General features: G+C 44.1%; 1 protein-coding gene across 5 annotated transcripts; it reads right to left on the bottom strand.

The window, feature by feature from the left end:
- Window positions 1-25551: 25551 nt before the first annotated feature.
- Window positions 25552-56740, bottom strand: LOC146638017 (uncharacterized). 5 transcript variants are annotated; one of them, XM_085359772.1, is made up of 8 exons: window positions 56493-56740; window positions 55830-56005; window positions 55385-55495; window positions 50344-50411; window positions 50080-50184; window positions 47402-47506; window positions 40359-40425; window positions 25552-26010 (listed from the first exon to the last, which is right to left on the bottom strand). In XM_085359772.1, exons 1-8 carry the CDS (start codon window positions 56610-56612, stop codon window positions 25917-25919), a joined length of 846 nt encoding a protein of 281 aa, XP_085215898.1. In that variant the 5' UTR covers window positions 56613-56740; the 3' UTR covers window positions 25552-25916. The 5 variants fall into 5 exon arrangements, with proteins under 5 accessions (XP_085215898.1, XP_085215889.1, XP_085215922.1 ...); XM_085359763.1 differs by lacking the exon at window positions 25552-26010 and adding an exon at window positions 36494-36751; XM_085359796.1 differs by lacking the exon at window positions 25552-26010 and adding an exon at window positions 36494-36751 and having other exon boundaries at window positions 56078-56560.
- Between the last annotated feature and the right edge of the window lie 15349 nt (window positions 56741-72089).

Here is a 72089-nt window from a genome sequence, read left to right as displayed (position 1 = left end):
GCTGCCGAGTCGGGGCGGTCTGCTTCTCTCCACCCCAGGAAAGAGGTAACACTGTCATGATCCCGGGTCCTTTTGACCCAGCGTTTTGTGTTTTCTATTATTGTGATTTTGGTTCTGTTCTTCCTTGGTTTAGTGTTTATTCGGATCTGCCCATTGATTCCTGTGTTAAGTCTGCGTTTCTTAGTCTGTGTCCTTGCATGTGTAAGTTCCTGTTTTATTGTGAAAGTCTATGTCTTATGTCAGTGTGTTCTGCTTTCGTTTCCCCTGCCTCGTCAACTGTGATGTCTTCCAGGTGTGTTCCCCTCCTGTTTCCCATCCCCTGATTCCTGCCGTGTGTATTTATAGTGTGTGTTACCTCGTCCTCGGTCTTCCTGCGTCTCTCCGTCCGTCTCTCTGTGTAGTTCGCCGTACCTCCCTGCTTCTTCGTTCAGGTTTGTTTTCTTAGCTCTGCCCAGTTTAGGTTTTCCAGTTTCATGTTCATCCACCATTGCTGTTTGTACCCACTCCTGTAAATAAATACTCACCTGCACCAGAGCTTCTGCCTTTTGGGTCCTTTCTACAAACTCCACATGTCTGCCACACTGGACGTGACAAACGCTACCTGGGTCTGGGTGCAGTTTCTCCCTCCAGGGGCAAAGGTACCTAGACCTGGGGTATAGAGTATGCTTGGGGAGTGTGGTTGTGTGTACAGTGTCTATTTATGTCTGTCTCCACATGTTGAGTATTTGCATATGAGAGCATGAGGTTGGGAATGGATGTTTCAAATCAAATCACTTTTATTGTCACATCACATGTGCAGGTACATTGGTACAGCACATGTGAGTGAAATTCTTGTGTGCGAGCTTCACAAGCAACAGAGTTGTGCAAAATACAATAATGTAAACAAGCAAATACAAGAATGGCTACATCTGAAACTAATAAATATATGTACAATATATAATAGTATATGCATTTCTGGATGTGTATACTAAATATTTTTCTACGTGTGTGTGTGTGTACACATATTTTACAAATTAAATAGAGTAAACAATAAATAAAATATATAAAATAAATATACAAAGTGAGACATGTGCAAAACAGTGGCATTACTGTACAGTATGGAGTGCATAATGTTGAAGTTCCAGTAGTGAAGCTGAGGTGTCTATGACGTGTTCAGCAGTCTGATGGCCTGGTGGAAGAAGCTGTCTCTCAGTCTGCTGGTACGGGACCGGATGCTGCAGAACCTCCTTCCTGATGGAAGCAGTCTGAACAGTTTATGGCTGGGGTGACTGGAGTCCTTGATGATCCTCCCCGCTTTCCTCAGGCAGCGCTTCCTGTAGATGTCTTGGAGGGAGGGAAGCTCACCTCCAATTATCCGTTCAGAGCACCGCACGACTCGCTGGAGAGCTTTGCAGTTGTAGGCGGTGCTGTTGCCATACCAGGTGGTGATGCATCCAGTGAGGATGCTCTCAATGGCACAGTGATAGAAGGTCCTGAGGAATCTTTTCAGTCTCCTGAGAAAGAAGAGGCGCTGCTGCACCTTCTTCACTGTTTTGTTTGTGTGTACTGACCACGTAAGATCTTCAGCCAGATGTACTCCAAGGAACCGGAAGCTGCTCACTCTCTCCACAGCAGCGCCGCTGATGGTGATGGGGGTGTGTACTTCTCTGCACCTCCGGAAGTCCACTATCAACTCCTTTGTCTTTGCGACGTTGAGGGTGAGATGGTTGTCTTGACACCAGTGGGTCAGGGCGCTGACCTCCTCCCTGTAAGCCGTCTCATCACCGTTGGTGATAAGACCCACCACTGTAGTGTCGTCCGCAAACTTCACAATGATGTTGGAGTTGTTAGTGGCTGTGCAGTCGTAGGTGTAGAGTGAGTACAGGAGAGGGCTCAGTACACACCCCTGTGGAGCACCAGTGTTCAGTGTGACGGGGGATGAGGTGATGCTGCCCAGTCTGACCACTTGGCGTCTGTCAGACAGGAAGCTAAGGATCCAGCTGCAGAGGGAGCTGCTCAGTCCTAGATCCTGCAGTTTCCTGTCCAGCTTCGAGGGAACGATGGTATTGAATGCTGAGCTGTAATCTACAAACAGCATTCTCACATACGTGTCTCTCTTCTCTGTTTGTGTCTGTGTGTGCCTGTTTGTCTATGTCAATATGTCAGGTTGGGTATCAGACGCCACCTCTCTGGGGACATCTCAGGCCCTCCAAGGTATGGAGGCCTATCTCCCCCCACCACTCCCCCTGCCAGTGGCAGACGCCCTCAGACATCGGTGCATTGGTGGTTCTTAGTGTCCGGGGATGGGCGTTCAGGTATGCACCGGCTCACTCCTGATGGCTGCTTGCCGGGGCGTGGAGCCTGGGGCCCCCTTTGGGGCTCGGTCCACTCTGGCACAGCTGGCTGTCACTGCAACTCCCTCTGGCTTCTGCTCCGCAGCTGCTGAGTGACCCCTCATCTGGGGCTCTCCTCAGCTCTTTCCGGGAGAGTGGCATGGTTGCCCCTCTGTTGGTCTTCCTTGGTCTCTTGTGCTCTGAGGGACTCTGGATGTCTGGAACCTGAAACTCCTCCATACCTGCTTCATGCCCAGGAGGACGGGGCTATGGCTCCCCACACCCTCTACCAGATCATCACAGGTGCTCACTGACACAAACTACACCTTTTTTGGCTGCTAACTCATAGCACACTGTGCACTGTCGATCTTACGTGCTGCACAATAATATTCAATATTTAGTATTTACTGTTATATTTACATAGATCATCGCAATGATGGGTTAAATCTACAGATGCAGATGTTGTTATAATTTCTGATACTTGGTTAACTAAATCTATTACTAATGAAGACATTAACATATATGGGTACAATGTACTGTATATCGCACTGATAGGCCAAAAAAAGGAGGTGGTGTAGCTATTTATGTCAAATCAAGATTTAATGCTTCGATTGTTCTGTCCCAATCGATATGCAAACAGAGTTTTTGGCCTTGAATGTAGATATTGCTAATACTCTTTCGATAACCATTGCTGGGTGTTACAGGCCCCCATCTGCTTCAAAAGAGGCATTATCTTCATTAAAGCACCTTTTGGCTAAATTAAATTGCACTGAACTACTAATGGCTGGAGATTTGAACTGGGATTGGTTAAATGCAACTTCTGGTGAATTTAAAGAATTTTGCGATTCAATTAATCTTACCCAGCTAGTCTATCTTCCTACCAGGCCAAATCTTAAATGCCCTGAAAAGTCCACATTAATTGATTTGGTTTTAACAAATGTACCTCATAAATTCTCTTCGCTTGGTGTCTTCTGTAATGACCTAAGTGATCACTGTGTTGTTGCTGTTTGCAGAAATGCTAAAATTCCAAAATGTAAGCCACGCATAGTGTGTAAAAGGAATCTTAAACAATTTAATGAGCAGGCTTTTCATCATGATTTGTCAGTAGTTAATTGGGAAAAAATCAGACTATTACCAGATGTAGAGCTAGCTTGGACATATTTTAAGGAAAGTTTTATGGAAATTGTTAATAAACATGCCACCTTACGGAAAGTTAGAATTAAAGGTCGAGAAAATCCCTGGTTTTCGCAGACACTCGCAGATAGCATATACAAGCGTAATAGAGCATGGGACGAGACAAACAGATACTTCCACTGATTGGTCTGTTTTCAAACAGCTTAGAAATAAATGCACTTCTCTTATTAAAAAGGCCAAATCTGAATACTTTTTGTCTGTCACCACTGAGAACCTCAACGATGCACAGAAATTTTGGAAAGTAATAAAGTCTTTTTCTGCCAATAAAATGACTCAAACCTTTCCTAAATTTGTTGTAAAAGATTCAGTCTCAATTAATGATAAAACTGAAATTTTGAATTGCTTTAATGAGTACTTTTTATCAGTGGGTTCCTTGTTTGATTCTGCAGAAATTTATTTATTTATTTTTAACAAATTCTTGCCCAGAATTCTGTTTTCTGGAGACCGTTTTAACTTTGTACCTTTTAGTGTTTATGAAGTGCATAAAGCTTTAAAGGCTTTGGATCACAGAAAACCTCCTGGTCCAGACTTGATGGAACCTTATTTTTTGAAGTTGGCAGCGGATTTTATTGCAGAACCACTCTCAATTCTATTTAATTTTTCAATTAAAACCAAAGAAATTCCATCGGTTTGGAAATCAGCTTTTGTTTTGCTTTTATTGAAAGGTGATCCATCAGTGTTGACTAATTATAGGCCAATATCAAATTTGTGTGTTTTATCTAAAATCCTGGAATCTCGAGTTTGTGACCAGCTGAAAGAGTTTTTGTACTCTAATGATATTGTCTCCAAATTTCAGTCAGGCTTCAGGAAAAAACACAGTACTAACACTGCCACTATGAAAGTGATAAATGATATTATAGTGGCACTTGATAAGAAATTGTACTGTGCGTCACTCTTTATTGACCTCTCAAAAGCTTTTGACACTGATCATGCTGTCCTAAAAACAGACTGCTCAGCCTTGGCTTGTCAGAACATGCAATAGCGTGGTTCTCAAATTATCTGAATAATAGAACCCAGTGCATTAAACTTGAAGGTCTTTGTTCTAAATTTGTTGCTGTCCACAAGGGGGTGGCACAGGGCTCAGTTTTGGGTCCCCTTCTGTTCCTTTTATATATCAATGACTTGGGTCAAAATGTCTCAGACACAAATTTGCATTTTTATGCTGACGACAGTTATTTACTGTTATGGATCATCTCTTGCTCAGGCCATTGAAACCCTACAGAAAGCCTTTGTTGCTTTCCAGCATTCACTTATTCAGCTAAAATTAGTTCTCAATGCTGACAAGACTAAGCTAATGTTGTTTTCTAAGTCAAAGAAGGTCCCGGAGCCTATTCCAGTGGTGTCCACCCTTGAAGGAAATGTCATAGAGAGTTCATGAATATAAATACCTTGGTGTCTGGATTGATGACTCCTTCACCTATAAACCACATATAGAGAGACTTGTAAAGAAACTGAGACTTAAACTTCGTTTTTTTCTTCCGTAATAAGCAGTGCTTTTCTTTTGCAGTAAAAAAACATCTTGTCACTGCCACCTTTATCTGTGTTAGATTATGGTGACATTCTGTATATGAACGCTTCTTCTTCATGTCTTCTAATGTTGGACACGATGTATCATGCTTCCTTGAGGTTTATTACCAACTGTAGATATCTGACCCATCACTGTGACTTTTACTTAAGAGTAAAATGGCCTTCTTTGGCCATTAGAAGACAGGGGCATATGTACACTTTTATTTACAAAGCTATGCTTGAATTGCTGCCTCCTTATATTTGTACTTTGCTCACAAGGACAAATAGTGGTTCTTACTCCTTGCGTTCAAATGATCAGCTGCTGTTGTCTGTTCCCCTTGTCCGCACAGAGCTGGGTAAGAAAGCCTTTGTCCACTCTGCGCCTTTTTCATGGAACCTGTTACAGAAAGACTGGAAACTGACTGAACTGTTGTCTTTAAATGTTTTTAAAACTAAACTCAAAGGCCTACAGACTGCCTCAATAATGTGTAATTGTTTTGTGTAATTTTAACTTTGTTTGTTCGTATGTATTTGTTTGGAAATGTGCTGCCTCTTGGCCAGGACTCCCTTGAAAAAGAGGTTTTTGATCTCAACGGGACATTCCTGGTTAAATAAAAGATAAAAAATGATGTTGTTTGTTATATTGCGCTTTTCTCTTTTTTTTTTCTTTCTCAACAGGTGATCCAGGTGATTGATATTTGTATTTTTGTCTGTTTTTTTGTTTTTTGCCTTTGTTCCTCTTCCCTGCTGTTTTTCTTTCCCTACCTCTCTTTCTTTCCCCCAGTCATGTTTGTCCCGTGTGTAGCAAGTGAAAATAAAATAAACAATAAAGACCAAGGTCAATCAAATGGACCAATACGGTAAGGCCGGGATGACCCATTTGGTAAAGTAAATCCGTTGGGCATCTTTGCCAGGTTGGGCACCTGCGCTCAGACGGTTCAGTGCAAAAAAAAATATATAATTTTTTACACTGGCTGAAAAGCTGCGATTTGATTGGCTGATTCTATGTTACACCTATATGCGAAGGACCCCGCGGGGACATGATAGATTACAGTCACTGAAGTAATTCAGTAGGAAAATGACAGACACACAGACTTACCACAGAGCTGATTGCATGATAATTTTATTGAAGGGGTTATATTGGTTGGGTCTGATTATTTGGGGGAGGGGGGGGGGGGGGGGGGGGGCTGTAAATTACAAGGAAGACCTCTTACACTTAAGTCAAAGTCAAAGTGCTGTTTTGAACAAAGGATTTGAGCTGCATAATAGCTAATAGAAAACATTTAACATGCCAACAGTTGAGCATACAGATGCAGCCCCAAAAGCTCCCAAACATTCCTACATGCTTTTTAGTTCTCAAGTAAGAAGCCAAACTTTTTATATTTGTTGTTATTGTTCTTAAGAAATAAAGTTGGAAGTAAAAAAAAGTTCCACCGTCTTTGTTTATGCTTTCCCGCCCTGGCTTCAAGACTTCCGATTGGCCAACATTTCTGCAAGGTTAGGATTATATCGCCACCTGTTGCTTTGGCGTGCTCATTACAGCGTTTGCCTTTGTTTTTGTTTTGTTGGAGGGGGGGTTACGCGTGGACTGAGATATTTTTCTCAAAACTTCACGTGTGGACGGGATTTTTTTTTTTAAAAAACGAATACGGAAAATCTCTGTTTTCAAAAATACCCGTGTACGTGTGGACGTAGCCTAAACAGTAGAGATGTTTGTAGCTTTACGTTAGCTGGACTGACCGGAAGCAGGGTCCATGCGTCACGACTAACCGGATAGAGTTTTGAATCGGTTTAGTCCTGCACGTGCTGGCAAAAGGGAAGGCAAGAGAAACGATCTCCTGGCCGCATAAGGAAATCTATTTAAATATCCGTGATATCCAGTCATCATGAACTCTGAGTACGAGGATAGCTCCGCGTTATCCCCCGTGGAATCTGGGGACGAGGAGGAAGAGGAGGAGGTATCGGAGGCAGAAACAGAGCAGCTGGGGTCCAGTTCCGACTCGGATGAAGATGAAAGCGAAGAGAAAATTGATGAAACAGCAGCGGCCGGAGATGAAAACGGAGAGAAAATTGATGAAGCAGCATGGACGTCAAAAAATGGAAAAATATCTTGGTCTCCCACAAACGCTGAGACGTTCCGCTACATCCCAGCAGCCACTGGTCTGACCCCGGGACCTACACGCTATGCCACTCTCCGAATCGTTGACCCCATATCCAGCTTCGCGCTGTTTCTAACGGATGAGATCGTGAAGCATATTGTGTCCATGACAAACCTGCATGGGAATCGCAAAATTCCCGGCTGGCGAGATATAGACGCAGAGGAGTTTCGGGCTTATGTGGGGCTGCTCGTTTTGTCCGGTGTTTACAGGTCAAAACACGAATCAACGAAGAGCCTCTGGAGTGAAAAATGGGGACGGAGCATTTTCCGGGCTACGATGTCCGAGAAGAGGTTTCAGAACATCAGCAGAGCACTGCGGTTCGATGATAAGCTATCCCGCCCCCAACGCCGTGTTGACAAGATGACTCCCTTCCGCAAAGTCTGGAATATGTGGACGCACCGCCTGGAGATGCTGTTCAGCCCAGACAGAGATCTCTGTGTGGATGAACAACTCGTCGCGTTCAAAGGCAGGTGTAGCTTCAGGCAGTACATGCCAAAGAAGCCGGCCAAATATGGTATCAAGATTTGGGCAGCCTGTGATGTCAAAACATCCTACGCATGGAGACTGCAGGTGTACACGGGCAAAGCAGCTCCAGATCGTGTTGAAGTCAACCAGGGGATGAGGGTGGTCCTGGACATGACAGAGGGGCTCCAGGGACACGTTGTCACCTGTGATAATTTTTTCACTTCCTGTGCACTGGCAGATGAGCTACTCAAGAGGAAAATGGCCCTGGTTGGCACAATTCGCCAAAACAAGCCTGAGCTTCCACCTCATTTGCTCCAGGCAAAAAAGAGAGAGATCTTCTCCTCCATCTTCGCTTTTACAAACACCCACACACTTGTGTCTTACATCCCCCGACGGGGCAAGAATGTGCTGCTACTAAGCACAAAACACCGCCGCCCAGACGTGAGCAAAGAAGGGAAGAGAAAGCCTGTAATAATCGAAGATTACAACAAATGCAAAGGAGGTGTCGACAACCTTGATAAGGTAGGTGTCATTACGAACCAGTTATGCATATATTTATTCATTCTTGCTCATATTCATGTCTAATATATATGTATGTTTTATGCTTCTTTTTTTGTTAGGTTGTTGGCACCTACTCCTGCAGGAGGAAAACAAATTATTGGCCAATGGCCCTCTTCCACAACGTCCTTGATGTTTCACTTTACAATGCCTACGTCCTGTGGACATTAATCGAGTCATCCTGGCAGAAGCAGAAAGGATACAGACGGAGGGTCTTCATTGAAGAAGTGGGAGAAATGCTGGTGAACCCACACATAGCAAAGAGAGGGCACCTTCCTCGCTCATCAGCCGCTGCAGCAGTAGTCACAAATCTGACTACTGCTGCAGCGGCTACAGGCCACTCTCCCATCATTAAATGTAAGAGCAGGGGGAAGTGCGAACTTTGCAAAGACAAAAGGAGAAGAGTTTTCAACACCTGCTGCAAATGTGAGAAGTATACATGCAAGGACCACAGTGTGACCATTTGTAACAACTGCCCCATCTGAGCAGTAGTGATGTGCGGATCGATCCTGAAATATCGATTCCTCCGATACCAATCGTTTATGTTCTAGAATCGATTCTCATATTAAAATATCAATATTTTAGTAATTTAGGGTAAAAATATTATCATTAACAGGAACACAGAGGAAAGAAACTATATCATTCGGATTGTCTACATTCCAAGGAACTACTTCCTCTTCCGCCTTTCATAGTCATGTGCGAAATGCGGCTGTATAAATGTCTTGGTGCCCCTTGGCGCGCGCACTCACAACACTGGCTGAGCGTAATTGGAATCATGTGCGGGCGTATTTTACATCAACAAACAGCCGAGGCGTGGTTTGCGATACATGTGTCAAAAAAGGGAGGTGTTGTGGTCATACTTGCCAACCTTGAGACCTCAGAATTAGGGAGACATTCAAAAAGGGGGGGGGGATAAATAAATTACAGTGTTTATTTATCGGATAAAATATGTTAAATATCACCATTCTAATGGGCCGGCCCAGAAACAGCAGGGGTCCAAATTCAGAGGCTGCTTCCACCTGAGGACCCGGCCTTCGCGGTCTAAAGAAAGCCAGGTAGTGCGTCACGAGCTCCCTCGGTGGAGTGAAACTCTGCCGTCTGCTCCTTGCTATCTAAAATATAACCGGGCGCTGGTGTAAACCCTCGACCGTCTCACACTTCTATTTAATCATTTCCTGTTTGACGTTTATTCAGCTGTGTGAAAACCCCGGAGGAACCCTCCCGAGGGATTAATAAAGTTAAATTTAATTTAATCTAATAACTTTAATCTCAGCCAACCCGATTTACTCCCGAACAAATAAAACACTGAAAAAGCCAAACAATAACATTTTTAATTATCAAAGTGACTTATACATCATGTTTAACCCGAGTAGCGAAAGACCGCGGGGGTTTGAAGACGATGTGTCGGCTCAGATATTTGAAGTTCACACAGCTACATTCTCACCTGAAAATATGTTAAAAGTTTTTTTGCGACCCAGAAAGAGAAATAAGAGTAATATTAAAACTAAGTATCTGGAAACTGGAATTGGCTGGGCCCTATGAATTCTGCGATATGGTTTTTCAATTTTGTTGTCCGGGTGTAAAATCGGGAGAAATTCGGGAGAATGGTGGCTCTGGGGCACTGAAATTCGGGATTCTCCTGGAAAAATCGGGAGGGTTGGCATGAATGGTTGTGGCAACATCACTAACCTTGTCAAACAGCTCAGAGTAAATCATATCACAGAATATGACGAGCATATGTTGAGGCGAACTGAAGAGGACAGGGACAGGTGCTCTCACTGAGTCCTTTAGTGCTACAGGCTGGCAAGGTGTTCAAATAGTTCAAATAACAACTTCAGATTTTTTATTTCTATATGATGAATTCTGCATTATTAAGTGATAAGAACAAGTATCTGATGTCCTGTAATCATTATGACGCTATAATTTGAGATACAATAAAAGATACAATAAATAAAATAAATTTTTGTACAAAGTATCGGTATCGGATCAGTATCGTTGATATTAGTTGGTATCAGATCGGAAAGGAAATCAGTGGTATCGCACATCACTACTGAGCAGGACTCTCACACCCAGACACATACTACCTCTCTCCCTGTCTGTTATCAGATTATTCTGTTATTATGTGTTACCTTATATATGTAATCAAAGTAGTTGAATTAGAATACTGCTGTAGATCATATTATACCCTTTAATATAGAGTGTGTGATCTGTATATAGTTTAGTTCTCATTATACTTTTGAGTTAAAAGAACATTCACTTATTAGTTTATTAGATAAATGTGCATCACTCTGTATCCTTGATCTGCTGTGAATGTATTACACTGTTTTCTTGACATGCTTAATTGTTGAATCATAAAAAGAAGGTTGTAAGCAGGAGACTCTGTGTCTAAGATAGGGGAGATAGACCACATTCCATACCCCCACCTTACAGAGAGCAGAGAAACAACTGCCGAGGTCATAACTTAGGCGCCGTAAGAGAGAAAGAATGTTAATGTTTGGGCTTGCATTTTGAGATTGCTGTGACCCTCTTCAGGCATGTCTCCCCATCATGATGGTTCTAAATGCTCTTTGTGTTGAATTGTATGGAAATAAATGATTGTTGATTGAGCATATATACACCGAGTATTGTCCTTCCTTCAGCCCAAAGATTCAAAGAATTGGGAGATTTCAACACTGTCTCTCTCCCCATCCCCAACAACATAAATGTTCATGTTTATCTTTCTAAAATAAATGTTTTTCTAGTTCAAACTGAGCTTGTATTTTTATTTACGTTAGCAAGGTAATAAACATTTAGTGTGGAAAAAGTGAAAAACATCATATACCATTATAGGTTATGATTATTACATTTACTGTGCCCCTGCAAAAAAACATAATGATGAATCAAAATCTACCTTGGTGCCAATCTAAAGGCCTAATTATAATAGCAATGAAATCTTTCTTGAAATGTATTTTATGGAAAAAATTTTAGTTTTTTGGGTGTTTTCCAGTTAAAAAACAGTGCAGCTATGTAAACATACTGGCCTTCAAAGGGTTAAACCCCCCAAAATATAATTATACTTGATACGAATATCTTAGGCAGAAGTAGTTTTAAAAGACTGACTCATTTAAAGTGCAAAACAATATTAATATATAACAGTATTACTGCATTTTTTGGGAAGCTGCCAGTTTTTGTCATTAGGAACAATTACTTTAGGATATTTAAGGATCTCCTTTGGGTTAAAGGGGACATGCAATGCTACACGTAACTGACATAGACGTAACACCGTGTGTGGAGCTGGATTTAAGAAATAAGTGCTTAAAGTTTTAAAAACATGTTTACTGCCATTTTCTGTCAGTGGCGACCGTATCGATAACGTATTGATCCAATATCAGCACTTCATGTTGCAGGATCAATTCCCATATGAAAATATCAATATCTAATTTGATTACATTTGTTTTTAATCATAAATACGACGTACAGACAAAATTAAACTCAGTAGTATGTTTTGTCTGTCCACATTCACTCCGACCCACATACTGAATACATAAAAGTTGTGAGCATACTGCATGCCTCGACTGTACATTTAGTTCAGTTAGCTGTAAGGCTCAGATGAGCACAGAGCTTTTAGATATAACATTCCTACTGCTTCAGTACTATATTCGGCCACAGCGTTCACCTGGGTAGCCTGCATGTCTGTTTTCTATAGTTCTATAATATGACAACCTGCCCAAGTATCTTTATCTCTAGTTTGCTGGCATATTTTTTTTATTCATTAAATCAGGAAAAAAAAGGTTTTCATTACATTACAACAGCATTCTCATCCTTCTGGCGGACAAGGCTAGGTGCACAGTTTTGCTAAACCAAAAAGACTATGATAAGAAAATTTTGTCACTGCTCAGTGACAAAATTATTTATGAGGCCCTGAAACAAGACCCAGGAAGTGGCTACAGGAAGAGGGTGATGTCTGAAGCAGTTATAACAGGACAATGCTATTAACCAGACCTCATACCACAGGATATTCTCATTACTCTGGACGTCCTAAGTTCACACGGGAGTCCAGGCTTCCCGAGAACGCAGCACGATCGTTCTACAATTGCAATGGCAGTGTACTTGATGACATCACAGCTCTATCCCCTCTTAATTTAACTGTGATTACTATTTGCAATGAAAATTACACATGACATAAAAAGTACACATGATGTAGTAGATTTATTTAAGAAAAAAGTAGTTGTAAAAAGCATGACAATATACAAGTAATCCAAAGTATTCAGAAAACGTTACTCTCATTGAGTAACTAACGGAATACGTTATAAAATATACTTTGGGCCATGTATTCTGTGATCTGTAGTGGAATACATTTTAAAAGTAACCTTCCCAACACTGTAGCGTTGTCCTGTTAAAAAAAATCCAGTCGTTACCACACAGATGAGGAGCCTCAGTCATAACAGATGCTCTCTGCAACATCTGGACACAGCCAGCAGCTGTTTGACGCCCCTGCAACTCCTTAAGCTCCATTGTTCCACTGAAGGAAAAAGCACCCCAGACCATTATGGCGCCCCCTCCACTGTGGAGCATAGAAAACATCTACTTGTCATGCCAGTAACGTTGGAAACCATCAGGACCATCAAGGTTACATTTTTTCTCATCAGAGAATAAAACTTTCTTTCTCTCTTGCAAAGTCCAAACGGTCAGTTCTGTGGAGTTCAAGGAGACGAGGCCTTTGAAGACGACAAGGCTTCAGTCGGCACCAGTAACGGCCTTAATTTGGGTGGAGGATCATCCAGTGTCTTGATAAACAGCCAACTGGATCCTCTGGCTCAGTGCTGGTGAAAATTTTTTTGGTCTTTCACTTGACTTGTTCCATAACCCCCAGGATCATTTAAGAAATGCCAAATGACTGTCTTACTGCGTCCCACCTCAGCAGTGATGGCGTGCTGCGAGACACCCCGCTTATGCATTTCAACAACCTGACCACAGTGTGACTACCTGACAGAAAATGACAGCGAATCCACACTTTTGCACAGATTTGGCCTTTTAAAGGCACGTGGTCCTAAACTTTTGCTCAGCTGTGAAACAGCCTGTCTCAGTTTAAGAGTTGTTCTCAATAAATGTTTTGTCTCACTCCCATTTCTTCTTGTTGCATGTTGTTAAGATCCATCCATGGAAAATGTGATTTTTCTTTTTGCCATTTTTCAAGTGATCTTAAACTTTTGATCGGGACTGTAGTCAGTTCTGTCTGCCTAAGTTTTTCTGTCAGTATTTCATCTCTGTCTTCATGTGTGTTGTGAGTCTTCTTATGGTCGTGTTTGATATGTTCCTGTAGGCTGTTCCTTCATCGTTCTTTATGTTTCAGTGTTAATGTTTGTATCAGTCCTAAGTTTTACTTTCCATCCTGATTTCCTGATTGCTCTCTGCTGTTTACTCATCTGATTTCTATTAGCTCTTGATATTTTTTAAAACGAAAGGTTAAAAAAATGCCACCAGAAGCTGTTTTTGATACGGGCGACACGGCCGTTGCCCGGGGCGGCATCGTGGTGAGGGGCGGCATCACGGGCACCGGCCAAAAAAAAAAAAAAGCTCGTTCTCATGCTGGCCAGCGCATAGCGGGGATGTCACAGGCACCGATCGGTTTTCTATCGCCCATTTGCTGGGAGTAAGGGCGCCCTCCGTTTGCGAGGTGCGCCTGCTGCTTGCGGCTCAGGGAGGAGAGGGCGGGGCGGCGGGGGATTCTCTGAGTGGCTGGGGCAGCGTCTAATAACCAACTCGCAAAATAAAAGAAAATAAAAACAAAACAACAAACACGAAAACACCAGACATCATGATACAGACTTATAATTTGCACCGATGTTTTTTTCGAAATTCTATACGCGAAAAGTGAGAAGCGAGCAACAGATGCAGGTAAGCAGATGTGTGATTGGATGATGGCAGGTCATCCTGAAACAATCAGAATCAGAATACTTTATTAATCCCTAAGGAAATAATGTGGGTTACAGTTGCTCCAAGAAGAAATGGTAAAAATAGCAACAGTAACAGACTAAACTCCAAACATTATGTTACAGATGTTAATATTAATTAGTCATTGTCAGTTGTTGATGTATCATGTTTGTCCCGTGTGTAGCAAGTGAAAATAAAATAAACAATAAAGACCAAGGTCAATCAAATGGACCAATACGGTAAGGCCGCGATGACCCATTTGGTAAAGTAAATCCGTTGGGCATCTTTGCCAGGTTGGGCACCTGTGCTCAGATGATTCAGTGCAAAAAATATATATAATTTTTTACACTGGCTGAAAAGCTGCGATTTGATTGGCTGATTCTATGTTACACCTATATGCGAAGGACCCCGCGGGGACATGATAGATTACAGTCACTGAAGTAATTCAGCAGGAAAAGGACAGACACACAGACTAGATTGCATGACATCACTGATATCCCTCTCAGGCTCAAATTAAACTTTTCGTTGGTAATGCACAACCAAGTCCAGCAGTGGTACTTCTGAGTAAAAAAAACTAATAAAATATGTATGTGGGGTAATCAGGGTGTTCGTTTTTTAACTGTTGCAAATCGGCAACGCCTGCCTGGAGAGGGATATAAACGGTTATATCTACAGAAATTGTAAGTCAGGATATGTGACACTTCACAATCTATGCACTGTGATCCTGAACATGCATCGGTGTAACTTTGTGCTGAACATTGGGGGGGGGGGGTTAAGATCTCTGTCTAAATAAATAAATCTGGGTAAATTCCCAGATGATTAAACATGCAACTATTTTGTTGGTAATAACTGAAATGAGTAAAGAAAATCAACAGCCTATTTATGTAAGATAAGATAATTTTATTGAAGAGGTTATATTGGTTGGGTCTGATTATTTGGAGGAAGACCTCTTACACTTAAGTCAAAGTCAAAGTGCTGTTTTGAACAAAGGATTTGAGCTGCATAATAGCTAATAGAAAACATTTAACATGCCAACAGTTGAGCATACAGATGCAGCCCCAAAAGTTCCCAACATAAGTTATTAATTTCCCAGCATAAGTTATTAATTTCCCAGCATAGGTAACGATGCAGATTATTTCAAATATCATCCTCCAAAAGTGCTTGTGTGAAGAAAAATTGCCCTGCTCCCTGCAAAGGTAGGGGTGGGTAGGGTGTGCTGCTTGGCAGCTCAGTTATGGTACTGTTGGGTGGAAATGAGCCAGGTACAGCGTGTGGTGGTGGTGCACATGCATAGATGTGCCCACCATGGTGTGGTGGCAGGTTGAAAGGTTGTGGTGGTGGATGCATGACTTGTCTTAGCAGTAAAAATCCATCTGCAACTGAACTTGTCTCTCAAGAGTGACTTATAATTTACTGTGATGTTCAGAAGCTCGCCTCTCAGATGTCTCCATCATATCCAGAATTCTTTTCTTCATCTGTATGTCCACCTCTGCAACATTACGCAAATGTGTTTCAGTTGAAAGTCTTCTTTCAAGTCTGTCCTGTCTGTGGCCCTTGAGTTTTGCCTTGACAAAAGGTAGAATAAAACAATGAAAAACTAATTAACCACAATAAATGTTAAAAATAAATCAGTGGTGGAATACCAAGATTAATATTTACTTAAGTGCTACACTTAAATATTTTAGGTTAAGTGTTCTCTTTTCCTATACTTGTAAATTACAAGGAAGACCTCTTACACTTAAGTCAAAGTGCTGTTTTGAACAAAGGATTTGAGCTGCATAATAGCTAATAGAAAACATTTAACATGCCAACAGTTGAGCATACAGATGCAGCCCCAAAAGCTCCCAACATTCCTACATGCTTTTTAGTTCTCAAGTAAGAAGCCAAACTTTTTATATTTGTTGTTATTGTTCTTAAGAAATAAAGTTGGAAGTAAAAAAAAGTTCCACCGTCTTTGTTGATGCTTTCCCGCCCTGGCTTCAAGACTTCCGATTGGCCAACATTTCTGCAAGGTTAGGATTATATCGCCACCTGTTGCTTTGGCGTGCTCATTACAGCGTTTGCCTTTGTTTTTGTTTTGTTGGAGGGGGGGTTACGCGTGGACTGAGATATTTTTCTCAAAACTTCACGTGTGGACGGGATTTTTTAAAACGGAAACGGAAAATCTCTGTTTTCAAAAATACCCGTGTACGTGTGGACGTAGCCTAAACAGTAGAGATGTTTGTAGCTTTACGTTAGCTGGACTGACCGGAAGCAGGGTCCATGCGTCACGACTAACCGGATAGAGTTTTGAATCGGTTTAGTCCTGCACGTGCTGGCAAAAGGGAAGGCAAGAGAAACGATCTCCTGGCCGCATAAGGAAATCTATTTAAATATCCGTGATATCCAGTCATCATGAACTCTGAGTACGAGGATAGCTCCGCGTTATCCCCCGTGGAATCTGGGGACGAGGAGGAAGAGGAGGAGGTATCGGAGGCAGAAACAGAGCAGCTGGGGTCCAGTTCCGACTCGGATGAAGATGAAAGCGAAGAGAAAATTGATGAAGCAGCAGCGGCTGGAGATGAAAACGGAGAGAAAATTGATGAAGCAGCATGGACGTCAAAAAATGGAAAAATATCTTGGTCTCCCACAAACGCTGAGACGTTCCGCTACATCCCAGCAGCCACTGGTCTGACCCCGGGACCTACACGCTATGCCACTCTCCGAATCGTTGACCCCATATCCAGCTTCGCGCTGTTTCTAACGGATGAGATCGTGAAGCATATTGTGTCCATGACAAACCTGCATGGGAATCGCAAAATTCCCGGCTGGCGAGATATAGACGCAGAGGAGTTTCGGGCTTATGTGGGGCTGCTCGTTTTGTCCGGTGTTTACAGGTCAAAACACGAATCAACGAAGAACCTCTGGAGTGAAAAATGGGGACGGAGCATTTTCCGGGCTACGATGTCCGAGAAGAGGTTTCACCACATCAGCAGAGCACTGCGGTTCGATGATAAGCTATCCCGCCCCCAACGCCATGTTGACAAGATGGCTCCCTTCCGCAAAGTCTGGAATATGTGGACGCACCGCCTGGAGATGCTGTTCAGCCCAGACAGAGATCTCTGTGTGGATGAACAACTCGTCGCGTTCAAAGGCAGGTGTAGCTTCAGGCAGTACATGCCAAAGAAGCCGGCCAAATATGGTATCAAGATTTGGGCAGCCTGTGATGTCAAAACATCCTACGCATGGAGACTGCAGGTGTACACGGGCAAAGCAGCTCCAGATCGTGTTGAAGTCAACCAGGGGATGAGGGTGGTCCTGGACATGACAGAGGGGCTCCAGGGACACGTCGTCACCTGTGATAATTTTTTCACTTCCTGTGCACTGGCAGATGAGCTACTCAAGAGGAAAATGGCCCTGGTTGGCACAATTCGCCAAAACAAGCCTGAGCTTCCACCTCATTTGCTCCAGGCAAAAGAGAGAGAGATCTTCTCCTCCATCTTTGCTTTTACAAACACCCACACACTTGTGTCTTACATCCCCCGACGGGGCAAGAATGTGCTGCTACTAAGCACAAAACACCGCTGCCCAGACGTGAGCAAAGAAGGGAAGAGAAAGCCTGTAATAATCGAAGATTACAACAAATGCAAAGGAGGTGTCGACAACCTTGATATGGTAGGTGTCATTACGAACCAGTTATGCATATATTTATTCATTCTTGCTCATATTCATGTCTAATATATATGTATGTTTTATGCTTCTTTTTTTGTTAGGTTGTTGGCACCTACTCCTGCAGGAGGAGAACAAATTACTGGCCACTGGCCCTCTTCCACAACGTCCTTGATGTTTCACTTTACAATGCCTACGTCCTGTGGACATCAATCGAGTCATCCTGGCCGAAGCAGAAAGGACACAGACGGAGGCTCTTCATTGAAGAAGTGGGAGAAATGCTGGTGAACCCACACATAGCAAAGAGAGAGCGCCTTCCTCGCTCATCAGCCGCTGCAGCAGTAGTCACAAATCTGACTGCAGCGGCTTCATGGACCGCTCCCATCATTCAATTTAAGGGCAGGAGGCAGTGCGAATTTTGCAAAGACAAAAGAAGAGTTGTCAACACCTGCTGCAAATGTGAGAAGTATACATGCAAGGACCACAGTGTGTCCATTTGTAACAACTGTGCCGTCTGAGCAGGACTCTCACACCCAGACACATACTACCTCTCTCCCTGTCTGTCTCTCTCCCCATCCCCAACAACATAAATGTTCATGTTTATCTTTCTAAAATAAATGTTTTTCTAGTTCAAACTGAGCTTGTAATTTTATTTACGTTAGCAAGGTAATAAACATTTAGTGTGGAAAAAGTGAAAAACATCATATACCATTATAGGTTATGATTATTACATTTACTGTGCCCCTGCAAAAAAATAATGATGAATCAAAATCTACCTTGGTGCCAATCTAAAGGCCTAATTATAATAGCAATGAAATCTTTCTCGAAATGTATTTTATGGAAAAAATTTTATTTTTTAAAAATAAAGGTTAAAAAATGCCAAACACGCTACGGAGAAGCAAGACAGTCATAAGAGTTAGTTGTCAATACCGGCCACCAGAAGCTGTTTTTGATACGGGCAGTTGCCCGGGGCGGCATCGTGGTGAGGGGCGGCATCACCGGCACCGGCAAAAAAAAATGCTCGCACTCATGCTGCCCCGACGTCATGCCAGCGCATAGCGGGGATGTCACAGGCACCGATCGGTTTTCTATCGCCCATTTGCTGGGAGTAAGGGCGCCCTCCGTTTGCGAGGTGCGCCTGCTGCTTGCGGCTCAGGGAGGAGAGGGCGGGGCGGCGGGGGATTCTCTGAGTGGCTGGGGCAGCGTCTAATAACCAACTCGCAAAATAAAAGAAAATAAAAACAAAACAACAAACACGAAAACACCAGACATCATGATACAGACTTATAATTTGCACCGATGTTTTTTTCGAAATTCTATACGCGAAAAGTGAGAAGCGAGCAACAGATGCAGGTAAGCAGATGTGTGATTGGATGATGGCAGGTCATCCTGAAACAATCAGAATCAGAATACTTTATTAATCCCTAAGGAAATAATGTGGGTTACAGTTGCTCCAAGAAGAAATGGTAAAAATAGCAACAGTAACAGACTAAACTCCAAACATTATGTTACAGATGTTAATATTAATTAGTCATTGTCAGTTGTTGATTTATCATGTTTGTCCCGTGTGTAGCAAGTGAAAATAAAATAAACAATAAAGACCAAGGTCAATCAAATGGACCAATACGGTAAGGCCGCGATGACCCATTTGGTAAAGTAAATCCGTTGGGCATCTTTGCCAGGTTGGGCACCTGTGCTCAGATGACTCAGTGCAAAAAATATATATAATTTTTTACACTGGCTGAAAAGCTGCGATTTGATTGGCTGATTCTATGTTACACCTATATGCGAAGGACCCCGCGGGGACATGATAGATTACAGTCACTGAAGTAATTCAGCAGGAAAAGGACAGACACACAGACTAGATTGCATGACATCACTGATATCCCTCTCAGGCTCAAATTAAACTTTTCGTTGGTAATGCACAACCAAGTCCAGCAGTGGTACTTCTGAGTAAAAAAAACTAATAAAATATGTATGTGGGGTAATCAGGGTGTTCGTTTTTTAACTGTTGCAAATCGGCAACGCCTGCCTGGAGAGGGATATAAACGGTTATATCTACAGAAATTGTAAGTCAGGATATGTGACACTTCACAATCTATGCACTGTGATCCTGAACATGCATCGGTGTAACTTTGTGCTGAACATTGGGGGGGGGGGGGTTAAGATCTCTGTCTAAATAAATAAATCTGGGTAAATTCCCAGATGATTAAACATGCAACTATTTTGTTGGTAATAACTGAAATGAGTAAAGAAAATCAACAGCCTATTTATGTAAGATAAGATAATTTTATTGAAGAGGTTATATTGGTTGGGTCTGATTATTTGGAGGAAGACCTCTTACACTTAAGTCAAAGTCAAAGTGCTGTTTTGAACAAAGGATTTGAGCTGCATAATAGCTAATAGAAAACATTTAACATGCCAACAGTTGAGCATACAGATGCAGCCCCAAAAGTTCCCAACATAAGTTATTAATTTCCCAGCATAGGTAACGATGCAGATTATTTCAAATATCATCCTCCAAAAGTGCTTGTGTGAAGAAAAATTGCCCTGCTCCCTGCAAAGGTAGGGGTGGGTAGGGTGTGCTGCTTGGCAGCTCAGTTATGGTACTGTTGGGTGGAAATGAGCCAGGTACAGCGTGTGGTGGTGGTGCACATGCATAGATGTGCCCACCATGGTGTGGTGGCAGGTTGAAAGGTTGTGGTGGTGGATGCATGACTTGTCTTAGCAGTAAAAATCCATCTGCAACTGAACTTGTCTCTCAAGAGTGACTTATAATTTACTGTGATGTTCAGAAGCTCGCCTCTCAGATGTCTCCATCATATCCAGAATTCTTTTCTTCATCTGTATGTCCACCTCTGCAACATTACGCAAATGTGTTTCAGTTGAAAGTCTTCTTTCAAGTCTGTCCTGTCTGTGGCCCTTGAGTTTTGCCTTGACAAAAGGTAGAATAAAACAATGAAAAACTAATTAACCACAATAAATGTTAAAAATAAATCAGTGGTGGAATACCAAGATTAATATTTACTTAAGTGCTACACTTAAATATTTTAGGTTAAGTGTTCTCTTTTCCTATACTTTTAACTCTACAACATTCTTGAGGTAGGGATTCAACACCAACACAGTTACACTGCAGATTCAGATGAATATAAATCTGTCATTATGATGACTTCGTGTAGGTTAAGCTACACAGTAGTTAAAGAAATGAAGCCGAGCTGTATCATTACTAGGTCAAACCTAAAGGTGCTAAAGGCATCTATAATTGGGCTACTGAAATACAGTAGGGCATTCGTTTATACATGTATGGTAGGCTAACCTTATTTCCCCTGACAAGTCTCCCAGTCCACGTTTTCTTGTTTTGTTTTTTTTGCTGTTTCATATTCCAGTGTGATATTGAGGAATAATTCCACCTCACTGTCTGTCACATGTACGACTCAGTTCTGCTTCTATGCGATGTCTTATCGGATTTTGTGCTTTTTTACCTAAATGTGCTATTTGGCTATACTGACTCTAGTAGGAAAGACTCGAATGCTTTTAAGTTCTCAAGTAAGAAGCCAAACTTTTTATATTTGTTGTTATTGTTCTTAAGAAATAAAGTTGGAAGTAAAAAAAAGTTCCACCGTCTTTGTTTATGCTTTCCCGCCCTGGCTTCAAGACTTCCGATTGGCCAACATTTCTGCAAGGTTAGGATTATATCGCCACCTGTTGCTTTGGCGTGCTCATTACAGCGTTTGCCTTTGTCTTTGTTTTGTTGGAGGGGGGTTACGCGTGGACTGAGATATTTTTCTCAAAACTTCACGTGTGGACGGGATTTTTTTTTTTAAAAAACGAATACGGAAAATCTCTGTTTTCAAAAATACCCGTGTACGTGTGGACGTAGCCTAAACAGTAGAGATGTTTGTAGCTTTACGTTAGCTGGACTGACCGGAAGCAGGGTCCATGCGTCACGACTAACCGGATAGAGTTTTGAATCGGTTTAGTCCTGCACGTGCTGGCAAAAGGGAAGGCAAGAGAAACGATCTCCTGGCCGCATAAGGAAATCTATTTAAATATCCGTGATATCCAGTCATCATGAACTCTGAGTACGAGGATAGCTCCGCGTTATCCCCCGTGGAATCTGGGGACGAGGAGGAAGAGGTATCGGAGGCAGAAACAGAGCAGCTGGGGTCCAGTTCCGACTCGGATGAAGATGAAAGCGAAGAGAAAATTGATGAAGCAGCAGCGGCCGGAGATGAAAACGGAGAGAAAATTGATGAAGCAGCATGGACGTCAAAAAATGGAAAAATATCTTGGTCTCCCACAAACGCTGAGACGTTCCGCTACATCCCAGCAGCCACTGGTCTGACCCCGGGACCTACACGCTATGCCACTCTCCGAATCGTTGACCCCATATCCAGCTTCGCGCTGTTTCTAACGGATGAGATCGTGAAGCATATTGTGTCCATGACAAACCTGCATGGGAATCGCAAAATTCCCGGCTGGCGAGATATAGACGCAGAGGAGTTTCGGGCTTATGTGGGGCTGCTCGTTTTGTCCGGTGTTTACAGGTCAAAACACGAATCAACGAAGAGCCTCTGGAGTGAAAAATGGGGACGGAGCATTTTCCGGGCTACGATGTCCGAGAACAGGTTTCACCACATCAGCAGAGCACTGCGGTTCGATGATAAGCTATCCCGCCCCCAACGCCATGTTGACAAGATGGCTCCCTTCCGCAAAGTCTGGAATATGTGGACGCACCGCCTGGAGATGCTGTTCAGCCCAGACAGAGATCTCTGTGTGGATGAACAACTCGTCGCGTTCAAAGGCAGGTGTAGCTTCAGGCAGTACATGCCAAAGAAGCCGGCCAAATATGGTATCAAGATTTGGGCAGCCTGTGATGTCAAAACATCCTACGCATGGAGACTGCAGGTGTACACGGGCAAAGCAGCTCCAGATCGTGTTGAAGTCAACCAGGGGATGAGGGTGGTCCTGGACATGACAGAGGGGCTCCAGGGACACGTCGTCACCTGTGATAATTTTTTCACTTCCTGTGCACTGGCAGATGAGCTACTCAAGAGGAAAATGGCCCTGGTTGGCACAATTCGCCAAAACAAGCCTGAGCTTCCACCTCATTTGCTCCAGGCAAAAAAGAGAGAGATCTTCTCCTCCATCTTCGCTTTTACAAACACCCACACACTTGTGTCTTACATCCCCCGACGGGGCAAGAATGTGCTGCTACTAAGCACAAAACACCGCCGCCCAGACGTGAGCAAAGAAGGGAAGAGAAAGCCTGTAATAATCGAAGATTACAACAAATGCAAAGGAGGTGTCGACAACCTTGATATGGTAGGTGTCATTACGAACCAGTTATGCATATATTTATTCATTCTTGCTCATATTCATGTCTAATATATATGTATGTTTTATGCTTCTTTTTTTGTTAGGTTGTTGGCACCTACTCCTGCAGGAGGAGAACAAATTACTGGCCACTGGCCCTCTTCCACAACGTCCTTGATGTTTCACTTTACAATGCCTACGTCCTGTGGACATCAATCGAGTCATCCTGGCCGAAGCAGAAAGGACACAGACGGAGGCTCTTCATTGAAGAAGTGGGAGAAATGCTGGTGAACCCACACATAGCAAAGAGAGGGCACCTTCCTCGCTCATCAGCCGCTGCAGCAGTAGTCACAAATCTGACTACTGCTGCAGCGGCTTCATGGACCGCTCCCATCATTAAATGTAAGAGCAGGAGGCAGTGCGAACTTTGCAAAGACAAAAGAAGAGTTTTCAACACCTGCTGCAAATGTGAGAAGCATACATGCAAGGACCACAGTGTGTCCATTTGTAACGACTGTGCCGTCTGAGCAGGACTCTCACACCCAGACACATACTACCTCTCTCCCTGTCTGTCTCTCTCCCCATCCCCAACAACATAAATGTTCATGTTTATCTTTCTAAAATAAATGTTTTTCTAGTTCAAACTGAGCTTGTAATTTTATTTACGTTAGCAAGGTAATAAACATTTAGTGTGGAAAAAGTGAAAAACATCATATACCATTATAGGTTATGATTATTACATTTACTGTGCCCCTGCAAAAAAATAATGATGAATCAAAATCTACCTTGGTGCCAATCTAAAGGCCTAATTATAATAGCAATGAAATCTTTCTCGAAATGTATTTTATGGAAAAAATTTTATTTTTTAAAAATAAAGGTTAAAAAATGCCAAACACGCTACGGAGAAGCAAGACAGTCATAAGAGTTAGTTGTCAATACCGGCCACCAGAAGCTGTTTTTGATACGGGCAGTTGCCCGGGGCGGCATCGTGGTGAGGGGCGGCATCACCGGCACCGGCAAAAAAAAATGCTCGCACTCATGCTGCCCCGACGTCATGCCAGCGCATAGCGGGGATGTCACAGGCACCGATCGGTTTTCTATCGCCCATTTGCTGGGAGTAAGGGCGCCCTCCGTTTGCGAGGTGCGCCTGCTGCTTGCGGCTCAGGGAGGAGAGGGCGGGGCGGCGGGGGATTCTCTGAGTGGCTGGGGCAGCGTCTAATAACCAACTCGCAAAATAAAAGAAAATAAAAACAAAACAACAAACACGAAAACACCAGACATCATGATACAGACTTATAATTTGCACCGATGTTTTTTTCGAAATTCTATACGCGAAAAGTGAGAAGCGAGCAACAGATGCAGGTAAGCAGATGTGTGATTGGATGATGGCAGGTCATCCTGAAACAATCAGAATCAGAATACTTTATTAATCCCTAAGGAAATAATGTGGGTTACAGTTGCTCCAAGAAGAAATGGTAAAAATAGCAACAGTAACAGACTAAACTCCAAACATTATGTTACAGATTTTAATATTAATTAGTCATTGTCAGTTGTTGATTTATCATGTTTGTCCCGTGTGTAGCAAGTGAAAATAAAATAAACAATAAAGACCAAGGTCAATCAAATGGACCAATACGGTAAGGCCGCGATGACCCATTTGGTAAAGTAAATCCGTTGGGCATCTTTGCCAGGTTGGGCACCTGTGCTCAGATGATTCAGTGCAAAAAATATATATAATTTTTTACACTGGCTGAAAAGCTGCGATTTGATTGGCTGATTCTATGTTACACCTATATGCGAAGGACCCCGCGGGGACATGATAGATTACAGTCACTGAAGTAATTCAGCAGGAAAAGGACAGACACACAGACTAGATTGCATGACATCACTGATATCCCTCTCAGGCTCAAATTAAACTTTTCGTTGGTAATGCACAACCAAGTCCAGCAGTGGTACTTCTGAGTAAAAAAAACTAATAAAATATGTATGTGGGGTAATCAGGGTGTTCGTTTTTTAACTGTTGCAAATCGGCAACGCCTGCCTGGAGAGGGATATAAACGGTTATATCTACAGAAATTGTAAGTCAGGATATGTGACACTTCACAATCTATGCACTGTGATCCTGAACATGCATCGGTGTAACTTTGTGCTGAACATTGGGGGGGGGTTAAGATCTCTGTCTAAATAAATAAATCTGGGTAAATTCCCAGATGATTAAACATGCAACTATTTTGTTGGTAATAACTGAAATGAGTAAAGAAAATCAACAGCCTATTTATGTAAGATAAGATAATTTTATTGAAGAGGTTATATTGGTTGGGTCTGATTATTTGGAGGAAGACCTCTTACACTTAAGTCAAAGTCAAAGTGCTGTTTTGAACAAAGGATTTGAGCTGCATAATAGCTAATAGAAAACATTTAACATGCCAACAGTTGAGCATACAGATGCAGCCCCAAAAGTTCCCAACATAAGTTATTAATTTCCCAGCATAGGTAACGATGCAGATTATTTCAAATATCATCCTCCAAAAGTGCTTGTGTGAAGAAAAATTGCCCTGCTCCCTGCAAAGGTAGGGGTGGGTAGGGTGTGCTGCTTGGCAGCTCAGTTATGGTACTGTTGGGTGGAAATGAGCCAGGTACAGCGTGTGGTGGTGGTGCACATGCATAGATGTGCCCACCATGGTGTGGTGGCAGGTTGAAAGGTTGTGGTGGTGGATGCATGACTTGTCTTAGCAGTAAAAATCCATCTGCAACTGAACTTGTCTCTCAAGAGTGACTTATAATTTACTGTGATGTTCAGAAGCTCGCCTCTCAGATGTCTCCATCATATCCAGAATTCTTTTCTTCATCTGTATGTCCACCTCTGCAACATTACGCAAATGTGTTTCAGTTGAAAGTCTTCTTTCAAGTCTGTCCTGTCTGTGGCCCTTGAGTTTTGCCTTGACAAAAGGTAGAATAAAACAATGAAAAACTAATTAACCACAATAAATGTTAAAAATAAATCAGTGGTGGAATACCAAGATTAATATTTACTTAAGTGCTACACTTAAATATTTTAGGTTAAGTGTTCTCTTTTCCTATACTTTTAACTCTACAACATTCTTGAGGTAGGGATTCAACACCAACACAGTTACACTGCAGATTCAGATGAATATAAATCTGTCATTATGATGACTTCGTGTAGGTTAAGCTACACAGTAGTTAAAGAAATGAAGCCGAGCTGTATCATTACTAGGTCAAACCTAAAGGTGCTAAAGGCATCTATAATTGGGCTACTGAAATACAGTAGGGCATTCGTTTATACATGTATGGTAGGCTAACCTTATTTCCCCTGACAAGTCTCCCAGTCCACGTTTTCTTGTTTTGTTTTTTTTGCTGTTTCATATTCCAGTGTGATATTGAGGAATAATTCCACCTCACTGTCTGTCACATGTACGACTCAGTTCTGCTTCTATGTGATGTCTTATCGGATTTTGTGCTTTTTTACCTAAATGTGCTATTTGGCTATACTGACTCTAGTAGGAAAGACTCGAATGCTTTTAAGTTCTCAAGTAAGAAGCCAAACTTTTTCACCTTCAGGAAAGAAGTTGAACTCTATGTGAATACAATCCTTTCTTCTCACACCAAAAAACCTTTAAAAACCATCTATTTGTAATATGTTTAATGTCTTTGTTTGATTATTCAATGTCTCGCACCCCTCTCTTTTCTTTGCAGTACCGCTGCACATTCTCTGTTTGATGTTTTATATTTGTTATTATTGTTCTGACTCACTACTAATTTTTATAAATTCTTCTGGAAGGACCTAAGAACTTTATTGTTTGATGCATTAAAGGAATGGATAGAGAAAAAAGATCTGATGCCAAGCATGAAACAAGGGTTGATAACCCTGATCCCTAAATCGGGTAAGGATAAAAGAATTTTAGACAATTTAAGACCCATCACCTTACTAAACACTGACTATAAGATCCTGTCTGGAGCTGTAGCTGAGAGGCTAAAGAAAGGCATCTCAAACATTATCAGTGAAACACAATCAGGTTTTTTGAAAGGAAGACTAATGCATAACAATATTAGGCTGGTTTTGGACCTCCTTGAGTACAGTGAAATAATCCAAGAGAGAGGATACATCTTGTTCTTGGATTTTTACAAAGCATTTGACTCAGTTGAACATACGTTCATATTTAAAACTCTGCAGTCTTTTGGTTTTGGAGAGGAATTTATCAATGTTATAGAGATGCTATATAATGACATTAACAGCTCTGTTTTGCTATAACATGGTACATGTTCAAGGTTTGAGGTTAATAGAGGGATAAGGCAGGGATGTAGCAGCTCACCACTTCTGTTCCTCATGGTTGCTGAGCTGTTGTCTATTTTGATTAAAAACAGTCACATTGACGGGTTAACTGTGATGGGTGAACAGATAATAATCAGTCAGCTGGCAGATGATACCACCCTGTTTTTAAAAAATGAGGACCAGATTCCTTTAGCCTTAGAGGTGATCAACCACTTCTCCAAAGCTTCTGGCCTACAGCTGAATATTAATAAATGCGAAATTCTAGCTCTGCACGAGTGTCCCCTGCAAGCAATAAATAATATACAGATCAAAAAAGAGGTGAAGTATCTGGGCATTGTAATTTGCAAGGATAAGACATCAACAGAAAATAAGAATATCTGTGCCAATATAGAAAAGTGTAAGTCTATTTTAAACAGGTGGCTGCAAATGGACATAACTCTGTTTGGGAGAATCTTGCTAACCAAAATGGACAGTCTGTCCAGACTAATCTATCCAGCCTTTTCTCTGCCCATATCTCCAAAACTAATTAAATCTATATATAATCTTGGGTGGAATAGACTTTTTGTTACGTTGTGACTTTGCAGTTCGTTACATGTTAAACTCTCAGGTTTCCATCAGCAGGTCCTTCTCTACTGGAAATTAATCTATAAACATAACTTTATTCCTCACAATACCCCTATATGGAACAACAGGTATATCCGTTTGTGTAGGAAATCTGTGTACATGGATGAATGGAGATCTAAAGGGATTTGGGCTGTAGCTCATTTTATGGATGATAATGGGGTCTTATTAATACATGAGACGTTTTGTGAGAAATTTGATGTAAGATGTACTGCTAAGAGATATAAATCCCTAGTGAAAGCCATCCCAGTCCCTTTGAGATCAATGATAAAAGAAGATATTGTGCACTCTAAAATTTCTCCTGGACTGAGGCAGCTCTGCATAGCTGGAGTTGAATTTGGTGACAGCAGGTTTACAAACAAAGTGATCAGGAATATTTTGATAAATGAAATTTGCCCAAATCCGGTTAAAAGAAATTATATCCTTAAAGAATTTGAGACCATGGAGGTTAAGGCGATAAGAAAAAAGTATATTTCACTTCCTCTTTCTCCTAAAGTAAAAGAGGTTCACTTTAAAATCATAAATGAGATTTATCCAACCAATGAATTCTTAAGACGGAAATTTAACGTAGATGTGAACGCATGCATATTTTGTGAAAATGATATTGAAAGTCTGGATCACTTGTTTTTCTACTGTGAATCAGTGCACTCCTTCTGGACTGACATGTGGAGCTGGCTACAGTCCAGGAGAATTCAGTTACCGCATTTGACGGTGACAGTAATAAAATTTGGAATATTTGCTGAGAATGCAGATTTTGACCTGTTGATTAGGACGTTTTTGTTAATGGGAAAATTTTTTATTCACAAATGCAGATACTTAAAAGCTAAACCATGTATAAACAGATGGCTGAATGACTTTAAACTCTGGGCTAAATTGCTGAAACTTGTGAATAACATGAAAGCCCATAAACTTGTTGTCAAAAGAGCTTGCAAAGAAAAGCGTCTGGACTTCTTTAAGTTACTTGAAGACGTTTCAGCTCTCATCCGAGAAGCTTCTTCAGTTCTAAGGTCAAATGGTGGAGAGTCCCAGATTGACCTTAGAACTGAAGAAGCTTCTCGGATGAGAGGTGAAACGTCTTCAAGTAACTTAAAGAAGTCCAGACGCTTTTCTTTGCAAGCTCCTTTGACTACGATGACCTGGATGACTGAGAACCTTCACAGACATAAACTTGTTGTTTTATTTAACGAGTTTAATCTATGTTAAAAAAAAAAGAAACCTCCCTATTTTGTAATCATGACTGCCCTTTTTTGCTCATGTTATTGTAACGTTCGCAAGAACCAGATGGTTGGATCTCAGTTTGTCCGTTTATTCGGTAACACAGGCCGTTAACTCTGGGGAGAGTGCCCTCGTACAACCCCTCACTTCAGCCCCGCACAGTCACACAACAACAAGGACCCCCTCCCCTTCCTGCACACATTAACTCCCTTTTTCCTGCAGCACAACCAAACATGTATCTTAAAGAAATAACAACAGTGTGCAGAGATAACCAACATGTCACTGTAAAATAACATTTAACCATCGTTACACTGCCCCCCCAGCAATAAGTTCCTCGTCCCCGAGGGAACAACACAGTCTCTGAGGCGGGGTAGTTGCCTACGTTCCCTCCTTGACCTCCTGAGCCCCTGGGGTGTACACGGAGCTTCGGGGCTTTGAGGTGAAGAGTCCGAGGGAGGGGAACGCAGCTCTGGCCGGGGGCCCCTCTGAGCAGGGTCATGGGAGCTCTGTACACGTCCCTCAGGGAAGGAGGGGAGGGACTGCCCTCTGTAGGGGGCCATCCGGTCTCTGTGCAGCGCCACTTTCCTCCCTCTAGGAGGCAACTGCACCCTGTAAACAACTTCCCCCACTCGCTCCAGGACGCTGCAGGGCCCCACCCAGCTGCTATCCAGTTTAGGACACCGTCCTTTCTTCTTTTTGCTGTAGACCCACACCAGCTCCCTAGCACGGAAGTGCCTCCCCTTAGTGGTGATGTCATAATTCCTCTTTTGGCGCAGGCCTGCCTTCGCCAGCTGCTCCCGGGCGTAGGAATGTGCAGAATCCAGCCGGTCCTGCAGATTCCTTGCGTAGTCCCGGCCTGGTGGTGCCTCTGGCGCATCCGGGGGCTTCCCAAAAGCCAACTCTGCAGGAGTTCTCAGCTCTCTCCCTAACATGAGCAGGGCAGGCGTACATTGGGTGGAGTCTTGCACTGCCGACCTGTAGGCCATGAGGATAAGGGGAAAATGGTAGTCCCAGTCCCGTTGGTGTTCTGAGGTAAGGATGGCTAGCTGCTGGGCCAGCGTCCTGTTAAACCTTTCCACCAGCCCATCGCTTTGGGGGTGAAGTGGGGTGGTGCGGGTTTTCTTAGTCCCAAGGCGTTCACACATGGCAGCAAATGCCTTGGACTCAAAGTTACGCCCCTGGTCACTGTGGAGGGTCTCTGCTGTTCCAAAGCGGCTGAACATCCCCTCCACTAATACATCAGCGACAGTCTCAGCCTCCTGATCTGGGATGGCATATGCTTCCGGCCACTTGGTAAAATAGTCCATGGCCACAAGGACATAGCGGTTTCCTCTGTCTGTGCGAGGAAATGGGCCCATGACGTCCACAGCTACTCGCTCCATTGGGGCTCCTGCTGGTTGCTGCTGAAGCTGCGCCCGGGACTGGTCCTGTGGCCCTTTGTGCGAGGAACATGCATCACAGCTGCGGCAAAAGTCCTCCACATCCCTCCACTGCTGACCCCAGTAGTAGCCCTGGCGGAGGCGGCGGAGGGTCTTGGAGACCCCAAAGTGGCCGGAGCCAGCGCTCCCATGGCAGGCTTCCAGCACAGCTGACCTCAGCGACCTTGGCACCACAACCTGCCACCTCTCCTCCCCTGTGGCAGGATCCTTCCAAGCACGCTCCTACACCCCCTCCTTCAGCCTGAGAGCTGCAAACTTGGCCCACAGCCCCCTGGTACAGATGGAAAACCCAGTGACCACTCCCAAAGGGGTTGCTCCTCCCTCTCCAGCCACTGCAGGACTGGCAGCAGGTCAGTGTCTTGTTCGTGCCGTGCCCTCCACTCCACTGCATCCACCACCAGAAGAGCCCTGCAGGCGAGCTGTGTTGCTCCGTCTATTGTTGTAAGTTCCCGCTCTATCTCATCTCGCTTCTCACAGTAACGGCAGCCAGCTGCAGCACATGGGCGGCGAGAGAGGGCGTCTGCGTTAGAATGGTGCGTCCCTGCTCTGTGTTCCACAGTGAAATTGAAGGCTTGGAGCTCCTCCAGCCAGCGAGCCACCTGTCCCTCTGGCTCCCTGAAAGACATCAGCCACTGGAGGGCAGCATGATCAGTTCTGATAACAAATGATGTGCCACACAGGTAGTACTTAAAGTGTCTCACCCCTGCCACCACGGCCAGCAGCTCTCGTCGTGTGAGACAGTAGCGCCACTCACTCCTGTTCAGGACCCGGCTGAAGTACGCCACCACCTTCTCACCTTCCGGCCCAACCTGCGACAACACAGCTCCCAGCCCCACATTACTTGCGTCAGTGTCCAGGACAAAAGGCAGGGTGGGGTCAGGGGGGGCAAGGACTGGGGACTCTGTCAGCGATCTGCGGAGGGTGTTGAATGCCTGCTGACAGTCCAGATGAAGTTGTGGTCCTTCTGCAGCAGGCGGAAGAGGGGTGCAGCTATAGAGGAAAAGCCCTTCACAAACCTCCTGTAATAAGACGCCAGTCCTAGGAAGCTTTTGAGCTGTTTCTGGTCTGCTGGTGTGGGCCACTCAGTAATGGTGTGAATTTTTTCCTCCAAAGTGCTGATTGCCTCATGACCCAGCTTGTGGCCCAGAAACTCCACCTCCCTCCTCATGAAGTGGCACTTGTCGGGATGCAGCTTCAGGCCTGCAGCCGCTACCCTCCCCAACACTTGTCTCAGGGCATCCAGGGCAGCATCAAAGGAGCTCCCGTGTACTAGAAGATCATCCAGGTAAACCAGACACCGTTGCTGTGGGACGCCAGCCAGCACACTGTCCATAAGCCTCTCGAAGGTAGCAGGAGCGTTGCAAAGACCAAAGCTCAGGACTTTGAACTGCCATAGTCCCCTGTTAGTGCAGAAGGCTGTCTTCGGTCTGGATTCAGGGGCCAGTGGCATCTGCCAGTAGCCACTCCGCAGGTCCAGGGTGGAGAACCAGGAGGATCCAGCTACTAAATTGAGAGACTCATCAATCCTGGGAAGGGGGTAAGAGTCCTTTTTCGTCACTTTGTTGAGTGGTCTGTAGTCCACACAGAAACGCATCCTTGGGCTTTTTTTCTTAGGCACCATCACCACAGCGGAGGCCCACGGGCTATCAGATGGCTCTATGATGCCCGCCTTCATCATTTCACACAACTCTCTGTCAGCAGCCTCCTCATGAGCCAGGGGCAGGCGGCGGGGGCGCACTTTAATAGGCTGGGCATCCCCGGTCTCAATGACGTGCTCTACCAAGTGTGTCAAGCCAACATCACTTTCTTTCAGGGCAAAAATGTCACTAAACTCTCTTAGTACCTGCCATAGACTCTCTTGCTGCTGTGGAGTCAGCCCCTCACAGTTCTTTGACCAGATGCTCCTCACTGCTGAGAGCCTCTCCTCCTCCCCCGCTTGCTGTTCTGCTGGCGGGTCTGCGGGGGTCTCCGAGGTGGAGGTGGACGCCGCGGCAGATGCTGGGCAGACCGGGGGAGGAATAAGCTGCACCTTCTTCCCATCAGGGAGTATGAGGAAGCCTTTGCCTAAGTCCAGTACACCACCAATGGCTCGCAAAAAATCCAGCCCAATGGTAAATGGCCTGTATTTATATAGCGCTTTACTAGTCCCTAAGGACCCCAAAGCGCTTTACATATCCAGTCATCCACCCATTCACACACACATTCACACACTGGTGATGGCAAGCTACATTGTAGCCACAGCCACCCTGGGGCGCACTGACAGAGGCGAGGCTGCCGGACACTGGCGCCACCGGGCCCTCTGACCACCACCAGCCCAAGGATGCAGGCATCCTGCACGTCAGCCACCCAGGCAGCATAAGGCACACCGAAGTCCCCAACCTTAAACTGGAACACTCCCCTCCCTCTAATTGGGGCCAGATCACCGGTCACAGTCTTAAGTCGCACATTAGTTGGTTGCACAGCAGCTCTGGTTGGGACGACATCGGGTCGGACCAGCGTTGCATTGGACCCCGTGTCCAGAAGGGCCGTAGAGGACACCCCCGCAATCATCACTGGAACATGGCAAAAGTCGCCAACCTGGGTCCAGCCCACAGCGATGACCGCACCAGGTGGAAATGGCGGTGGTGTGGGGATGTCGATCTCCCTGGCCCGTGTACTCCCACCTACACGGGCCCTTGAGCGTTTCCCTGAACCGCTGCAAGCTTGGGGCACTGCCTGATGAGGTGTCCGACTTGTCCACATCCCCAGCAGCTCTGTGGTCGGCGGCGTGGTCCAGCCCGAGGGGAAGGCGAATGCCGAGAAGCCGTCTGAACCAAACTGCTCAGGCCCGCTGGCATCTCCATCTGCTCCACAGGTGCTGACATAGCCCTCACCACATGTGTCATCAGCGCCCCCAGAGGATCCTGCAAGCATCTCCCTCTCCAACGCTAGCTCCAGGGCTGCACTTAGTGTGGCCGGTCGAGCAAGCTGAGTTTGCATACGGAGCTCTTTAGGGCTCAGGGCCTGCAGGAACTGGTCCCGAGCTAACTCCGCCTGCACTGATGGTGGCATGCTGTCATACGCCCTCCGGCAAAGACACTCGACTTCATGGGCCAAAATGCGAAGGGGCTCTCCTGGCAATCTGCGTCTGTTGTGGAACTCTGACCTCAGCAGCACTGGTTGGTTATACTGCCCGAAACGTCTCTGAAGTGCCCCAACCAGAGCATCATAATCTCCCCTTTGTTCCTCGGTCAGCAGCAGCAGGCATGCAGCTGCATCCTCACACAGGCACAAAGCCAATTGGAAAGCTTTATGTTCCTCAGACAGTGCAATAAACACTTCCCATGGCGTCTTGCCGCTGAACTTAGGCGTTTTTATATTCGCCGCAGCTTGCTGGGCGCCGCCATGCTTGTTTACATCACGTGACGGTGCGCCAAGCGAGGTCGACTCCCTCCCACCGGAATCGCGGCGACTGTGCGAAAAGTTCCCGAAAAAATCCAGGCTCAGCAGACAGCCGCATCGCTGTTTCCCTCACTCTATGGGCAGGCGAGCGCGGGCGAACCTCCCTCTCCTCCGTCTCCTTCTTAATCTTGTCCGGCAACATCCTCGTGTCTCATGACGGTCAGCGTCGCCAGCAACAGGGTGTCGGGCGTTTTCTGCGTTTTTTTTTTTTTCTTCACTTCTGACACCAGTGTAACGTTCGCAAGAACCAGACGGTTGGATCTCATTTTGTCCGTTTATTCGGTAACACAGGCAAACGGGCCGTTAACTCCGGGAAGAGTGCCCTCGTACAACCCCTCACTTCAGCCCCGCACAGTCACACAACAACAAGGACCCCCCTCCCCTTCCTGCACACATTAACTCCCTTTTTCCTGCAGCACAACCAAACATGTATCTTAAAGAAATAACAACAGTGTGCAGAGATAACCAACATGTCACTGTAAAATAACATTTAACCATTGTTACACTATTTTTTGCCTTTGGTTCAAATCCTTCAATGACTGTTCTTTCTTTTTGTACTAACTCTTTCAGTTCCACCGTCTTTGTTTATGCTTTCCCGCCCTGGCTTCAAGACTTCGGATTGGCCAACATTTCTGCAAGGTTAGGATTATATCGCCACCTGTTGCTTTGGCATGCTCCTTACAGCATTTGCCTTTGTTTTTGTTTGTTTGGAGGGGGGGTTACACGTGGACTGAGATATTTTTCTCAAAACTGCACGTGTGGATGGGATTTTTTTAAAAAAAAAACGAAAACGGAAAATCTCTGTTTTCAAAAATACCAGTCTAAGGCTACGTCCACATGTACCCGGGTAATTTTTAAAACGCAGATTTTTCTATTTTCTTTACACCCTCGCCCACACGTAAATGCCGTTTTTGGTCACTGAAAACTGAGATTTTTAAAAACTCTGGCCAGGGTGGATATTTTTGAAAGGTGTGCGCCTTTTTTGACGTCACACAGTGTTATTGTTTCAGTGAAATGAATTTCGACAATACTGTTACTGTTACTTGTACTCTCTGCAGTGTTTATATGCTTACATATAACCAAAATCAAATCAAATCAAATCACTTTTATTGTCACATCACATGTGCAGGTACATTGGTACAGCATATATGAGTGAAATTCTTGTGTGCGAGCTTCACAAGCAACAGAGTTGTGCAAAATACAATAATGTAAACAAGCAAAATACAAGAATGGCTACATCTGAAACTAATAAATATATGTACAATATATAATAGTATATGCATTTCTGGATGTGTATACTAAATATTTTTCTGTGTGTGTGTGTGTGTACACATATTTTACAAATTAAATAGAGTAAACAATAAATAAAATATATAAAATATACAAAGTGAGACATGTGCAAAACAGTGGCATTACTGTACAGTATGGAGTGCATAATGTTGAAGTTCCAGTAGTGAAGCTGAGGTGTCTATGACGTGTTCAGCAGTCTGATGGCCTGATGGAAAAAGCTGTCTCTCAGTCTGCTGGTACGGGACCGGATGCTGCAGAACCTCCTTCCTGATGGAAGCAGTCTGAACAGTTTATGGCTGGGGTGACTGGAGTCCTTGATGATCCTCCCCGCTTTCCTCAGGCACCGCTTCCTGTAGATGTCTTGGAGGGAGGGAAGCTCACCTCCAATTATCCGTTCAGAGCACCGCACTACTCGCTGGAGAGCTTTGCAGTTGTAGGCGGTGCTGTTGCCATACCAGGTGGTGATGCATCCAGTGAGGATGCTCTCAATGGCACAGTGATAGAAGGTCCTGAGGAATCTTTTCAGTCTCCTGAGAAAGAAGAGGCGCTGCTGCACCTTCTTCACTGTTTTGTTTGTGTGTACTGACCACGTAAGATCCTCAGCCAGATGTACACCAAGGAACCGGAAGCTGCTCACTCTCTCCACAGCAGCGCCGTTGATGGTGATGGGGGTGTGTACTTCTCTGCACCTCCGGAAGTCCACTATCAACTCCTTTGTCTTTGCGACGTTGAGGGTGAGATGGTTGTCTTGACACCAGTGGGTCAGGGCGCTGACCTCCTCCCTGTAAGCTGTCTCATCACCGTTGGTGATAAGACCCACCACTGTAGTGTCGTCCGCAAACTTCACAATGATGTTGGAGCTGTTAGTGGCTGTGCAGTCGTAGGTGTAGAGTGAGTACAGGAGAGGGCTCAGTACACACCCCTGTGGAGCACCAGTGTTCAGTGTGATGGGGGATGAGGTGATGCTGCCCAGTCTGACCACTTGGCGTCTGTCAGACAGGAAGCTAAGGATCCAGCTGCAGAGGGAGCTGCTCAGTCCTAGATCCTGCAGTTTCCTGTCCAGCTTCGAGGGAACGATGGTATTGAATGCTGAGCTGTAATCTACAAACAGCATTCTCACATACGTGTCTCTCTTCTCCAGGTGTGACAGGGCAGTGTGTAGTGTCAGGGCTATGGCATCATCAGTGGTCCTGTTGTGGCGGTATGCAAACTGTAGAGGGTCCAGTCAGTCGGGTAGTGCAGAGCAGATGAAGTCCCTGACCAGCTTCTCGAAGCATTTGCTTACGATGGGGGTCAGGGCTACAGGTTGCCAGTCGTTCAATGAGGAGATGGTGGAGGATTTGGGTACAGAGACGATGGTGGCCATTTTGAAGCAGGCTGGGACTACAGACAGAGAGAGGGAAAGGTTGAAGACACATATACACACACAGTTACTGTCCCTTAACACAGCGGTCCCCAACCTTTTTTGTGCCACGGACCGGTTTATGCCCGACAATATTTTCACGGACCGGCCTTTAAGGTGTCGCGGATAAACACAACAAAATAAAACTAGTACCGGTACCAAAAAAAAGAAGATTTATTCATAACACACGTGAAAAGACCCAGGAAAACCGAGTAAACGATAAGAATGATAACAAAATAACGCTGAAGACCAATTAAAAACCCTGAAAACTATACATTTCACACCTGAGCCTCGACTCTCGCGGCCCGGTACCAAACGACTCACGGACCGGTACCGGTCCGAGGCCCGGGGGTTGGGGACGCTGCCTTAACACATATGACTGGGTTCTGCTTCTATGCCCCAGCTTTGTTTACTTTTTCCCGCCGAGGCTTCTAGACTTCTGATTGGCCAACATTTCTACACGGTTAGGACTACATCGCCACCTGTTGGTTTGGCATGTTCCTAGCAGCGTTTTCCTTCATTTCTGCCTTCACGTGTGGACGGGATTATTTTTTAAAACGAAAACGGAAAATCTCAGTTTTTAAAAATACCCGTGTACGTGTGGACGTAGCCTAAACAGTAGAGATGTTTGTAGCTTTACGTTAGCTGGACTGACCGGAAGCAGGGTCCATGCGTGACGACTAACCGGATAGAGTTTTGAATCGGTTTAGTCCTGCATGTGCTGCCAAAAGGGAAGGCAAGAGAAACGATCTCCTGGCCGCATAAGGAAATCTATTTAAATATCCGTGATATCCAGTGAAGAGAAAATCTCCGTCCCGGTTTCCCTCCAAGGCGTGAGCACCGATAAGCAGAGTTTTGTCCTTTCCTTATAAGATTCCTAATTATTCAAAGTAACGCTCAAGTATGCTGTTCAGCTGGGTTAGTTACAGCGCCGGGAGTAGCTTGGGAGAACAAGGAAACACAGACTGCTTCAGGTTGCCTTCCCAAACCAACTCAAAGGTTTATTCAGTACAAAACAGCTTATATAGAGGAAAAAAAGGTTCGTGTGTCAGCTTTCCCAGTTCAAACCGGTACAGACTAAATAAGGAAACGTCTTCCTGCCTTGTGAGCAGAGAAGTATCCTTTGTATAGTTCAGCTTCAGTTACAATTTATGGTCATCCCAGCAAAATACACTCCTAGACATAGAATACAGAGTTCTTTCATTAGTGAATTCTGAAACAAACCACCTGGCCTTTAACAAGCTCTTTTCTAAAAGATAAGGAAGGGAGGATGGGAGTAAGGAAGTGGTCTCGTCTCTGTGGTATTTTCGACCTTGGGGTACCAGCCTGTGATTCTTACACATCAATTCTTGGGTCAGAGAGAAAGAGAAAAACAACTAGTAAATGGGCCTTATTGAGTAACAGTTTTCCTGTATAATATCACAATAAAACAATATCCTGTAAATGCTACCATGGTATCAAAATATCACAACAGTCAGTCATCATGAACTCTGAGTACGAGGATAGCTCCGCGTTATCCCCCGTGGAATCTGGGGAAGAGGAGGAAGAGGAGGTGGTATCGGAGGCAGAAACAGAGCAGCTGGGGTCCAGTTCCGACTCAGATGAAGATGAAAGCGAAGAGAAAATTGATGAAGCAGCAGCGGCCGGAGATGAAAACGGAGAGAAAATTGATGAAGCAGCATGGACGTCAAAAAATGGAAAAATATCTTGGTCTCCCACAAACGCTGAGACGTTCCGCTACATCCCAGCAGCCACTGGTCTGACCCCGGGACCTACACGCTATGCCACTCTCCGAATCGTTGACCCCATATCCAGCTTCGCGCTGTTTCTAACGGATGAGATCGTGAAGCATATTGTGTCCATGACAAACCTGCATGGGAATCGCAAAATTCCCGGCTGGCGAGATATAGACGCAGAGGAGTTTCGGGCTTATGTGGGGCTGCTCGTTTTGTCCGGTGTTTACAGGTCAAAACACGAATCAACGAAGAGCCTCTGGAGTGAAAAATGGGGACGGAGCATTTTCCGGGCTACGATGTCCGAGAACAGGTTTCAGAACATCAGCAGAGCACTGCGGTTCGATGATAAGCTATCCCGCCCCCCACGCCATGTTGACAAGATGGCTCCCTTCCGCAAAGTCTGGAATATGTGGACGCACCGCCTGGAGATGCTGTTCAGCCCAGACAGAGATCTCTGTGTGGATGAACAACTCGTCGCGTTCAAAGGCAGGTGTAGCTTCAGGCAGTACATGCCAAAGAAGCCGGCCAAATATGGTATCAAGATTTGGGCAGCCTGTGATGTCAAAACATCCTACGCATGGAGACTGCAGGTGTACACGGGCAAAGCAGCTCCAGATCGTGTTGAAGTCAACCAGGGGATGAGGGTGGTCCTGGACATGACAGAGGGGCTCCAGGGACACGTCGTCACCTGTGATAATTTTTTCACTTCCTGTGCACTGGCAGATGAGCTACTCAAGAGGAAAATGGCCCTGGTTGGCACAATTCGCCAAAACAAGCCTGAGCTTCCACCTCATTTGCTCCAGGCAAAAAAGAGAGAGATCTTCTCCTCCATCTTCGCTTTTACAAACACCCACACACTTGTGTCTTACATCCCCCGACGGGGCAAGAATGTGCTGCTACTAAGCACAAAACACCGCCGCCCAGACGTGAGCAAAGAAGGGAAGAGAAAGCCTGTAATAATCGAAGATTACAACAAATGCAAAGGAGGTGTCGACAACCTTGATAAGGTAGGTGTCATTACGAACCACAGGGCTTGCGATATCGCTAGCCCGACGTCCCGGGGCTAGCGATTTTTCCAGTCAGGGTACCAAAATCTATCTCTGCCCTGCCCGTCGGGCTGTCAGAGGAAGGAAAAATATATGTCAGTGCTTTTGCATTCTTTCGGAAATGTAGCTGGGTAATTATGTCATTGGGTGAGCCACTGTCAATATGTGACATATTGAAATCGCGTTTGAATTTGCGCTTGTTTTTTGCTTTCACTTTGCAATCGCGCGAACTGTGTATAGAGAGCGACAGCACTGATTGGTGAGTGATGATAATTTGTGCACCAATTCCTCTGACATCGTCTTATTAATCGTTAGCTTACTATGCAAACATTACAAGTGAAATCTCCCCCAGCTTAAAACCTTAGGTCCTTAGGGACATTTATGGTATTTTGCATTTTTAATTTTAAACCATTTTCACTGTGTTGAGTGGAATATAGCCAAATTTGTCAAAGAATTTTCTTTTTAATTATATTTTATAATTGTGGTGTAAATTTAGTTTTAGTTTGAACTAGGGGCCTTAGAATTGTAATTTTCTTATTTGTCCACCGGGTGGCGCCCTTGCTTCACATTTGACCCCTGCTGGAAAACAGCGGGCTGCTTAGACAGACCTGCGGGAAAGGAAGCCTGATTCCCGGCGTGCAGCAGCGGCTTCGCCCGCTGATCGGGCGGGACCATTTTCGGTCCCTAGGGCCGTGAGACGGTGCATTTTTTTTTAATCAACAGGAAATGACGTATTTGTTGTCACGTGGTGTGTGCTGTAGAAAGGAGTCCCCAGTGATCGTGCCCTGGTGATCGTCGCGACTTACCCCGGGAAGATGCACTTCTTTCGGCCTAGAGCAGCAGCATTGGCCGCCTGGGGACCATTTTCTGGTCCTGAAAAAAAAAAAAAAAGGCGATCGAAATGAATGTTGGTGCCAATCTTTAGTCCATCTAAAGGCCTAATTATAATAACAATTGAATATTACCTCAAATGTTTTTTTTGGAAAATATTCAAGTTTTTTGTTTTTTGGGGCAAAAAAAGCAGTGCGCTCATGTGACGAAACCGGGATATAAAGGGTTAAAATCCGCGAAATGTAATTAAAACTTTATATGAATATTTCAGGGAGAAGTAGTTTTAAAAGACTGACCAATTTAAAGTGGAAAAAAATATGAATATATAAAGTTTTTATAGCACTTTTTGGGGAATTGTCCTTAGGCATAAAGGTGGATGCATTTTTTTTAAATCTGCTCCTGCAAAAAAAATAAAAGTGGATCGAAAGGAATGTTGGTGCCAATCTTTGGTCCATCTAAAGGCCTAATTATAATAACAAACAAATATTACTTCAAATGTTTTTTTTGGAAAATATTTAGTTTTTTGTTTTTTGGGGCTAAAAAAACAGGACGCTCATGTAATAAAACTAGGATTTAAAACAACGAAAATATAATTAAAACTTTATATGAATATTTCAGGGAGAAGTAGTTTTAAAAGACTGACCAATTTAAAGTGGAAAAAAATATTAATATATAAAGTTTTTATAGCACTTTTTGGGGAATGGACATTTATGTCCATTAAAAGCAAAGGTGGATGTCTTTTTTAAGGATCTCCAAGGGTTAAACATGTAAGAGGTTGATGGCGCAGAGAATCGCTGACCGTTATGTGAGTCCGTGTGTAAATGCAGCAGGATATGTATTTTAGTTCTGCTGAGCCAAATAAGAGAGGTCAGGGTGAAGAAGTGACAGCCAAAGAAAAGCTTACCACAAAACGGAAAAGTTATGACAAATCAGACTATAAGGCAAAAAGAAAGTGCAGCTTTATGGTTTCATGGACAAAATAATTTCTGTGGCTGCGATATGATGAGCTAAATAACCAGGGCTGCACATAAGTGGTCCGCAGGTGTGCATTCGCTGTCAAAATAAAAAACACGCACAAGATAAGAAGTTGCAACGCGTGTTTGCGTACATAAGATTTTCTGGAGGAGGACAGACATTTGTTTAGAACTTTTCAAGATGTCGAAGAAGCTCCTTTAAGCAATTGCTTTGGCGTTCCTCCACCTCCAAACAAATGTCAGAAGGAGTCCGAACCACAAAAGAAGCACGTATTCTCGGAAAAGTGGTTGCAGGAGGTGAGCTGGCTTCAAACAAATGATGAACGCACAGAGATGTGGTGCAGAATGTGCCGTCAAAATCCCACTCTAGCGGACAAAAACTGCTTTTTATATGGACGCAAACGCGCGTTGCAACTTCTTATCTGGTGCGTCTTTTATTTTGACAGCGAATGCGGCACCTGCAGACCTCTTATGTGCACCCGTGTAAATAACATAATGTTCTGCCGGGTGTGTTGTTGGTTTTCCCTGGAAAGGCCCCCATTAGAACCCATGAGAAATGCAAGAAATGCATTATTGCTCAGTCTGCAATATCTTTCCCAGAACAAACACCAATTGCAAATAGAACAGCGTACTATGTTGCAAAGAGTGAACTACCACTGGCACAATTTAGCAGTCTTTGCAAGCTTCAAAAAGCAAATGGCCTCGATCTTGGTTCCACTTGTCTCTTACCCGTGACTTCAGTGGAAATTTCAAATTCTGATCTGACACAGACTGATTCATGTCCTACACAGTTCTTACAAGTTCATAGAAATTTCTGTTCAATTAGAACCAAGTATTTGAGTTGATGATTGTAATTTTTATACAATGTTGTAATTTGTGTTTCAACAATTTTTTGTTTAATGTTTTGTTTCCGTTACAATATTATACTTTAATGTATAATATTGTAAAGGAAACTAAACAGGAAACAAAACATCAATCAAAAAATTGCTCTCTTCTTTATTCGGGCTACTTAAATTTATTTTGGGCTACCAAAAACTGAAGAGTCCCTGCCCGAAGGGCAACCGGGGATTTTGAAATTTTGCTAGCCCTGAACCAGTTATGCATATATTTATTCATTCTTGCTCATATTCTTGTCTAATATATATGTATGTTTTATGCTTCTTTTTTTGTTAGGTTGTTGGCACCTACTCCTGCAGGAGGAAAACAAATTACTGGCCACTGGCCCTCTTCCACAACGTCCTTGATGTTTCACTTTACAATGCCTACGTCCTGTGGACATTAATCGAGTCATCCTGGCCGAAGCAGAAAGGACACAGACGGAGGGTCTTCATTGAAGAAGTGGGAGAAATGCTGGTGAACCCACACATAGCAAAGAGAGAGCGCCTTCCTCGCTCATCAGCCGCTGCAGCAGTAGTCACAGATCTGACTGCAGCGGCTTCATGGACCGCTCCCATCATTCAATTTAAGAGCAGGAGGCAGTGCGAACTTTGCAAAGAAAAAAGGAGAAGAGTTTTCAACACCTGCTGCAAATGTGAGAAGTATACATGCAAGGACCACAGTCTGTCCATTTGTAACGACTGTGCCGTCTGAGCAGGACTCTCACACCCAGACACATACTAGGGCAGGGATAGCTCAGTAGGTAGAGTGGTGGCCCCATGATTGGAAGGTCGAGGGTTCGACTCCACTGAACGGCTACCCTGAGGTACCCCTGAGCAAGGTACCGTCCCTACACACTGCTCCCCGGGCGCTGCATGGGTTAAATGCAAAGGAACTATTTCCCTATGGGGACTAACACGCACAATTTACTTTACTACTTCTCTCCCTGTCTGTCTCTCTCCCCATCCCCAACAACATAAATGTTCATGTTTATCTTTCTAAAATAAATGTTTTTCTAGTTCAAACTGAGCTTGTAATTTTATTTACGTTAGCAAGGTAATAAACATTTAGTGTGGAAAAAGTGAAAAACATCATATACCATTATAGGTTATGATTATTACATTTACTGTGCCCCTGCAAAAAAAATAATGATGAATCAAAATCAACCTTGGTGCCAATCTAAAGGCCTAATTATAATAGCAATGAAATCTTTCTTGAAATGTATTTTATGGAAAATATTTTAGTTTATTGGGTTTTTTTCCAGTTAAAAAACAGTGCAGCTATGTAAACATACTGGCCTTCAAAGGGTTAAACCCCCAAAATATAATTATACTTGATACGAATATCTTAGGCAGAAGTAGTTTTAAAAGACTGACTCATTTAAAGTGCAAAACAATATTAATATATAACAATATTATTGCACTTTTTGGGAAGCTGCCAGTTTTTGTCATTAGGAACAATTCAGGATATTTAAGGATCTCCTTTGGGTTAAAGGGGACATGCAATGCTACACATAACTGACATAGACGTAACACCGTGTGTGGAGCTGGATTTAAGAAATAAGTGCTTAAAGTTTTAAAAACATGTTTACTGCCATTTTCTGTCAGTGGCGACCGTGACATGTGGTTTTTGTGGCTTACTGACTAGTGATGGGAAGTTCAGGTCTTTTCAGAGAGTCAGCTCTTTTGGCTCCAAAATGGCTCCTAATTTATTATCATCCGTAGCCTCATATTTTAGCTTTACTAGGTTAATATGAATGCTTTGTGTTTTGATAAACCCTTTTGCATTTAGTGTTTTTTATGAGAAGTCTTATAATTGCCTAATTTTGTTTATTTGTTCTGTTACAAAAGCAGGCATTCTTACTTTTGTTTAGTATTTTAATCAAACTTTTAATTTCAGTTCAACAGACAAACAAAACACTGCAAACAAATCCACAGAACAGAAACAGAACCAAACTCAGCAGCCAGACAGTCTGTCCTCAGTGCAGGTCTACATTCAGAAAGATCAAATGCCTTAGCTGATTACTACTAGTAAAAATTACTTAACAGTTTGGACATTCAAACTTGTCAAATTTCTTTCAATTAAATCATGAGTAAAAACCAATCAACAGCGTAAGTTTGACAATAGCAGTGGCAGTGTTATTAAGAACTCTGTTAGTGGAGGTTTTGTTGAGGTGTGGATTCTGACTTCTTTTCCTCCACAGGACACAGTTCTGTAAAGGGAATAAAGATTCACAGACAAACAGGAATAGATCGTTCTGGAGAAGTGACATCAAATGCAAATCCTTAGGTCCTCCCCACCTCCAAGTGTCCTTTACCCTCCATTAAATGCTAAATATACAGATTACCTTTCTCTCCAAGGGGTCATGTTCTTACACAATAGATGGCAGTGGCTGTAAATTCTATTGTTTCTCATCCTGTCTTACTTTAACTACAATGGCACAGATTCTTGTGATGAGATGAACTTTGGAGTCATTAACATTGTGAAACATGCAAAGATAAGTTTGCTGTAGTCTTTCTTACTTCATGTTTATATATGTTTTTTTCTTTAACTTTCATCTTGTATTACCAGATACTGCTATAACATGGAAATCATCCAGCAACTAAACTGCAACCAACAGCAACCAGCAACTGCATGACAATCTTCTTGAGAAGCTTTGCAATCTTAGCTTGGATTGGGGACAAGCAGGGTCCAGAGTGGTATTTGAGAAAGCTGAAGTGCATTAAGAAATGTGGGAGTAAAACAAATCTTAGCTAGTCGGCCATTAATTCTGCTACCCAAAGAGCTCCATCTCCATTCACTGTGTTTTTCACTGCCTGTCCTTCAACATGATTCCCAAGATGTGTGACTGACCAGAGGGCCGACTGTAACTATCAGATTTGCATTGTGTTTGCAGTGGAGGTCGGTATAAGGATCAACATGCATTTGTGTGCACATTTCAAGTGAAAGATCAAATAATTGGGATGTTATATTTTTCATGTGCAAGCAATTTATTTGGTAAGTCTTTCACTAGCTGGGCCCACGTCCTCATTATAAGTTGGACAGCGTTTTAGTAGTGAATGCTTTGACATGAATTGAGCTGCGGTTTGGGGAAGGCCTCGAAGGGGACTGGCAATGGCTCCCGGGCCTGGCAGATCCCCATGTACTAAATAGGAGTGAAGAAGTTGAAGAATGGAGTAGAAGGAGAGAGTGAGGGTGGGACACGTAAACGAGAATGATCAGATTGCAGAACTAGGGGAACCTATATAGATGGCAGCCGGAAGGAGCGTGTTTGGAGGTGTGGTCCTCCTCCTGAAATTCTGATACATAATCTCCAATTCTCGCTGGCCGTGAACTCTAACTCTGGTTGGAGTTGTTGGAGTGCAGACTATTGTCATTAGCTACAATTAAAGGTGGTGGAGTTGGTCCCTCTGTCTGGTTGCTCCCTTGAAACCACCACAACTGCTTGGCAAGTACATGTTTTTGTATATAGCGCTTTTCTACTATACCTGAGCGCTCAAAGCACTTTATAGAACTTGTCTCATTTGCTTTCTTTCTGTTTTTTCTGTATAATTACTTTATAACACCAACGGATCCATCAGAGAGTTATCACCTTGTCCAAGGATGCAGACTGGAGCAGGCATGGCTCAAGCCACCATTCTTGTGATAAGTAGATAACCTGCTCTACTGCCTGAGCTAAACCAACCCATTGAACCTTAAGCCTATGTGCTAACTGGCTAGCATGTTATTTTCAGCTGCAAAACAATAAATCATCCATCAATTCACTTCCGCTTATCCTTATGAGGGTCACAGGGAGCCTATTCCAGCTGTCACAGAGGTGGGGTAGACCCTGGACAGATCACTAGCCTGAAGCAGGGCTAACGCTTAGAGAAAGACAACCATTTAGACCTATGGGCGATTTAGAATCACCAATTAACCTAACCCCAATGACAGCATGTCTTTGGACTGTTAGAGGAATCTGGAATTTGCTGCCCATCACAATAAATCAACAATAAATCTTTAGAATTATTTTATTTATTATCCTAATGCATGGACAGATTCTTATATATAATCTCTACTCAAGCACTATATACAATATCCCTCACTGGATGCATCCCTCATGTATTGGAGAGCATTTAGTTTCTTCACCAAGGATACATTGCATAGGCTACTGATTAGAGCAAAAAAAAAAAAACCCTCCCAACTATTAGATGACATGCTGTACTTCCTGAGTTACAGCTACCAAATAATCTAACAAAGCTTACATTGTATTGTGCCTTTTCTTTATAGACCTCCTTATGTTAAGTTTTACTTCCTCACACTCAACTGAGAAATTGTCCATGATGTATGAGATGATTTCTTTCAGCCAAAAAATGATTAGACCCCCATCTTCCAGCACCTCTGAAGCTTTATTGTACTCATGAACCGAAATGCTAAAACAAGTTCAGGGATAACCTGTTCTACAACACCATTTTCAGTGTGTGGTAACTGTCAGGTTTATATTATTAGGTTGTCATTTATGCTTAGAAATATTTACTCATATATGCTTAGAGTTTTATAATCAATTGCATATTGATAGAGGTTTGATCCTTAGCAGTCTGTAAAGACTCTGTGTGCCTTCCAGAGTGTTCTGGCAAACATACTCACATCCTGGGGTCACGAGAAGAGGTCGTACCTTCTTTTTTTGTTTCATGGTATAGCAAACACAAGTATATCTGTTTTAGTCTAACTGCCTTTTGTTTAGATGAACGGCTGGACTTCCAGACCAGCAGGATTAGGGAATTCATTTATGGGGTCACATCTTGACCACACAACACACACACACACACACACACACACACGGTACTCTTTGTCTACATGTAAACATGTATACCTATGTAAGACTCATATGTTCATTCATGTAACCTCAATAAAAGAGCAGTGTTACGAGGGCGCAGACGAGAGCAACTGAGGTAAAGCGAAGGAACGGCGCTCATCCAGTCCTCTCCCTCATGCATGAGTAACACAAAGAACTTTGACTACTTGTGTCTTGCTTTTGCTGTGTAGTAGAATTGTCTTGAACGTTCCAGCCAATAGGTTTATGCTACGAACCTATCAGTAACTTGCTCACTGGGCAATCTACTGCATTTAAGTTATGTAGCAGATTGATTTCATATTCTATTTCAATGTAGACGATATGTGGTGCTTACCATTGTTAGGGTTGTAGTTAAACTTGGGTGTCGTGGGAAACCTGAGGCATTCACCTTGTTTTCTGAAGGTCTCTAAATCAGAAGCTGTCACAGTCTTGTTCCTCGCTGCAGAGAACAACAGCAGGAAAAGCACCATTAGAATGTATTGTGCTCACACTAGAGTTCGAGGATGTTTGAATCCTAAAGCGTATTTTGTTTGTTTCGTGTGATCGGGCAGCTGCCTCCTTAAAGAACTACCTCCACTACTTAAAAGAGTTTACTCTATGTTGCACTTATTTGACAGCTTCAGTTAGCCTGCTGGTTACTTAAATGTTACAATATCTGTTACAATATAAACCTGCTACAATTAACACAGATGTGTTGTTTAACAATTTTATGAAATAACAACAAACAGAAGTCAGACATGTTAGCTAAATGTATTGGCCAGTACTCAGTCTGTATAGCACATGGAGGGCAGTCTGCACAGCCAGGTGTAAAAACAACCTTTTGTTTGTCCTTTTCTCACTCTTTTTTAAGTGCGTTGAGACAACTATTGTTGCAATTTGGCACTATATAAATAAAAGTGAATTGAATTTTGCTAAATAAAAAAAAAATGACAGGGAACTTTTTAAACCCAGAAATGGAATGTAATTGTGTTTTTGAAGTACTGTGACTGAGTATCGGGCACAAAGGGCGATGGTGACTTTTAGTTTTTATGTTTTTTTGTAACGGTATAAACAATGACAGGTGGTCGATTGGCCAATTGGTCATGATCGACTCTGGGCTGGAACAATTACAGCCGAGGAGGTCGGATACACTCTCCTCCTTGTTTGGGCAACGGCTCTGAAAGCAGTCTCATCACATTCAAACAGAAGAAAATGGTATTGAGGCGAAAAGGAACGCAGTTTGTCCCGTGCTTCAGCTAGAATAAAAAAACAGACACAAAACTGGAGTTGATCTGTGTCCTCCGCTGCACAGCTTCTTCTTCTCTCACTCTCTCCCCCTCCCTCTCCTGTTGCTACTTCAGTTATGAAACTGATCAATGATCAATGATCGGCTTTTCTGTCTCAGGTCCCGTCTCTCTTGTTTGTTTATCGCCCACTTTGCGCCAGAAAGAGGAAACCAGCGGATGTTGCGCTAAACATACATGCAGCATGTTAAAGCCTGATAAGTTGTTTATTTAATTTATTTATTAAATCATTTATTTAATTGATTTAATATTACTTTCTAGGATCTGCTGATGTTTGTTGGAGCCACAGCCGTAAAGCTGCTGGTCATGATGTCAGGTTGGTTATCTGGTGAGAGGGAAACATGAAGATGAAACCAGGAGATGTCCTTACTGGATCATCAGAGCTGAACAGGTGATGGAGAAACATGATAGGTGACATGAGTGAAGGGAAGTTATGAACTGTTTCTGAGAGACCAATAACACCAGCATCCTTTTTTTTAATGTAGCTGACAGCTGGTAACTGTGCAGGGGCGGGTCTAGCAAAGTTTTGCCAGGGGGCCAAGTAGAGCATTAACAGGGAGAGGAGGGGGGCACAAAGAAATACTTTTCTTTCTTATTCTCATTTAAAATGTCTGAATCTTACAACTGTGGGAGACAACGCCGCTCTCTCCGATCCTTTCGTGTTGGTAGAGATCATGCAGAGATGTTTCCAAGTTTCACACAATCCTTTTGTTACCCATTTTTCCTTACAGATACATCTGGAGATCAGCACACTGCAGTCCTTTGCAGTCCTATTCTAAAGGCTGATCTCAAGAATTCAACACAACAGCTACAGTTTTAGTCTCTGGTATCCTCCCCCTATAGTAAACACCCCCACAATGGAAAAACACTGGTACAGTAGCCAGGGGTGCTGACACCCTGACCCCCATCTCCTTTTAAGGTAGTGTCCTTTTGTTATTTGTCTGCCCCTCACCCTCAGTAACTCTTGCAGTAACTCTTGCTTCTGTCCTGGGGGTGGGGGTTAATTCTTCTCCTGCCCTGCACCCCAGTTCATTGTTCACATTCCAGGCCTTTTCTGTTTGTATTCTTACACACTAGCAAACTCCATATTATAATTTTGCAAGCCACCCTAAAATACAGTCTCTTCAGCAATCTATTATTCTCAAAACAACCAAAGTGGTCATCTGATGCAAAATGTATAGAAATCATACATATATACCAACAAGACAGTGTACATCACTGTCACAACAGCATTTGTTTTCATTCAAAGGTTTTATGTCTTTGTGGTTCTCTAGTCAAAATGCCCAGGACGATTTTTGTCCCAGTCCAGCCCTGATTGAATTCAAGCTACTTTGTATTCAGACATGGCTACAATTTAGATGGAAGACAATTATAGTCTAGTTGATGAATATTAAAATGATTAATCACTTGATCAGTTAACTTGTTGAAGAAAAATCCATTTGCGAAAATCCATACTGGGCTCTACAACTAGTTTCTCATTGGTTTGGGGATTTTTATATTCTTTTCTTACTTCTTCACAAATAGGAAAGTGAGATACTAAAAGAAATGATGAGTTGAATGCCAAAGTGGTCCACCCTTCCACCCTTATTTGAAATAGCCAAAGAATTGTCAGTTGACTACAACTCATTAATTACAGTTAAAATATACAATGAATAGTCCATCAAGTAAATATTTTACTGTTTTACTTGTCAGTTCTTTTAGTAAATGCTCCATCACTGCTCATACTTACCAAACAAGTAGAACAATTGGTGATTGGCTACTTTATCGTAGGTGTGCATGAGCAGACAGTCAGGGCAGGTCTGCAGGAACCTGTGATAGGAACTGGCAATTTTCACTGTGCAACAAAACACAAGCATTCATGATGGGAGGATAACAATTCTGATCAACTGAGCATGCAAATTGTACTGTGACAAACATCACACACCTGAGTGACAGATGTAACTGATGTGATTACATGTGTACATGCTGTATGTTGTTCACTGAAGCAACTTACTGTAGAACTCTAAGTCTTTGCCATCAACTAGGGACATGTTCTGAACATTCCTGAGGCAGCGATCCTCCCTAAAACAATGATCAAGCAGAATGGAAGTGGAAAATGGCAACATTAAAATTTCATCTGGATTGATAATGAGACACCAAAAGAAATATTGACTTGCACACCATGACGTTTTTCTCATCTGAATGCATTCTTGACCGACACTTTCAAACCTGATTTGACTTTAATAATAGAAGACTGAGTTCTAAACAGAGTAATCTGTGGCATTTTTTAATCAACACAAATGAGGGCGGCATGGTGGCTCAGTAATGACCACCGTTGCTGTTGCTGTTCCTGGGTTACCCCAGAGTGGACCTCTTTGTGTAGAGTTTGCTTACGTGGGTGTTCACTGGGAGTTCTGGTTTATTCTGCCACTGCTCTTACTATAGATACTCTTAATCTGAAGAGTTTCACTTTCTGATTAAACTAATATTTTGAAGAATATAAAAATTGCATGATGCAACCACACTAGTTTTTATATAAAGTTGCAATCAGTTCATTTCAGTATCAACCAGCTTTCTGCCAACAGTATAGCAAATTGGAAGTATTGGAATTTCAGGAGTGGGACCACACCTCCAAACATGCTCCTTCCGGTTCTGATCAATGTCCGGTCGTTAAGCGATGACGTGACGAATCCTACTTCCGGGCCTAAAGTAGTCTGCGTTTAATATGGCTTTTGTGTTGTTAACATGTTTCATGTTTTGTATTTTCTTCTATTTAATCTCAAAAAGCTCCTAAAACAGTCAGTGATCACCGTTGACCTCCCTCGGCTTTTATTACCTCTAATCATTTATTTAAGCTCAGTTTTTAAAACCTTAGGATGTAACTACAGCAGACTGAACGACCGGATATGTTCCCCCAGTTCACACCCTCCCTCGCCTTTTCAACTTCTTCTCTTCTATTTTGTACATCGGGAGCCGTCACCAGTCCCCTTCGAGGCCTCCCCCAAACCACAGCTCAATTAATGTCCAAGCCATTCACCTTTATCTACTGAAACACTATCAAACGTTAAATGAGGATGTGAAATTTGAGGTTAAAAAACCAGCAGACCTGTTGACGCAGCGCGAGGTAGGGAGTAACATGCTAGCCAGAATAAAACAGTGTAAATGCAGCTCTCTGAGTGAGAGTTGAGAAACAGGTGGAGAATAGGATATATCCAGAGAACAGCTTTGCTATCAAAAACTATTCCACCATTATCTCCGCCATTATGATTTGTAGAACAGCACAATACATCTCAGTTAATCTGATCACCTCTCAGATGAATGAGCTCCTCACCCTACAGTTAGGTCCATGATTGAAGGCTGCTTCTAACAGCTTGGACGAGTTTACGGACACTGTCACCTCCTATATCCACTTCTGTGAGGACAGCATTGTGCCATCACGCACCAGGGTGAGTTATAACAATGACAAACCCTGGTTTACTCCTAAACTCAAAAAGCTGTGGCTGGAAAAGAGAAAGGCGTTCAGAAGCGGAGACAGGGACTGCTACAGAGAGGCCAAGTACAGGTTCACTAAAGAAGTGGACGTTGCTAAACATCAGCACTCTGAGAAGATGCAGCAGCAGATCTCAGAGAATGACTCGGCCTCTGTGTGGAAAGGTTTTAGGAATATCACCAACTACAAGCCTAAAACCCCCCACTCCACTGATGACTTGCTCTTAGCCAACACCCTTTACGACTTCTACTGCCGTTTTGACGAGCCATCAGGCAGCCTTCACACCTCCAACGGCCCCAACAATAGAGACACTTTGGACACTCATTCCCCCACCTCTCCCCCCTCCATAGAGCCATCACCCCCATCAAACACTTCACCTACAACACCTCCCTCCAAACCCCACACCAAGGAGGATTTCACACCACCTCCTCCCACCACAACTCTTCATATTCATGAAGCAGATGTGAGGAAGCAGTTTAAGAGTCTGAATGCTCGGAAAGCTCCCGGCCCAGACGGTGTGTCTCCTGCCACCCTCAGACACTGTGCAAACGAGCTGGCCCCAGTGTTTTCTGGCATTTTCAACTCCTCACTGCAGGCATGTCATGTGCCTGCCTGCTTCAAGTCCTCTACCATAATCCCTGTCCCCAAGAAATCTAGGATCACTGGACTAAATGACTACAGACCCGTGGTTCTGACATCTGTGGTCATGAAGTCATTTGAGCGCCTGGTTCTCTCCTATCTCAAGACCCTCACGGCCCCCCTCCTGGACCCCCTGCAGTTTGCATACAGAGCCAACAGGTCTGTATCTCGGACGGGGATGAGTCTGCCTACAGGAGGGAGGTTGAACGTCTGGTGTCCTGGTGCAGCCACAACAACCTGGTGCTGAATGCCCAGAAGACAGTGGAGATTATTGTGGACGACATCAGGAAGCACACAGCCCCACTCCTTCCTGGACTCATTCCGCTTCCTGGGTACCACCATCACCCAGGACTTGAAGTGGGAGCCCACCATCACCTCCGTCATCAAGAAAGCCCAGCAGAGGATGTACTTCCTGAGGCAGCTGAAGAAATTCAACCTGCCAACACGGACGATGATGCAGTTCTACACTGCAATCATCGAGTCCATCCTCACCTCCTCCATCACCGTGTGGTACGCTGGAGCCACTATCAGGGACAAACAGAGACTGCAGCGTGTTGTGCGCTCTGCTGAGAAGGTGATTGGCTGCAGACTCCCATCTTTGCAGGACCTGTACACCTCCAGGACACTGGGGCGTGCAGCTCGGATCTCAGCTGACCCTTCTCACCCTGGACACAGTCTGTTTGACCTGCTCCCCTCAGGCAGGAGGCTCCGGTCCATTCGCACCAGAACCTCTCGCCATAAGAACAGTTTCTTCCCCTCTGCTGTTGGACACATGAACAATAAACGTATGACTGTTCCCACCACTAACACATGACCCTACGCTGTGTTCACTGCATCATTCCATGTTTGGCACTGATCACCACCTGCACTCATGCATATATCTTTCTACGTAGCACTTTTAATTCTTATTTTTATTTTTATGTCTATTTAAGCGTAATTTATGACAGTATTTATAACAGTATGTTTTAGAGATGGCACGATACCACTTTTTTATGTCCGATACCGATACCGATATCATAAATTTGGATATCTGCCGATACCGATATGAATCCGATATAGTTTTTTAATCAACAAAACTGTTTTTTAAATATCTTGCTGCATTTTGTATAAGTTCATACTCAAGTTTAAAACAACAACTACACTAAAGCTATTCTGTTATACCTGTATGCAAAAAAAAAAAATTTCATATTTCAGCAATACTGATCAATCTAATAAACTTAAACCTACACCATCCTCCCTATTCTGGTATTTTAAAGAGTACTTAGCATAAATATTAAGCAACCTAACTAATAGGGTTCCAACTCCCAGCAACAACAAAAATAAATAAATAAAAAATAGGGAACCACCCCTCACGCTCCACCTCATGATGCTTAATCGCCGTAATCAACCTTAATTTGATGCAGTGTGAAAAAAAATGCACAGAAATCAATTATTTTTCAAGAAATATTAAATAGATTCAACATCTTTCTTCAACAAAATTGCAGACTGCACAGATGGTACCTTCCCAAAGGAAAAAGTACTATAGCTTACTAGGGTATATATATTAGACTTAATAGTCACTATATACAGTAATGGACTTCTATTCATTTTACATCAAATTAAAACTTTGGGTGTCAGATAATTATTTATTAAAAGCTCGACATTTTAAATGAGAATAAGAAAGAAAAGTATGTCTTTGTGCCCCCTTTTCCCTGTTAATGCCCTATCGGCCCCCCTGGCTAAACTTTGCTAGATCCGCCCCTGCACAGTTACCAGCGTCAGCTACGTAGAAAAAGATCCTGGAGTAGAAAGTAATATTAAATAAATTCTAACAACAGCTGATCAAGCTTAAATGTGCTGCTGTTGTTCAGCCGCTGGTTTCCTCTTTCCGGTGCAAAGTGGGCCAAAAGCAAACAAGAGAGAAAAGCCGATCAGCTGATCGTTAAGCAGTTTCATGATTGAAGTAGCAGCAAGAAGAGGCAGTCGCTTGTTAAGCTTAACACAGGAATGATTTACAAACATTCAGAGATGGACTTACACACTTGCTTTACTTCTCTCGGGATAACTTTGTCGGAGATGAAATGCCGGGTTGCTAGCGAAGCTCCACATGCTATCCAGACCACCGACAGGTCCCGCATGCCACAGCCGCTCTATCACGTGATGCACACTGCTCCGACGTGCTAACGTTCTGAGGTGAGTTACGGCGTGTTGCAAGTTTTGTGAGGTGCTTTCGTGATATTTAATGGATCGGATTACATTTTTTATTTTTCTCCGATATCCGATCCAGTAATTTAGGTCAGTATCGGACCGATACCGATACGTAATATCGGATCGGTCCATCTCTAGTATGTTTGCACTGAAGCACCGCAGCAATTTCCTAATGTTGTAAACCTGCTCAACATTTGGCAATAAAACCCTTTCTGATTCTGATTCTGATTGGTTGGACAAAGACACAGTTTTCTTAGTTTTGCCTCTGTGCACACAGTGGGTTTTTAATTAAACAATCTACTGTTCAGCTACCTGCGTCTACTATGAGAACAGCTGTCTTACCTCAATTTTCTCCTGACTTGTGGTGGCTATGGTAGCTATGATGAAGCTATGCACAAACAACAACAACTCACCTGTGTATAACACATATCACCTACCTGCCTCATAACACCCTTAAAAAATCCCTCCAGAAATGTGACATTGATGAAAAACTCTGGGAATTCAGTTCTGAACAGAGGTTAGCGATTTACAAAGGAACAGATGTATGTAAATGAAAGACAAAGGCCAGAGCCAACATTGCAGAGAGTTGCTTGGAGCGTGGTTGCCTGTGTGCAGCAGACTTTGGCCTTAGATCCCACACCAGAGTACACAAATAAAAAGTGGTTGTTGTTTACTTTGACTAGTAAGTGATGAAGGTAGGGTTTAATTCTCTCTTAATAATATTAGAAGCATGGCTTACTTCATGACCAGATGGGGTGTGGAACTGCTGACAGGGTGGGAGCTAGGGTTTGAAGAAAGCTCAGGTCCCTGGGAATTGGTTGGGATGGAGGCATCCTCCATCTTTGGAACTCTAACGTCAAAATGTAAAGAATTAGCTCAATATGCAAAAAACATGTAATTTTAGTCTCTGTAAATTACAAATATAGGTAAGTTAAATGTATTGGTATTGGCACTGATATAAGAGATATATCACTTTTTTAACAGAAGCCCATGTAGGTTTGGATTTTCTTCTCCAGTGTCTCGTGTTTCCATTGAAACAGTGTCATCATCTAGTTGTCTGCCTCAAGCAGTTTTTGACTTATGGCCATTTGCTTTTGCCAGGATCACCACTGCTATCTGAATATTTACTGCCCCCCCTCCCCCTCCAGATTAGAGAACAGGGAAAAATACTTAAAAATACTTACTGTGGCTGAACAGACTGGTCCAGCTGTTGAACCACTCGGCCAGCTATCTCTGCCTGCAGGGTCCGACTGTCTGATGTTGTATTCAGCACCATCCATGTACTTTCCAGAAACCTCAAAGTGTCGCCCAAGCTACCGTTACCGGCAAGCCCCTGAATAAAGATCCACCTACCCAGGATCTATTCAGAGTGAAAGAACATACAGTTAGGTTCAGAAAGGTTTGAATATGGATACAATTTTTGGTATTTTACCTCTGTATGTCACTGCAACTGCTTTCTTATGAAACTGCAAACAATAGCTGCTTTTAATGAACTTCAAAAATTAAAAAAGAGGAAAAGATATTGCATTAGCTGTTGTGAAATAACAGCCACTTTTCTACATTGTCTCACTTTTCGGGTCTCAAATGTATATAACATTACAATATCATCATGAATAAAATGCTGCCTGTCAGTATCTTGCAGACTGGAGCAGCCTGGGATCAAACCACCAACCTTCTGGTTAGTGGCTGACCTGCTCTGCCAACTGAGCTACCGCCACCCCAATCAGCCCACTACATGGCAAGGTGTGAAGAGCCAAAGCTGGGAAAACTGACAAAACAACTCTGGGCCTAATTGTCATATTGTGAGGGAGAAAGACAGCTGAGGTTAGAGGTCAAGGGACCTGTACCTGGTGAAGCTCGTTAGCTTGCAGAGGCTGGGTCAGCTGATTGCAGTCGTCTACTGTTGGTGCTGCTGCGCTGAAGGACAGCAGAGAGATGAGAGCAAAAGCCCGGTGTGTTGCAGGCATGGTGGATAGCTGTCAGCTGCTGTTTTCCCTCACATCTGAAATACCTGGCATTTAGAGGCTATTACAAAACCTACTATGTTGTGCTGTACTTTGCTCTGTATAGCAGCTAAAAACTCCACTGGATTGAAGAATTCTGGAAAGCTGAATTGTGCAAACATGGTGGAGGCACATAAGCAAACATGTCACTTATCAGCTGTTTGAGTAATGTCTGCATGTTGTTTTGCCAACATGTATTGGCCTGCAACAAACTGCCGAGCATAACTAAGTCCTCCCGGGTTTCCCTGCTACAGCTGTTTTCACATAGTGAGCTTGTGCTCATACTTCACATTCTTTTAAACATTTCAGCACAAAGTTGGGCATGCATAAACCGAAAATACATGCCTGTTCATAGTGAACGGAAGGCAGAAAACAGCTTTGGTGTGTACAAAGTTTATAGGTCTATAGAATTATTTTGGCATTTGAATTTTATTTATTCATTTATTTAGGACAGTGCATGTTAATGAACATAAATGTAAAAAAAGAATTACATGAATGTAAACATACCAGATTATAGCCAAGGGCTAATTTTCATCTGTTGTCCTTAAGCATAAAAATAGACATAATAATTCATAAAAATTCATCATTCATTCATAATAAAAACTCCGTCACCAAACTTACACATACACACCATTCTGTTCCCAAATAAAACATTAAAACTATGCAACTCATACATGATCACAAACTTGATTTGTCCATAACCAGTTTTTAACCTTTGCCTTAAACAAATTGAATGTCGAGCATTCTCTAATGGGTTGAGGAAGACTGTTCCACAGATGGCCACCCTGGACAGAAAGGACGTTCTGCCCAAATGCTGTCCGTCTGTGGGGTATAAACAAGTCTCCTCGGATTGTAGCTCGAGTGGTCCTGTCTGAGCTTTCTTTATGCCTAATGAACTGCTTTAGTGGTGGTGGAGCAAGGGAGTGTAAGACTTTATATATTAAACTCACTCTTTTAAGTTTCACTAAGTTATTGAAGTTCATATGAGAGATGATCATTGAGTAAAAATACGTTTTTGCTACATTCATATTTAAATTATTACGTATATGATTAAAATTTCGATTATTAAATTTAAGTACCTGGGACACTTTATGTGATAGTGTTGGGAAGCTGGGAAGAAGGCAAGAAAAGAACAGTTGCTTTGGACACAACCCTCCACACCTAGCCCTGGAAAAAGAGCCATGTGTCAGGTCAAACACAAATGCAAGAATAATCATGCCACTGTGCGATGTGTTCGCTGCTACAGATACACATGTGGTAAATGCAGACTACAGATACCATGGCAGTGCCAGGATTGTGAGTGATTGCTGAAAATGTTGAAGTGTACTCACTCACTTTTTATTATTATTTGTAAATATGTGTACAAATGGTTGGTTTTTTGTACTGTTTTTATCAATAAATCTCAGCAACAAAGGAAATACACCCATATGTGTTGATTTCTCCCTAAGATGGCAAACTGAAACACAAGTTTCCTTGTAGCTCAGGAAACTAACCACTCCAAGTGGCTCAGCATGGCCCCACCTTATTTACATAACAAAAGCAGCTGTTCACAGGTGATTAAGGATATTAGCTAAAAGCCTACCAGCCATTTGGCTGGAAGGCGGGTTTTAGAGGTAGAAAAGCCAAATGGCTGCTCTCTGAGATAAAGTGCTTGAGTAGAGATTATATATAAGAATCTGTCCATGCATTAGGATAATAAATATGTCACGGCTGCCGAGGCGAGCCGTGTGGAGTTGGAAAAAGGACCCAAGAGCAAGCAGTGTATGAAAAGATTAGTGGAGTTTATTTACAAGGTGTCAGTGGCAGGAACAGAAAACGAATAATGAGACAAACTAACGGAAACCTAAACTGGGAAAACTAAAGAGCAACTAGAAATCCACAGGACACGGGGAGAAAGGCAGAGAGACGCAGACTGACGGAGGATACAAAAACGCAGAGAGACACAGATGAATGCAGAAAAGCGCGGACTTACATGGAGTAATACAGACGAACCGGCAACAGGCAGGAGAACACACAGGGCTTAAATACACACACCAGTAATCAGGGGATAAGAGACAGGAGGGCAACACAGCTGGGAGGAATCAGAGCTGACGGGACAGGGGAAATGTAAACTGAACACACTCACATCAGACATGAACCTTCAGAATAAAACTGGTTCTCTGTCTGTTAATTTCCTGACAGGACACTGAACTTGACAGGCAGACTCATGAGCAGACACAAAAACACCATGGACAGACAGAGGGAACACAGAGAAGTGGGAGCAGGCAGGCAAAGAACAGAAACCTAACAAATGGCAAAATAACAACAGAATACACACTCGGAATGAACAAAAGCATAAGGAAACACAAAACACTGAGTCCTCAGACTCAGGACCATGACAGTACCCCCACCCCCCCTCAAGGGCTGGCACCAGACAGCCCAACAGAAACACAAAAACGGACCAAAACCAAAAAAAAACCCCCCACGAACCAAAAAACAGAAAACGACCCGACCAGGGCGGGCGGTGGGGGTCCAGGACGGAGGGACACAGTCCGAAAAGGCCCAGACGGACAAGGTCAGGGGGCCGACCCGGAGGCCAAAACAGTTCAGTTCCGGGGGCCGACCGTGTGAAAGGCAGCGGCAGTGGGGCAGGTCCGGAGGCCGGCCACGCAGTAGGCAGTGGTGTGGAAACAGCTCTGGGGGCCGACCGTGCGGACGGCAACAGCGGCGTGGAAACAGCTCTGGGGGCCGACCGTGCGGACGGCAACAGCGGCGTGGAAACAGCTCTGGGGGCCGACCGTGCGGACGGCAACAGCGGCGTGGAAACAAGTCCAGAGGCCGGCCACGTGGAAGGTAGTGGCGGCGTTCAGGAGGGCGTTCAGGAGGGCGTCCACGGTGGCGGAGATGCCCAACAAGCGGCCTGGCAGATGACCGACGATGTGGAGGTGGTAGTAGGGGACCTGAAGGCTGCGTGGCCCCTGCAGCCCCAGGCGAAGCGGAGGCTGGACCAGACGAAGATGCAGAGGCTGGACCAGACGAAGATGCAGAGGCTGGACCAGACGAAGATGCAGAGGCTGGACCAGACGAAGATGCAGAGGCTGGACCAGGCGACGAGGATGAAGCCAAAGCAGATGCTGAAACCGGACCAGGCGAGGCCGAAGACTCTGAGGCCGCAGCAGGCGAGGGTGATGAGACTGCAGCTGGTGATGAGACTGCAGCTGGTGGCTGGACGGGCTCCTCGGGCCCCCCCAGCTGACGAGGCAGATGGCTGGACGGGCTCCTCGGGCCCCCCAGCAAAAACAGTCTCAGAACCAGTGGGCACTGGAGCCCCTGGCACACACAGAACAGAACCAGCAGGTGCGGAGACCTCTGGCAGGAACACAACAGAACCAGCAGGTGCGGAGACCTCTGGCAGGAAGGCAACAGAACCAGCAGGCACACGGGCCTCTGGCAGGAAGGCAACAGAACCAGCAGGCACACGGGCCTCTGGCAGGAAGGCAACAGAACCAGCAGGCACACGGGCCTCTGGCAGGAAGGCAACAGAACCAGCAGGCACACGGGCCTCTGGCAGGGACAGAACAGGACCAGCAGGTGCGGAGACCTCTGGCAGAGACAGAACAGGACCAGCAGGTGCGGAGACCTCTGGCAGAGACAGAACAGAACCAGCAGGCGCGGGGACCTCTGGCAGAAACAGAACAGAACCAGCAGGCACAGTGGCCCCTGGCAAACACATAGCAGACTTCAGCTGCCCAGAGCGTTGACTCTGCTCAGGCAGTGACAGCTGGGTGCAGTCCTCAGCTGGCTTCTTGACCTCCAGGGATCCAGAGTCAGCTGGGGGCTGAACCCCGGCCTCTGGGGAGGCCCTGGAGTGTGTCGCAGTCTCAGAACTGGTCAGCTTTTGAGGACTGTTGACAGTATTGTTAGATTTGTCTCTCTGCTTGGAGTGGATGGGCGAGGAGCAGTGTCTTTCGGGTAGAATTGACTTGTATGGTTTTACAGGTGGAACAACTGACACAGGATGCAGGGCTGGTGGCTGCTGAACAGGAGGCTGAACTGAGGGTGACTGACATAGTGGTTGTGATGACAACGGTGGTGGAATTAGAGACTGAGCTTGAGGCCGCGCGGCTAACTGAGCTTGAGGCCGCGCGGCTAACTGAGCTTGAGGCCGCGCGGCTAACTGAGCTTGAGGCCGCGCGGCTAACTGAGCTTGAGGCCGCGCGGCTAACTGAGCTTGAGGCCGCGCGGCTAACTGAGCTTGAGGCCGCGCGGCTAACTGAGCTTGAGGCCGCGCGGCTAACTGAGCTTGAGGCCGCGCGGCTAACTGAGCTTGAGGCCGCGCGGCTAACTGAGCTTGAGGCCGCGGTTCAAATGAATAAACAGTCCTAGTATTATCAGAGCTGGTGTTAATGGTCTCTGGGTTATATGTCACAGTTTTAGCAGACCCTGGGTTGGCTGACACGGGTTTAACAGTTTCAGAAGAACAACAGCCCTTTGCTTTCACTGAAGTCTTAAAAATGCCAACCTGGGAGAGATCGGTTACCACGAAGGTAGGTAGGCTTAGCGAATTAGCTCCCACTGACACACCCCGAACAATCCCGGAAGAAAAAGTCTTAAGGTCCGAATTGGAACTGTTATCCTTCCTACTCACCTCAGTCGGCCGCTCTGATATCCTGGGGTCCGACTGTGGCGAGGGGCGTCGACGGCGTGAGTGCTGATCCCCATTTGAAGGCTGGACCGACGGGCCGGGCAGGACACTCTCCGTCGGGTCGGGGAGTGAAGCATGAGTTGCAGGGTGGGTGGTAGCAAGGGGGAGAAGATGAAGCTCGTTCAGAACAAAATTCTGTGTGAGCGGGTGAAGTGAGCTGAGCAACCAGGGGAGACCAGAAAGTAAGCGCTGTAGCCGAACAGCTATGCTTTGGCGGAATTCTCTCCCCTCATGCTCCAGCCATAGGTTAATTAATTTGTCCACTGAGTACATAATGTCCTCCCGGAGCTCCTCGGGCGGGTTGACTGCTGCTGGGTCCATAGTGGCTGGTTCGTACTGTCACGGCTGCCGAGGCGAGCCGTGTGGAGTTGGAAAAAGGACCCAAGAGCAAGCAGCGTATGAAAAGATTAGTGGAGTTTATTTACAAGGTGTCAGTGGCAGGAACAGAAAACGAATAATGAGACAAACTAACGGAAACCTAAACTGGGAAAACTAAAGAGCAACTAGAAATCCACAGGACACGGGGAGAAAGGCAGAGAGACGCAGACTGACGGAGGATACAAAAACGCAGAGAGACACAGCTGAATGCAGAAAAGCGCGGACTTACATGGAGTAATACAGACAAACCGGCAACAGGCAGGAGAACACACAGGGCTTAAATACACACACCAGTAATCAGGGGATAAGAGACAGGAGGGCAACACAGCTGGGAGGAATCAGAGCTGACGGGACAGGGGAAATGTAAACTGAACACACTCACATCAGACATGAACCTTCAGAATAAAACAGGAAATTAACAGACAGAGAACCAGACAGGACACTGAACTTGACAGGCAGACTCATGAGCAGACACAAAAACACCATGGACAGACAGAGGGAACACAGAGAAGTGGGAGCAGGCAGGCAAAGAACAGAAACCTAACAAATGGCAAAATAACAACAGAATACACACTCGGAATGAACAAAAGCATAAGGAAACACAAAACACTGAGTCCTCAGACTCAGGACCATGACAAAATAAAATAATTCTAAAGATTTATTGTTGATTTAAGATAAGATAAGATAAGATAAGATAACCTTTATTAGTCCCACACGTGGGAAATTTGTTTTGTCACAGCAGGAAGTGGACAGTGCAAAAGTTATGAGGCAAAAATTAGAATACAATAAGAATAAATACAGTACACAGCTGTACAGAATAGAATAAAATAATATACTATATACAGTAGAATAAAATAAAATAAATATACAATAAGATAAAAATAGAATACAAATACAAATGCTATATACAACTGAGTAAAAATACAACGATGACAGAAAGGATTATTGCACTTAGTATTATTGCATATGTATGGATGTGTGTGCTTGATCAGTTAAAGTCTTTATTATGGAGTCTGACAGCAGTGGGGAGGAAAGACCTGCGAAATCTCTCCGTCCCACACCGTGGGTGCCGCAGTCTCCCACTGAAGGAGCTGCTCAGTGCTGTCACAGTCTGCTGCATGGGGTGGGAGATGTTGTCCATCAGGGATGACAGCTTAGCCGCCGTTCTCCTGTCACTCACCACCTCCACTGGGTCCAGAGGGCATCCCAGAACAGAGCTCGCCCTTCGGATCACCCTGTTCAGTCTCTTCCTGTCCCCAGCAGAGATGCTGCCGCCTCAGCAGACCACACCATAAAAGATAGCAGAAGCCACCACAGAGTCATAGAAGGTCTTCAGGAGTGGGCCCTCCACCCCAAATGACCTGAGTCTCTGCAGCAGGTACAGCCTGCTCAGCCCTTTCCTGTAGAGGGCGTCTGAGTTATGAGTCCAGTCCAGTCTATTGTTCAGATGAACACCAAGGTACCTGTAGCTGTCCACAGCCTCAATGTCCATACCCTGGATGTTCAGTGGTTGCAGTGGAGAATGCTTGTGCCTGCGGAAGTCTACCACCAGTTCCTTGGTTTTACTGGCGTTGATCTGGAGGTAGTTCAGCTGGCACCAGTCCACAAAGTCTTGGGTCAGACCTCTGTACTCCTTGTCGTCCCCATCAGTGATGAGGCCAACTATTGCAGAGTCATCAGAGAACTTCTGCAGGAAGCACTGGGTGGAATTGTGGGAGAAGTCTGCAGTGTAGATGGTGAAGAGGAACGGAGCCAGAACCGTTCCCTGTGGGGCCCCCGTACTGCAGACGACCCTGTCCGACACACAGCCCTGAGTCCTCACATACTGTGGTCGGTCGGTGAGGTAGTCCAGGATCCAGGTAGTGAGGTGATGAGGTGATGGTAGTGAGGTGATGGTCCACTCCAGAGTTCACCAGCTTGTCCTTTAGAACCGAGGGAAGAATGGTGTTGAAGGCACTGGAGAAATCAAAGAACATGATTCTCACAGTGCTTCCAGCGGTCTCCAGGTGAGCGAGGGAACGATGTAGGAGGTGAATGATGGCATCATCCGCTCCATTGCCAGGCTGGTAGGCAAACTGAAGTGGGTCCAGTGATGAGCTTGTTAGGCGCCGAAGCTGAGCCAGGACCAACCGCTCCAGGGTCTTCATCAGGTGGGATGTCAGAGCCACCGGCCTGTAGCTGTTGAGGTCCTTGGGGCGTGAAGTCTTTGGCACTGGTACAACACAGGAGGTTGTGGGACTCTTCCCAACCTCAGGCTCAGGTTGAAGAGGTGCTCCATCACCCCACACAGTTGGTCTGCGCAGGACCTGACGACCCTCGAGCTGATGCCATCTGGACCCGCTGCCTTCTTGCCATTAATCCTCCTCAGTTCCCTCCTAACCTGGGTGGTTGAGAGAGACAGGCTGGAGCCTTGTGTTGAGTGTGTATTGGATGCTGTTGTTGGGGGTGGGGGGGAGTGAGCAGGGTGAATAGAGGAGGTGTGAAGTGTCAGAGGTGGAACAGCAGCAGTGGGGGTGGATGAGTCTGCAGCCGATGTTGCAGACTGCCTCAAACAGAGTCAAATCTGTTGAAGAAATGATTCAGTTCATTTGCCCATCTCACATCCCTCCCAGGCAGAGAGTTCTGCTGTTTGTGGCCCGAGATGGTTCTGAGGCCTCTCCAGACTTCACCAACGTTGTTTTGTTGAAGCTGGTTCTCCATCTTTATTGTGATGGGCAGCAGATTCCAGATTCCTCTAACAGTCCAAAGACATGCTGTCATTGGGGTTAGGTTAATTGGTGATTCTAAATTGCCCATAGGTCTAAATGGTTGTCTTTCTCTAAGCGTTAGCCCTGCTTCAGGCTAGTGATCTGTCCAGGGTCTACCCCACCTCTGTGACAGCTGGAATAGGCTCCCTGTGACCCTCATAAGGATAAGCGGAAGTGAATCGATGGATGATTTATTGTTTTGCAGCTGAAAATAACACGCTAGCCAGTTAGCACATAGGCTTAAGGTTCAATGGGTTGGTTTAGCTCAGGCAGTAGAGCAGGTTATCTACTTATCACAAGGATGGTGGCTTGAGCCATGCCTGCTCCAGTCTGCATCCTTGGACAAGGTGATAACTCTCTGATGGATCCGTTGGTGTTATAAAGTAATTATACAGAAAAAACAGAAAGAAAGCAAATGAGACAAGTTCTATAAAGTGCTTTGAGCGCTCAGGTATAGTAGAAAAGCGCTATATACAAAAACATGTACTTGCCAAGCAGTTGTGGTGGTTTCAAGGGAGCAACCAGACAGAGGGACCAACTCCACCACCTTTAATTGTAGCTAATGACAATAGTCTGCACTCCAACAACTCCAACCAGAGTTAGAGTTCACGGCCAGCGAGAATTGGAGATTATGTATCAGAATTTCAGGAGGAGGACCACACCTCCAAACACGCTCCTTCCGGCTGCCATCTATATAGGTTCCCCTAGTTCTGCAATCTGATCATTCTCGTTTACGTGTCCCACCCTCACTCTCTCCTTCTACTCCATTCTTCAACTTCTTCACTCCTATTTAGTACATGGGGATCTGCCAGGCCCGGGAGCCATTGCCAGTCCCCTTCGAGGCCTTCCCCAAACCGCAGCTCAATTCATGTCAAAGCATTCACTACTAAAACGCTGTCCAACTTATAATGAGGACGTGGGCCCAGCTAGTGAAAGACTTACCAAATAAATTGCTTGCACATGAAAAACATAACATCCCAATTATTTGATCTTTCACTTGAAATGTGCACACAAATGCATGTTGATCCTTATACCGACCTCCACTGCAAACACAATGCAAATCTGATAGTTACAGTGAGTCACTGTAACATCCAGTCGGCCCTCTGGTCAGTCACACATCTTGGGAATCATGTTGAAGGACAGGCAGTGAAAAACACAGTGAATGGAGATGGAGCTCTTTGGGTAGCAGAATTAATGGCCGACTAGCTAAGATTTGTTTTACTCCCACATTTCTTAATGCACTTCAGCTTTCTCAAATACCACTCTGGACCCTGCTTGTCCCCAATCCAAGCTAAGATTGCAAAGCTTCTCAAGAAGATTGTCATGCAGTTGCTGGTTGCTGTTGGTTGCAGTTTAGTTGCTGGATGATTTCCATGTTATAGCAGTATCTGGTAATACAAGATGAAAGTTAAAGAAAAAACATATATAAACATGAAGTAAGAAAGACTACAGCAAACTTATCTTTGCATGTTTCACAATGTTAATGACTCCAAAGTTCATCTCATCACAAGAATCTGTGCCATTGTAGTTAAAGTAAGACAGGATGAGAAACAATAGAATTTACAGCCACTGCCATCTATTGTGTAAGAACATGACCCCTTGGAGAGAAAGGTAATCTGTATATTTAGCATTTAATGGAGGGTAAAGGACACTTGGAGGTGGGGAGGACCTAAGGATTTGCATTTGATGTCACTTCTCCAGAACGATCTATTCCTGTTTGTCTGTGAATCTTTATTCCCTTTACAGAACTGTGTCCTGTGGAGGAAAAGAAGTCAGAATCCACACCTCAACAAAACCTCCACTAACAGAGTTCTTAATAACACTGCCACTGCTATTGTCAAACTTACGCTGTTGATTGGTTTTTACTCATGATTTAGTTGAAAGAAATTTGACAAGTTTGAATGTCCAAACTGTTACGTAATAAGTAATTTTTGGTTCAGGTTTTGACTCGCCTACTAGACTCTATGTGACTCCTGATAGCTTAGCCAACATGAATGGGACAGGAAAGTTATGTTTACGTATCTTCAGTGTCATATCCATCCATCAACCCATCCGAAGCTTGGATGGTCAGCTTGATATCTAAAAAAACTGAGTTAATTATAAACAACAACAAAAAGGCATTTAATACTATTTTAACCCAAATTGACACCATTAATGAACTGCATAAACCACTTTGAGGGAGGAATGGTTTGCACACTTGATCAATACTCACCCATTGGCTGTGAGCCAGAGAGGTATCTTCCTGAGAAATTGATCAAGTGATTGTATGACTTGCTACAGTTATATAGCAGCAACCTGAAGATCAAGCTGAAAGCATACGCTGCTTTACTGTCCATCTAGACTGTAATGGGTTATTTTCTCATACATCACAAAATAACCATGATGTATACTGTCTTCACTAATACCTGAAACCAGAAAATCAAATAACAAACTCTAAATAAATGATAAAATTTGAAAAGTTTCTGACATCAGTGGTCATGGAAACCAAAGGCAAGACAACTGGCCTTTTTTTTGGAACCACAGCAGTTGCACCACATTGGTCATTACAAATACTTCCAGTTTATACAGGGCATGAGTTGTTCCTGATATGTTAACCATGTGTTTGGGCAAAATAATTTGAGACAAGAATCTGTCAGAACTTTTGTAATTATATTTCTCTGTTATTGTGTTTTGTTTCACCAGTGCATGTGTGTGATTTATTTCCCCCCTGTGCATTTCCAAACCGATGATTAAAGTGGCCGGTATTGTCAACTAACTCTTCTGGCTCTCTTGCTTCTCCGTAGCGTGTTTGGCATTTTTTTTAACCTTTCGTTCTAAAAAATATCAAGAGCTAATAGAAATCAGATGAGTAAACAGCAGAGAGCAATCAGGAAATCAGGATGGAAAGTAAAACTTAGGACTGATACAAACATTAACACTGAAACATAAAGAACGATGAAGGAACAGCCTACAGGAACCATCAGCACCGGCTCCCCTCAGGGCTGTGTTCTTTCTCCTCTGCTCTTCTCCCTGTACACCAACTGCTGCACCTCCACCCACCAGTCTGTCAAGCTAATCAAGTTTGCAGATGACACCACCGTTATTGGGCTCATCACGGACGGAGATGAGTCTGCCTACAGGAGGGAGGTTGAACGTCTGGTATCTTGGTGCAGCCACAACAACCTGGTGCTGAATGCCCAGAAGACAGTGGAGATTATTGTGGACTTCAGGAAGCACACAGCCCCACTCCCCCCCATCATCCTGACTGACACCCCCATCACGTCTGTGGACTCATTCCGCTTCCTGGGTACCACCATCACCCAGGACCTGAAGTGGAAGCCCACCATCACCTCCGTCATCAAGAAAGCCCAGCAGAGGATGTACTTCAGAATCAGAATCAGAATCAGAATCAGAATACTTTATTGATCCCTGGGGGAAATTATTTTTTGTTACAGTGCTCCATTTTAAACCAACATTAAGACAAGACAGACAATACACTAACTAAGAATAGTACAATATATACATATATATACATACATACATACATAAGTCACTTATAAATAAATATTTGGAAAAGAAACATGTGTAGCTGTAGCAGCAAACAGTGTGTTAAGTGGATGCGTTGTACAGGGAGATGGCCACAGGCAGGAATGATTTCCTGTGTCGTTCAGTGGTGCTTTTCGGTAATCTCAGTCTCTCACTGAACGAGCTCCTGTGACTGACCAACATGTCATGGAGTGGGTGGGAGGTGTTATCCAACATTGTCTTTATCTTGGACAGCATCCGCCTCTCCGACACCACCTTGAGGGAGTCCAGCTCCATCCCCACAACATTGCTGGCCTTACGGATCAGTTTATTAAGTCTGTTGGCATCTGCGACCCTCAGCCTGCTCCCCCAGCATGCAACAGCATAGAGGATCGCACTGGCCACCACAGACTCATAGAAAATCCTCAGCATTTTCTGGCAGATGTTGAAGGACCTCAGTCACCTCAAAAAATAGAGACGACTCTGGCCCTTCCTGTAAAGTGCTGTGGTGTTTTTAGCCCAGTCCAGTTTATTGTCAATGTGTACTCCAAGGTATTTATAGTCCTCCACAATGTCAACACTGACCCCCTGGATTGAAACAGGGGTCAAGTGTTTCCTGGTCTTCCTGAAGTCCACGATCAGTTCCTTGGTCTTTGCCACGTTGAGCTGCAGATGATTCTGCTCACACCACGTGACAAAGGAGTCGACCACAGCCCGGTACTCTGTCTCATCATCCCTGCTGATGCATCCAACCACCGCAGAGTCATCAGAAAACTTCTGAAGATGGCAGGTCTCTGTGCAGTGGCTGAAGTCTGTGGTGTAGAGGGTGAAGAGGAAGGGGGAGAGGACAGTCCCCTGTGGTGCCCCTGTGTTGCTAATCACCTTGTCAGACACACACTGTGGGAGACGTACATATTGTGGTCTTCCTGTCAGGTAATCAACAATCCAGGACACCAGAGACTTCCTGAGGCAGCTGAAGAAATTCAACCTGCCAACACGGACGATGATGCAGTTCTACACTGCAATCATCGAGTCCATCCTCACCTCCTCCATCACCGTGTGGTACGCTGGAGCCACTATCAGGGACAAATAGAGACTGCAGCGTGTTGTGCGCTCTGCTGAGAAGGTGATTGGCTGCAGACTCCCATCTCTGCAGGACCTGTACACCTCCAGGACATTGCGGCGTGCAGCTCGGATCTCAGCTGACCCTTCTCACCCTGGACACAGTCTGTTTGACCTGCTCCCCTCAGGCAGGAGGCTTCGGTCCATTCGCACCAGAACCTCTCGCCATAAGAACAGTTTCTTCCCCTCTGCTGTTGGACACATGAACAATAACCATATGACTGTTCCCGCCACTAACACATGACCCTACGCTGTGTTCACTGCATCATTCCATGTTTGGCACTGATCACCACCTGCACTCATGCATATATCTTTCTACGTAGCACTTTTAATTCTTATTCTTACTTTTATTTTTTCATGTCTATTTAAGCGCAATTTATGACAGTATGTTTGCACTGAAGCACCGCAGCAATTTCCTAATGTTGTAAACCTGCTCAACATTTGGCAATAAAACCCTTTCTGATTCTGATTCTAAATGACGCTCCGCAACGTGGTGACGTCATTCGGGGCGACTGGAATCGATAAGGGAATCGTTTGCAAAAATGGCAAAAGATTCCAAGGAATTGAAACAGTGGGAACCGGTTCTCAACAAGAACCGGGTTTCGATACCCATCCCTACTGCCAGTATTAACCTGCAGGGCTGGACTGGGACAGAAAATTGGGCATTTTGACTAGAGACCGGCCCACCAGGTATTAAAGCCATAAAGACTTTGAATGAAAACATGCTGTTGTGACAGTGATGTACAGTCTTGTTGGTATATGTATGATTTCTATACATTTTATGTCAGATAAAAACTTTGGTTGTAAGATTTAGATAATTATTTAATAAAAGCGAGACATTTTGAATGAGAATAAGAAAGAAAAGTATTTCTTTGTGCCCCCCTCTCCCTGTTAATGCCCTACCTGCCCCCCTGGCAACACTTTGCTAGATCCACCCCTGCACAGTTACCAGCTGTCAGCTACGTAGAAAAGGATCCTGGTGTTATTTGTCTCTCAGAAACAGTTCATAACTTCATAACTTCAACTCATTCATGTCACCTAAAAGGTAAACCTGTTTCTCCATCACATGTTCAGCTCTGATGATTCAGTAAGGACATCTCCTGGTTTCATCCTCATGTTTCCCTCTGACCAGATATCCAAACCATATCATGACCAGCAGGTTTACAGCTGTGGCTCCAGCAAACATCAGCTGATACTAGAAATTAATATTAAATAAATTCTAACAACAGCTGATCAAGCTTAAACGTGCTGCTGTTGTTTAGCGCGACATCCGCTGGTTTCCTCTTTCTGGCGCAAAGTGGGCGATAAACAAACAAGAGAGAAAAGCCGATCAGCTGATCACTGATCAGTTTCATGATTGAAGTAGCAACAGGAGAGGAGAGAATGAGAGAAGAAGAGGCAGCTGTGCAGCGTAACGACAGAATAACTCCAGCTTTGTGTCTTTTTTTCATTATAGCGAAAGTCCGGGACAAACTGCGTCTCTTCTCAGCTCAATACGAAACGTGTAATATTTTCTCTGAATGAGGGACCATTCCATTTTTTTAAGGAGCCGTTGGCAACTCTACTAACCTTATGAATAAAATAAAGTTCACTATCAGTAACATGTTTTGCCTTTGGGGTGGCACCTGGGGTGGCCAGTCTGGTTGGGGGGGTGGCCTGTGCCCCCCCAGGCCACCCCGCTGGACACGCCACTGATCAGGGATAGGCACGATTGTGGCACTGATTCAGTCTTTAGCACTACGGTTACCCCGGTGTGTCGGCCAGAACACCACCTAAGGCCAAAATGTCCCAGAGTATGGAAAAAGGAGCTTGAGGTTCGGTTTGAGGCACTTTATTGTCACAACTCAGTTCCTGTGGCTGTAAAAACAGTTGCGTGTGTGTGGTTTTTCTACAAAGGAAATACACAATACAAATAAATGATAAATAAGATGAATAGATAAGTGACATATTCAGATATAGACATAATACAATATAGTATAACCATACAAAGATCAGAGCAATGTAGCAAAACTTCTACCTAAACTGTGCAAGTGAACGGCATTGCTGCGAGGTTAAGTTATCGACAGTACTCCCGATAGTTGCATAAAATAAAAGCTTCCCTATTATAACTCCGCCATAATGCTCTTATTGTGAAGAGCAAGCGGGAACGCGATACTTCCGGTCGAACTACGATCGTCATTTAACGATCCTCATAACAAATTGTCCGCTACAAACTCCGTATTATAAAGCAAACAATCACAAGCACCAGATACAACATACAGAGAGGCTCTGATAATACAGAAATGACATACGAGCGACCGTACATGTGTCAACTAGAGCTAAACCAGGATAAGCTAAAGCATAAATTAGCATATGAAATGAAGGTGAACTCACGCGTTGCATCCTATACCGCTCCAACTACGAACTACATTAGCTTCTAAATGGTAAACATAGTACAGTATCAGCATAAACAAAGGCAAAATGCAACACAGGTTAATACTCGTGTGTGATAATATTAAAATACAGAAAAAAATTAAAAGTAATGTAAAATTAAACATCATGGCTCTCGTCACTGAGTATTTAAGTCAGTGCCTTATATAATATCAAAATATGCAATTGAAAATTAATTTTTACACATTTGTTAAGTGAGGCTTGTGGCCATCATCAGGGTCATCTGACCATCATGACCCTGATGAAGGCCACAAGCTGAAACACATCGGTCAATTATTAAAGTTGTTCATCTTCCCTCAAGTGTTGCTGGAGTTCCTGCTTTGTGAATTATTTCATCCTCTCCATGCACCTTGGAAGCACGTGAAGTTGTGCCAGAAATATCTTTTTGCTGCGATAACAGATATTGTTTCCAGGTGGAGGAGATGACCATGGGACAAAGAAATGCTCTGTCTTATGCAGGTGCTCTTTGAGATTTTTGGATGAAAATACATGGGCTTGGGGTAATGGTGAGGATCGGTTTAGAGAGTTTATGAACTCTCATGATGTTTCGATTAAGCTGAAATCTGAAACTAGACA

The sequence above is a fragment of the Diplotaxodon limnothrissa genome, linkage group LG2 (assembly GCF_057381915.1).
Source record: "Diplotaxodon limnothrissa isolate DT_005_m linkage group LG2, D_limnothrissa_male_GT1.1, whole genome shotgun sequence".
NCBI classification, from domain to species: Eukaryota; Metazoa; Chordata; class Actinopteri; order Cichliformes; family Cichlidae; genus Diplotaxodon; species Diplotaxodon limnothrissa.
Note: the sequence above shows the minus strand (reverse complement) of the source record. Positions and strands in the feature narration are given on the sequence as shown.

Coding starts and splice junctions, on each gene's coding strand:
- LOC146638017 (XM_085359763.1), bottom strand. CDS start 56,612: ATGCCTGCAACACACCGGGCTTTTGCTCTCATCTCTCTGCTGTCCTTC. Junction 50,185..50,343: donor CAAAGACTTAGAGTTCTACA/GTAAGTTGCTTC, acceptor TTTGTTGCACAG/TGAAAATTGCCAGTTCCTAT. Junction 47,507..50,079: donor CCAATTGTTCTACTTGTTTG/GTAAGTATGAGC, acceptor TGTTCTCTGCAG/CGAGGAACAAGACTGTGACA.